This window comes from Mixophyes fleayi, chromosome 9, assembly GCF_038048845.1.
Source record: "Mixophyes fleayi isolate aMixFle1 chromosome 9, aMixFle1.hap1, whole genome shotgun sequence".
Classification (NCBI taxonomy): Eukaryota; Metazoa; Chordata; class Amphibia; order Anura; family Limnodynastidae; genus Mixophyes; species Mixophyes fleayi.
In genome coordinates, this window is record NC_134410.1 from 78,893,190 (window position 1) to 78,965,278 (window position 72,089).

At 41.4% G+C, this 72,089-nt stretch overlaps 1 long non-coding RNA gene across 1 annotated transcript; it reads left to right on the top strand.

The window, feature by feature from the left end:
- The first annotated feature begins 12,426 nt into the window (after positions 1-12,426).
- On the top strand, positions 12,427-40,610 carry LOC142101744 (uncharacterized). The gene is made up of 3 exons (XR_012679142.1): positions 12,427-12,453; positions 39,859-39,882; positions 40,554-40,610. It is a non-coding gene; the product is annotated as an uncharacterized LOC142101744 (long non-coding RNA).
- Positions 40,611-72,089: the final 31,479 nt, after the last annotated feature.

Here is a 72,089-nt window from a genome sequence, read left to right on the forward strand (position 1 = left end):
ATCACAGATTTAGTTACAGTCTAGTTTCCATTTCAGTTCCTATCATCAAAGCACATGGACAATGGTGGCCATCTTTAACAAAGAATAGTATTTTGACCTTTCAAACTTAATTGCCTGTGTTATCTCAATACTAGAGATGTGCACTGACCCTTGTTTTTGTTTTCAAAAGCGGTGTCGTTTCCAAACCACATTTGTATTTTGGCTTTGCCACTGGTTTTGCCAAAAAAGCGCAAAAGGTCTGTGACAGGATGGACCTCCTATGCCACCCGGTCTGTGTGTTGCTGGGGATAGGCTGGACTTGCCTTGCCACTGTCCCCATTCTTTATCCCAAATGTGCCCCTCCTGTTGCAGAAGGAGAAGCCTGCTTCCACCACTAAGCTTCTATACCGGCGCCTAGAACCGTTTTCTTCTGGGTAAATTTTGCTGCTGGTATACCCCTCAATGCACCTCTGGGCTGGTACCCCTGACCTCTTCCTTTAGATCAGGGTTGCTGTGGATGGCCCTACCTGGCCAAAGCTGCAAGGTAGGGGGCAGTGCATTGGTACTGGAATGCTGGGTCGCAACCTCAGAACAGCCGGATAAAGGATTAGATTGGCATAATCTGTAGGTTGCAGGAATTGCTCCTGGAAAATAGTCATCAAAGCAAGATTTTGAAGCGGTGATGTTTTATTAGCTCAAGCAGTCCTAATAAGGACAGTTACACACACCAGTTTGTGGTACTAGCGATCTTTCCAGAAGTTACACATGTTATGATACTAATACATGGTCAAACAGTGCACTTTTTATACAGATTTGCACAGATACCCTGGCAGGGGGTAATCTAGCCTCCTGCCCCTCTAACCAATCAAGGTGATTCATGCAGCCTGCCCATAAATCAGCCTATAGGGGTTTAAAATATTTTTACATTGATGCTAGCGTCTGAGGTTTTCTATTGAATGTTTACCATCAGGATATAAAATTTCTCTAATCGTGCTTTGAAAGCAATTTAACTTCCAAAATTCACATTCATCTCTGATCACTTGCATAGGGAGTCTACCAGCAAGTATAATTACCTTCTCTAGCCTTTCAGGCTCAGCAGACGTTTTAGTCACTCAGCGATGAAAAGGTCTAATTAACATGAGATTACCTGTCTCCAGACAGTTGCAAAACCCAAACATGACATACTGTCTCAGAAGTCCATACATTTCCATACAAAACACATACCAATATAAAAAGATAAGTGCATTTGCAATGATATGCAGAGGTGCACTGCACTCCTAATTAAAATAAATGTCTACAATACGTTTCTTCTATGTGATCTGGCCACAGTTTTGGTTTTGGTTTTGGATCTGTATTTAATTAAAATTGTGAAAAATAGGTAAAATAATGTCATTTTGAGCTGTTTTGCAGCTACATTACAATTTATATCAATAACATTCATTTCCAGTAATTTCCAGTCTATTTTCTAATGATCCCTTCACAACTGTCCTAACTTTCACCAAATTTGACCATAGTCTGCAGCGATCTGGCTGGCTAATATTAGTGACAGAGCAGTTGCACAAATACAAATGGCAGTTTAATAAAATATACAATGCATAGACTAGGGGACACAATAGATGAAAAGCACTTTACAGATCATAAGTACCTTTATTAATCTTCCGAGTTGGGATTCAGGAAAAAAGAAACATGTATTATGTCTTTTATAAATCAGCTAGGCAAATCAATTGATTTCATTAAGATCTCTGAGACTATGCAACTGTCACTCATTGGCATTGAGGACTTACCCTTTGATGCAGCTAAAACAGAGCATCCATCCTAGACACTTATGCTACAGAAACAGGCAGCATTCATTGGCTGGACAGTGGTAGAATTAATACAGTTTGACATTGCTAAAACTGAATAGATGAAGTTGGACTGCACCCATAATAAAAAAATTAAAAGACTATACACACTAATAGAGATTTAGTAGAGATTAAGAGAAGTAGATACCCAATTATAATGTGTAACGTAATTTTATGGCACTATATATAAATAAATCTAGTTAATGAACGGCAAAAGTAGAGTACATCACAATAAAAAAAACTTTAAAGTCTGGGCATGCAATAAATTTGGAATGTAACAGAGCATCCATCATAGATACTTATGCTCCAGAAATAGGCAGCATTCATTGGATGGACAGTGGTACAATTAACACATTAGACAATAATAAAACATAATAGACAAAGGTGGCCTGCACCTTCATCTGTTTATTTACTATGCACTTATTGCTGGATAGAGTATACATCGAGAGCCAAGTGTAGAGCTTTCAAACACATTAGCAGAAAAGAAAAATGCAACAGTGTATAGTGTGCCTCTGGAAAAAAATCATTGAACTGCGGATAATATTAAATTCCATTTATTTCCCTAAAAAATAAAAGTAGCGTAACAACACATTCAATTCAATACATGGATAGGCTTGTAAAATATGGATATGTACAAACTCATGAATATCACTTATACAGCAACTGTGATCATACAGTTTTCAGCAGGAATGAATAAAATAGCCCAAAACAATGTGTGCTGAAGCATGATCTTTTATAGCACTCACAGTTCCTTAATTCAGGAATGTATTCAGATATAATTGACAGATATTGCAAATAGTAATCCTAAATAGACTGAGACATGGTTATAATAGTGTGAAGCTGTAGGTTCGCATCAATGTAATAATCAATATTTAACAAAGTCTGATGCCACATGAATGTGAAGGCTGCATATAATGTGTAATATGGGGAGGTAATTCCAACCGGACAATAGAAACACAGAGGACCATTGATCTTACCAGGAAACCTGGAATTAAATAATTCAGTCACTCCCACAGCTTGTGTACTGTAATGATGATCTCCGTCCTACTTTATGCTGAGTATCTGGTGGCATTCAAACTCCTCCTCCCCTCCACAACAAAGAAGTGCTCATTAAGTCTGCCTTGTACCGTCTGTGTACAGAACGGATCTATAGTTAATCAGGGCGGCCACAGAATATACACTGTGGTTCAATTAAAAGTAAGCCAAATGGTTTATTTCACTTATCTCTAATGCCTGATCCTATCATACTACATAGATGATGGGGTTGAAAAAGACACTAGTCCATCAAGTTCAATCTATTTTGGAGTTCCTGCAATACTTCACTTATATTTGAAATTGATCCAGATTAGTCAACTGCCAATCAGTTTCAATCAGGAAAAATCCCTCCAGACCCAATATTGCAGTCCTATTTTTTCCCTGTATCCACTACTATTCTTCATTTTAATTAACGGTCGTATCCCTGGTTACACTTTTTAAAAATTTGTCTAACCCTTTCTTAAGCATATCTATTGAATCTGCCATCACAGCCTTCCCTGGCAGTGAGTTCTATATCTTGACTGCTTTTACTGTAAAGAACCCCTTCCTTTGCTGGTTGTGAAATTTCCTCTCCTCTAAACTTAGGGGGTGACCACGTATCCTGAGTATAATCCTTGGGGTAAAAAGTTCCCATGAAAGTTTTCTGTATTGACCCTTAATGTATTTGAACATAGTAATCATATCTCCTCTTAGATGCCTCTTTTTAAAGTAAACATGCCTAAACTTGCTAACCCTTTCTCATAACTTAATGACTCCATACCCTTTACTAATTTTATCGCCCTTCTCTGAACCCTTTCTAGTTCCAAAATATCTTTTTTATGGAGTGGTGCCCAGAACTGTACTTCCAGGTTCAGACTGGCCTGCCGGGGAGCAAGGTTATTCCCCGGTAGGCCCGACGTCTGTCGGCTCTGCCCCCTTCGTTGGTGGGGGAAGCAGGTACTTTTTAAAAAAAAAATAAAAAAAAAATACTTACCTCATCGCGATGCCGGCACCCCTCCTTCCTCCTCCCTGTTACGTTCGCATTGAATGTCGGATGTGACATCATCACATCACCCCCAACATTCAGTGAGGAACGGCGCAGAGAGGATCCAGTACGCAAGAAAGTAGAAAGAAGTCAGAAGACAAGAAGAGAAGAAAAACGATTAAAGAAGCCAATAGGAAGGTAAGTAAAGGAACAGAGGCAAGGGGAGGAAAGCAGGAAGGGACAGAGTGATGAAGAAAAGGGGGGGGGGGCAGAAAGGCACATAGTGGTGAAGAGGGGAGGGAACCAGCATGGCACATAGTGATGAAGAGGGGGGGGCAGCAAGGCACATTGTGATGAAGAGGGGAGCAGAAAGGTACATAGTGATGAAGAAGGGGGGCAGAAAGACACAGAGTGATGAAGAGGGGAGGAAACCAACATGGCACATAGTGATGAAGAAGGAGGCATAAAGGCACATAGTGATGAAGAAGGAGGGGCAGAAAGGCATAGAGTGGTGAAGAAGGGGGACAGAAAGGCACAGAGTGATGAAGAGAGTAGGAAAACAGCATGGCATATAGTGATGAAGAGGGGGGAGGGCAGAAAGGCATAGAGTGATAATGAAGGGGGGGACAGAAAGGCACAGAGTGATGAAGAGGGGAGGAAAGCAGCATGGTACCTAGTGATGAAGAGGGCGGGTGGCAGAAAGGCACAGAGTGATGAAGAAGGGGGAAGGCACAGAGTGATGAAGAAGGGGGGGCAGAAAGGCACAGAGTGATGAAGAAGGGGGAGCAGAAAGGCATAGAATGATGAAGAAGGGGGAAGGCACAGAGTGATGAAGACGGGGGGGCAGAAAGGCACAGAGTGATGAAGGGGGGAGAGCAGCATTGCATAGTGTGATGAAGGAGGGCCAGGTGAAGGGTGAAAAGCAGCATGGAGGGCGCAGTGTGATCATAAGGGGACACAGCGTAGTGCTCATAAGGGGGCAATGTCTGATCATAAGGAGGCACAGCATGGCGATGATTAAGGGGCACATTAATGTGTGTGTGATGGCACAGGGGGCTTGTGGCAATATAGTGTGTGTTATGCTGATTCCGACTAATAATCTTATTGCCCATCAAGTAATTCTTAATACTATCCCTTAATATACCTTCCAGTAGTTTCCCCACTATTGATGTCAGGCTTACAGGTCTATAATTCCCTGGTTGTGATATTTTCCCCTTTTTAAACAACAGCACCAAATCTGCTATTCACCAGTCCTTTGGTACTGAGCCTGAGACTGAATCTATGAAAATTAAGAATATCGGTCTAGCTATTGCTGTGTCTAGCTCCATAAGAACCCTTGGGTGTATGTCATCTGGACCTGGAGCTTTATTTATCTTAATATTCCTCAGTCGTCTTTGGACTTCTTCCTTTGTCAGTATTAATTAATGGTACAGTTTTATTTGCACCTTTATGTATTATTCCTACCATTTGTTCCTCTCTAGTAAATACTGAAATAAAGAAAGTGTTTAATACCTCGGCTTTTTCCTTAATATCATATATCAATTTACTCATCTTACTTCTTAGGGGTCCTATATTATCTTTTTTAATCCTTTTGCCATTTATATACTTAAAAACTTTTTGGGATTTGTCTCACTTTCTTTTGCAACTCCTTTTTCATTTTCTAATTTAGCCAATCTAAAACTTTCCAGATAGTTAGAGAACTGAACCATAAATATGATTCCAACATATCATAAAAATGTATTCAACAGATAAAAAGATATGCGTTTTTAAACTTTATCTGCCAAAATTTTATTTCACGAACAATATATTTTTAGATCTTGTAACAAAGTAATTTTTACATGTAAATAGTCTTTAATATTGTTGTGAAGAAACTCTCAGCAGTTTGGTTTGATTATTTAATTAAAGAAGATTTTCAAAATGACCTCCTGCTTGCACACAAGCCTGGAGGTGCTGGCACCATTGGGCAGCAGCATCGTCAATTATCCTCTGGTCCAGCCCTGTCCACACTTTCAACAAACATTGTTTCAGATCGTTTACATCATGAATTGCTATCTGGTAGACTCTCTTGCATCACGCTCCACACTTTATAATTCAGGATTCAAATCTAGACTGTTCGAAGGTCACAATGTGGGAGGAATGAAGTCTGGTGTCTCTCTTGTTAGCATTTCAATGGTTTCCTGGCTCTGTGGGCTGGCGCACTGTCCTGTTGAAAAGCAAAATAACCTTCTGTGACCAGATTTCTGATAACAGGTAGAAGGTGCTGTGACAGCAGAACATTGTGATAGAACTGTCATAGAAATTGCCAGCTGCTGTAATTCTTGAATTCCCTCAAACATTTTATCATCTGTAAATTTTCTTTACTAAAAGGCATTTTTTATGGAAATTACAACTTTTTTATTTTTGTTTTCTAACATAATATTGTCTGATTTTTTTGGTGGGAAATAAAAAACAGAGGTCATTAAAATAAAAAATTAAGTACGAAGATATTTTTATTTTACAAATATTTTTATTAAAGTTTGAATTCAATTGTAGATAATATTATGCCTAAATCTATCACTGTCCCTATCCCTAGACCTGTCCCTATACCTATCACTGTCCATATCCCTGTGCCTAGCCCTGTCCCTAGACCTCTCCTTCATGTGAATTGTTAATCTAATTGTTCATAGACCAAGGCCAAAATGTAAAATAGTGCAAGATGGAATTGTCCTTGGGCCCACCCAGCCATATCCTACAAAGGACATGTTCATAGTGTAACAAACCAAGCACTTCAGCGGGGCTTCCAAAGTGATTGAGTTGTTTGGACCCCCACAAAATACAACATTTTGCTTGTTGGTCGATGAACTGGACAGAATAAATAGCAGTTTATTTTTATTTATTTTTGTATAGTATAAGTATAGTATACAGTTTATGTATAAGTATCTTATGGTCATTTGACTAACAGTTTTTATCTTCCTTTATGTTGATGACCATGTAATGACCCATCATCATCCTCATCACTGATGTCATGATCATCATCATCACACACTATCAATTCATCCCCACTGGATTATATACACTCTCTTGGTAATTGGCAGTAAGAACGGTATTCTTCATACAATTTGTAGTTTATTTTAATGAACACCAGTTTTTTTACATTTTTGGGAAGTAGTCTCCTCCAACAATCACTCACAACATTTACAGCTGCGCTAAATGGAGGTCAGCTTAAATACAACATAGCTAGTTTGTACAATGGATTCAAAAATTCCCTTTTTCCCTCCCAGAATTCAAAGGTACTGTCTGAGGAGCTAACTTCTACTTTATCATTAAAGTAATCTTCTCCCATTCTACTAAGTGGTCGTGGTCGTACAGGCTGTGTATCTGATTGAGACACGTTAGAGTTGTCAGTAGTACATTTGGACAATTCTTTTAAGCCTGACCAGATGTCATAAACTTTTTCATTGGTGTGTTGTTGACTCATAATCAGTGAAATATCAGAAAAGGGAAGTTTTTTCTGTCAGTAGCATTTGGAGGAGAAGCTGAAGCAGGGTACATGTCATGTGCGACTTGAGCTGTTTGCATCTGTGAAGATTTATGTAATTCTAAAAAAGACATGACATATGACTTAAACCTAGGTTCAAACATGTTTGCAAAATGTAGTGATCCAATGTCAAGATGCTGCAAATCCTTGGGACCTGGCAAAGTGAATAAAGAACTTGATCCACAAGGCCAATATACTTTGATGAATCACTTACTTTCATATATTCCTTCAGCTTCTCCAGCTGCTTTCCCACTAATTTTATTAAGGGTATGACTTTACTCGGGTTGACAGTATCTGAGCTCACTTCTTACAATTTCAAAGGGTTTCAGTAACTTGCATTAAACAGTAAGGATTCTCCAATGTGCTGGCGTAAGATAACATGTACACCCTCTCCCAATATCATGGCTTGCTTTGTAGGTCTTAATAGCTTGTTGTTGTTTCTCTAGTCACTGAAGCATATAAAGTGTGGAATTCCACCTTGTTACTATCTCTTGCTTCAGTTGGTGGCATGGCAGATGAATTTTTTTTGCAGGCTCTGCAATGTTCTACATTTGGTCGAGGAATATCTAAAATGGGCAGAAATTTTACGGGCCACAATATACTTCTAACATACAATTTTTATATTTTATTGGGGGGGGGCGGTGTGCTGCTCTGACTCAAAGACAAGAGCAACCTCTTTACTTTATTGGGGTGTGTAGCTGCTGCTGACCTTCAAACACAAACAACCTTTTTAATATGGATGTTACTGAATGACCCTTCCAAAACCAACCCCGATGTTGCATCTACCAGCAGTAGGCTGGCAGCAGAAGGGTTAATATCGTTAGGTGGGGACCCCACACATTTTTTTCAATTTTATCTTTTTATCTTTTACACTGTGCTCATTCCAACTTTAACTAAAATTTGTAATCTCTCTCTCGCTACTTATATCTTCCCGTCATTATACAAGGATGTAGTGATTACTACTATTCTGAAAAAAACTAAATTCTGATCCAAACTCTTTCTCAAATTACTGTCCCATCTCTCAGCTCCTATGCCCCTCCAAGCTTCTCGAGAAACTTGCCTACACTTGCCTCACACGCTTCCTTTCTGCAAACAACCTATTAGATCCTTTTCAGTCAGGCCTTCGCTCTCAACACTCCACCAAGACTGCATTGACTAAAGATGTCAATGATTTGATCACTGCCAAAAACACTGACCTATCCTGGTTCTCATCCTACCGATCAAATCGCTCCTTCAGTGTCAAGTTCTCTGGATCCACCTCTCCCACATTGACTATTGCAATTCACTCCTTACTGGTATTCCTCTAATCTGACTCAAGCCCCCGTGATCTATTTTGCATACAGCGGCCAGACTGATTTTCCTTGAAAATCGTTCTTCCTCTGCTGAGCCACCCTGTCAGTCTTTACATTGGTTGCCTGTTTTTTTTACAGAATCCAATATAAAATTGTTCTACTAATATACAAGGCCATCAACAGAACTGCACCAACATACTTGTACTCATCTGTCTCAAAATATCTCCCAACTCGACAACTCAGTTCTGCACAAGATTTGCGTCTCTCATCAAAACTCATTACAACCTCCCATTCCTGTTTAAAAGACTTTTTTCGAGCTGCACCCATGCTGTGGAGTTCCCTCCCTCGCACAATAAGACTTTCCTATGGTCTACAAATTTTCAAGCGTTCTCGGAAATCCCACCTCTTCAGGGAAGCTTATAATATTACTTAACCACCTGCTTAACCTCACTAGGTTACCCTATTACCAGAGCCGTAACTAGGGTGGTGCGGGTGGTGCCGTTGCCCCGAGCGCAATCCCGAGGGGGTGCAGCAGCCGCCCGCTACCTTCCCCTCTGTGTTACATAGTGGGAAAAAAAAAACTAAAAACAAACAAAAATTTGTGGCCCCTCCCCGCGAGTCGGGAGAGGGGCGGGGGGGAATAATATGCTGCGAGTCGGGGGAGGGGGGGGGAGTGCCGTGAGAGGGGGGAGGGCTAGTCTGGTGGCTGGTCCATGAAAGGACTATGAAAAAAAACGCCGGCTCCTGTCACTGCAGCATCACTGGTGATGTCACCATGCTGTCAGTGCGGAAGAGCCAACACTGCGGGGAGCTGAGAACAGACCTTAAGTAAGTGAGGGGGAGGGGGATCTGTCAGCTCCATTAGTTGTTCTCTCCCTAAGCACTGGTCTGTTATATCACATGCTGTGTGTTAGCAGCTCTCTGCTTCCAGGACTGCCCCTCCCAGCATCCCCAGCTCCTCCTGACAGCCCTGCATTCCACCAACACTCTCACCTCTGCTCCTGATAACTATGACTCCAGTGCCCCTCCCAACTCTCGGTACAGTACAGAGCCACCATCATTGACCTTTCCTTGCCCTGCATATCAGTTCCCTCTGTTTCTATCCAGATATGTTTCCCTTCCTTCTGATCCCTAAAACCTGTCAATTCTGACTCCTGGATCCCCGAAATACAGCTGTAACCTCTGCACCCTCTCCATCACAGGAATGCTCTCTGTATAGTATGACGGTCACAGGAATTCTCTCTGTATTGTATGGAGGTCACAGGAATGCTCTCTGTATGGAATGGAGGTCACAGGAATGCTCTCTGTATAGTATGGTGGTCATAGGAATGCTCTCTGTATAGTATGGTGGTCATAGGAATGCTCTCTGTATAGTATGGTGGTCATAGGAATGCTCTCTGTATAGTATAGTGGTCATAGGAATGCTCTCTGTATAGTATGGTGGTCATAGAAATGCTCTCTGTATGGTATGGTGGTCACAGGAATGCTCTCTGTATGGTATGGCGGTCACAGGAATGCTCTCTGTATAGTATGGAGGTCACAGGAATGCTCTCTGTATAGTATGGCGGTCACAGGAATGCTCTCTGTATAGTATGGCGGTTACAGGAATGCTCTCTGTATAGTATGGAGGTCACAGGAATGCTCTCTGTATGGTATGGAGGTCACAGGAATGCTCTCTGTATGGTATGGAGGTCACAGGAATGCTCTCCGTATAGTATGGCAGTCATAGGAATGCTCTCCATATAGTATGGTGGTCACAGGAATGCTCTCTGTATAGTATGGAGGTCACAGGAATGCTCACTAGGAGGCTCTTTATATTGTATGTGTGTGTGTATATATATATATATATATATATATATAATAATTTTGTGTGATGGTGATAAGGGGGCACAATGTGATAAAGATGGCTCCATGGCACGGTGTGATAAAGGAGAAACTGTGATGGAGGGCACAGTGGGATGAAGTAGCAGTGTGATACAGATGGTACCATTACAATTATGTTTTAATTTGTTTCAGTGAGTTTTATTTAAAAAAACAATTCATTTTTTATAGAGCTAGCATGTGACAGCTGCATTTAAAGTACTTTGATTCTATGGAGGCTTATTACATAAAGATCCTTACAAAGCCAGACCGTGAAGAATGGGGAGGGAGGGGTTTCAGTGCGGTTTAGAACTTGTAAAGCGCTAGCCACACCCCCACAGTAGGTTGACCACGCTCACTCGACTATTGACACTCCCACTTAGATGGGGGGCGCCGGTGCCATGTCTCGCCCAGGGCACTAAAATCTCTAGTTACGGCACTGTCTATTACCACCATTTACACAATTCACACAAGACAACAACCTTCTGACCCAAGACCAACATTGCTTTGTGACTGGATCACATAGCATACAAATCACTTTTAATCCTTTGCAATCTGGCTGGACCAATATGCAGTATGTAGATATAACCTCATGTATCTGACTCCCATTGACCTATAGATTGTAAGCTTGCAAGCAGGGCCCTCTTACCTCTTTGTCTGTTTTACCTGTGTTTGTTCCAAGTTTTAAAGCGCTACGGAATTTGCTTGTGTAATATAAATAAATGTTGATTATGATGATGATAGAACCTGGGTATAGTAGAGTACAGCAGGCCTGCACCCAAATTTAGCAGACCACTTGAGATCTGTGCCTTGCTGAATTCAGGTGTGCACAAAATCTAAATACATGTATATAATACTGAATGCAGGTTGCGCTCACAATGCGTGCTTTGATAAATCAGGCCCTACATTAATACATGTATTAATATAAATATACATAACTGTATTGAACAAATCAAACCTATCCCCACAGTGAACCCTATGAATATATTATTAACAGTCGGACACTTTCCACTAAGCATAAGGTTCTTTCCAATGCCATTTGAAACCCAAAATTAAAAATATCTAATGCTACCATATAATAGGTGTTCTTAATCTCCTCTATTAACTGTAGAAACGCAACATCTACATCAATATGTCTTTAGAAGAACCCATCTATCGTAGGTATAAACTTCACAATTGCCCTGTTTATTTTTATTTTCATTTTTCTTGAGGCTTCATTTATTTAGAAAACCAAACACCCACCAAAATTATTTTGGACCAATCTATAATTGGAAAATAAATTTAATTTTGCATAATAAAACCACCATTTGAACCCTTCCAAAGTCATTTTCTCTGGCATGTATTAAGATGATACTCAGTCTAGGAAAATAATGCAATCAATAAACCAGTCCCATTTCAAACTTCTACTCCCCACTAGTTTATAGGATGAATGAATGATGTTAAGTCTGTCACCACTGCTGTGAATGCTGTTTTGGCAACTAAGTATATGAATTGCTGATAAGCCAAATTATCCTTAACACTGCCCCTGCAAGAATAAGATAATTAATTGGAGAGGCCTGGCATAAATATGAAAGTGATTTCATTCTCATCTGCCTACTAGCCTAATTGTATTCATTGAGATGCCTAAGCAAGCTATTTCTGTAGCACCACCAATTCTAAAGGATGTAAATCATTTCCGATATTTGTCTTAGAGCGCTGGACTATGTTCTTTTGTTCTCACATACACAGTGGTCTTTTCAAATGATTTTATTCACTTGTATTTATTTCATTAATTTAAAGAAGCGCACCTTGTTTTCACTAATTTCTAGTTTGCTTTTTAGGAGTCAGACCACTCCCTTCAGGGGCTGCATGATTTGAAAATGGAGGCTCAGGGAAGGTTTTAAATGTGACACCCCTAAGACACATTTGTTTCACATGCTAGGGATGCTAGGGACTCATCTACAAGTGATGCCTTGATGTTGGCCGGTGAGCTTATCCCAATATAGCTATATTGTGCACAAAATTCTTCTACTTATTTATATGCTGACACACAGTGATTTTTATATTTGTTTTATTTTATTTTAAATGCAAATGACACCTATGACTGCCTACCACTTAAGTGGCGGAACGAGGGAGGGAATAGGTGGACTAGGTACGCTTGGTTTCAGCCTTATTATTTGCAACCACTACAGTTCAGAAGCAACTGATTGTGATGGCTGACACGGCATAGTCTTTGATTTAAAAAGAAATACACATATGTGTGCCATGAGCTAGCACAGAACATTTGTATGCAAGTAAGATAGACTACAAAAACACATTGTATGTACAGCATGCAAGCTTCTATATTTATGTATTTAATGTAAAATAAAAATAAAAAAATAACAGTAAGAAGCATTTCTATAAATTATTATTTTGTTTTTAGAGATTTTATTTAATTTTATTTTATTTTACATTACATTTTTTTTAATGCATTCTGATGTTACCTTTTACTGTACATGAACACGTGCATATACTGCAGTTCTGTCTATCTACATATGGCAAGTACTCTTTACCCAGATTTCAATTGCAACATATCTTGAAATACTCTTGGAGCTAGATTTACTAAGCTGCAGGTTTGAAAAAGTGGGGATGTTGCCTATAGCAACCAATCAGATTCTAGCTATAATTTTGTAGAAGGTACTAAATAAATGAAAGCTAGAATCTGATTGGTTGCTATAGCAACATCCCCACTTTTTCAAACCCACAGCTTAGTAAATCTAGCCCTTGGATTTGAATATGGTCAGAACTACACTCTAACTCCTATGTTCACTTTAAAAAGCAACTTGTGTGCAAGTTGTGTTCCACCTTGAATCAGGCTCTTACTGAAGACTTTCCTAAATTAAACAATTGTAAGGGGAGTACCACCTGGGTGCATCAATAAGCATCCTGGCACAGATGGTCTACAAAGCCACTCTAAACTGACTCATTAATGCCACTGAACATATGGTTATAAAGTATATATTGGTAGTCATATCTAAACATATCAAAGTGTTTTTTCCACTTGATTTGTTTTGAATCTTGGTAAAATGAAATACACTCTTTCTTATATGCTAAAACACATGCCAGTTGAAACAAAATAACTTCAGCAACTGAAAACAAACCATATTCAAATTCAGTTTATTTCACTAGACTTTCAAATGTAACAAGTTGTCTAGAATCTTCTCCTGTAAATTGTTTTGCAAAAAATTTAAGAAGTTGAATAATTAAAATAATTTTTGTTAAATGTTTTCATTGAAACAATTTAAAAAAGAGATTTCTGCAAACAGCAGCAATAGATTCACTCTCATTGAATAAATTAAAGCAGAAACACTGTAAAGTGATCAGGAAAAAATTGAAAAGGACTCAAATCTAATTCACAAAAACACCCTTTTTCCAAGCAGAAAGATAAGCTTGATTTCTCCTATTTTCACTGGCATCTTGACTTCTGGGAGAATCTATAATAACCTGTTGATGCTTAGACCCACATTGCTTATGATAACAATTGAGACTAAGGGGGTATTCAATTGTTAGCGAGACGGGTGAAAATCCCGTGCTCGAAAAAATATTACCGTTAATACGGTAATTTGCACGTAAATACCGTTAATACAGTAATTTACTCGCTGGATTTCACTGCGAGCTGAAATTCAGCGTGTAATTACCGTATTAACCCTAGTGCTGCCTGACTACTGCTGGTTCCATGAAAATCGGGCAAAAATTTTGCGTTTGGTCCCCCCGATTTTCACTTAACCAGCACTAGGCAAACCAGCCAGGGTTGGAGGCACTATTGCAGTGGGACATGCAGCAGGGGTCCCTCTGCCATAATGACTAACCAACCCCAGGCTGTTCAGCACTGGGCTGGATTCCCTAGGGAGTGGGGTCCGCCGGAAAAAAAGAGTGCCCCCCCTAGAGACACCCAGCCCAGTGCTGATAGCACTAGGGCTCTTCCTACCCCCGTGGGCTGTGGGTAGTAGGGTAATACTGGCGAAAAATAGTCAAAAAAACAAACAGACGCCATTTTGTTTTGTGGAACTACAAGTCCCAGCCAGCCAGATTGCCCGAAATAGTGTGGGCATGCTGCTGCTTGTATAACTACAAGCACCAGCATACCCACGGCAGCCAGGGCATGTTGGCACTTGGAGAACCACAAGTGCCAACATGCCCTGACATCTATGGCTGGCTGGGACCTGTAGTTTCACCAAAGAAAATGTTTAAAAAACCACCACACCCTCGTAAACACCACTAACATTTAATAAAAATAAAAAACCCGCAATAAACACAGTAAGCACCCTCATTTACACCATATATTTTTATTAAAAATAATAAATCCCCTGATACTCACCGATGAAGTTTTCTTTCTTTTGTCAGCAGCTTTCAATCCCAAAATGGCTGTCACAAATGTCCCAAATAAATTTGTAGATTGAACAGTCCAGCTTGCCCCAGTCCCCAAGTTATTTATACTTCCAAATGTCCAGGTTTGACCAAGTCCAAAAACAATTTGTAGATCCAAAAGTCGTGGCTTGCCCCAGTCCCCAAGTTATTTATACTTCCAAATGTCCAGGCTTGTAATCTCAGTAGTAGTAGTCAGGCAGCACTAGGGTTAAGCAGGAATAGAGGGTGGACCCCACGCTTTTTTTTTTTTTTTACTTTCATATATTCTTTACAATTTTTACACTGACAGGTAGTGTTTGAAAGCAAGCTCTGGCGTGTTTGAAAGCAAACTCTCCTGAGTTTGCTTACTTGCAGCTTCATACATTTGAGACTTGTATAGCTGCAGTGGCAAACAGTCGAGAGTTTGATCTCTGGCGATTTTGGAAATAGCGATTTTGACAGAAGCACAACTCTGGCGATTTTGCATGAAATCTCTGCTTCATACATCTGCGAGTTTCAACTCTCCTGAGAAAATCGCTGATTTTGCAAAATTGGACCTTGATACATTCACCCCTAAGATTAGCACCACTGCAACTGCTGCATAAATATTTAAATTTTTAATCCTCCTGCAATTACCCTTATTGGATGTTCAACAAATACCTTTATGCATACATGAATTAATTGGGATGGGTTTGTTGACCATGCACCACCACTGACATTTATATATATCCTGTGTGCCATCATTAGAGTTTAATTCATTTCCAATATCATATTCTTAGGCACCAGTTATTTATTTTGAACATTTAATTTTATCAAAACCAAGTTAATCCACCAAATTTTATATATACCTCTAGAATATTATCTAAATTGCTGGATGAAGTATAAAATTTAACCAGGTCATCCTTATCTAATACATAAGCATTTATGCAATAACTTTCCAACTAATATTGAAAGTTCTGGGGGAAAGCCTCCATCTATCAAACATATTTTATCAATCCTACTACAAACTAACAGGATGTCCATATATTCACCTCTCCACATCTTCTTTTTCATTTGTGGCATTAAGTGAAATCTTAACATGTTATCCTTAGACCTGCCAGTCTCCTTATAACAGGACTTCTTTAACCACTTGCTATGCTGCACTAACATTTTAACACTGATAATACATTATTTAAAATATTAAAAAATACTCCAGAAGCTGCAAAAGAAGCAGCAGAAATTCTGCCCTACTGATCCTTGTGCCAGCAGTGATACTAAACAGAGATGCTGAACAACTTCTTGTGCTGCTTCAGGAGCCACTAAGGTGCGGGCTGGGATACTGCAGGCAGGGGGGCACACAGACGGCTGCATCTCATTACACGGGATGCGGCCGCGTCCCGTGTTATGGGATGCGGCCGCCTGTGCGCTGACGCGGCCGCATCTGATGACATCAGATGTGGCCGCAGAAAAAAATCCGGAGAAATTGCATCAGGGGCAGCCGGCCGGCCTACCCCCCGGCCCTAAAAGCAGAAATTCTGAGCGGCCCGGGGGGCCGATGCCCCCCTGCCCCCCGGCCCAGCCCGCCCCTGGAGCCACTACACTTGTACTTCTCTTGAATGGCAGCCTTTATTTATTTTATTGAAACTCTCACTGGCTTATTGTCAGCTACAGTTTTCTATTCACAGCTCTCCAACTGCTGACAAAGGAATAGGCACCAGGCAAGTAACAGTCTCATAATTTGCAAAGTCTGCTTCACACTGCTCTTCAGGGAGTGATTAAGGTGAAGTTGCCACATCCCCCAGTCAGTGAGAGCTTCAATAAAATATAGGCCTCTACATGCAGAAGTTTCTTGTAATTATTTTTGTAACATAATAGTGTCACGATGTGAGATACAGCTACCTGCGAAAATTGACACGGCAACACTAGGAGGCGCAGAGCCTAACACGCCGCCGGTCTTCACCAGGGACCCCCGCAATGAAGTTTGGATTTCGTGGCAAGTGACGTGCAGGTCGCAGTCCTCCCAAGACGCTATCCATGAGGTGGCAATGAGAATTGTGGTAGTACAGGCTGTGGTCTGCCAACGTGCGGGCAAATAAGGTACAGAATCAGGAACCAAAGGGTAGTCAGCAACCCAAGGGTCAATCCAGAGAGTGTGGTACAAGACAAAGGGGTAAACCAAAACAAGGATAATGGGAGCCGGGTCGGTACACAGGAAATCAGACTGGATGCACGGATACATGGAATACTGGAGGCTAGATAACTAGTTGCTCTGGCACCATAATGGTGTCAGAGCCATCTTTAAATAGAGGAGAGAAGGAGTTTATTGGTGGGCAGGAGGTGGCGGTCAGCACACCTGAAAGGCAGTCGCACAGCGCGTCCTGTTGTCGTGGCAACGGGCGCGCCTGCGCCTGGATGCTCCCGGAAGAATCGTCTCCGTTGCCTAGCAAAGGAGCGCTTCATGAGAGAAAGATGTCCTTTCCCGGCCAGCGGAGAGGTGCGGGGACAGCATCTGACAGTACCCCCCCTCTCTTTTTTGGGAGAATCACAAGAGAACCGTAGTTTCTTCAAGAAGGCAGACAATAATCGTGGGGCATGTAAGTCCTCTTTAAATACCCAAGACCTCATCACAGGTCCGAAGCCGTTCCAATGAACTAGATACTGAAAATGTCCCCGAAGTTTGCGTTATGCCAGGATTTGGCTGACCTCATATTCATCCCCAGTGGTAGTTGGAATGGCCTGAGGTACAGGAGTGGTATGAGTGAATTTGTTAAGTACCAAAGGTTTGAGTAAGGAAATGTGGAATGTATTATGGACCTTGAGAGTAGGGAGGAGCCGGAGTTTAATGGTAACTGGGTTAATAACTTGAATAATCGCAAAAAAGGCCCAATGAACCGAGGTGCCAAGTTCATAGAATGGCCCCTAAGTCTGAGGTTCCTAGTGGAGAGCCACACCTTATCTCCAACCTGAAGAGCAGGTATCAGTCTTCTGTGATGATCAGCAGCGGATTTGTATCGAAGTCCAGACTTCAGTAGATTTTCTTTGGTGGAGTTCCAAAGTTTGACAATATCTCGAGTCATAGAGTGGGCGTCAGAAACCGTAGGAGATGATGAGGAAAATGTGGGAAGAATAGGATGAATACCGTAAACAATGAAGAAAGGGGAGGATCCTGTGGACGAATGTTTATGATTGTTAGGGGCAAATTCAGCCCAAGGCAACAGGAGACTCCAGTTGGACTGATTGTGGGATAAAAAACAGCAGAGGAACAATTCCAGGTCTGTTTTTTACCCGTTCAATCTGTCCGTTGGTTTGTGGATGGTAACCTGAAGAAGATTTGAGGGTAACACCTAAGTCCCTGCAAAATGCCCTCCAAAAGCGGGATATAAACCACCGTGGTGGTCAGAGATTATCTCCCAAGGGCACCTGTGGAAGAGAAAGATCTCCTTGACAAAGTCTTGTGCCAATTTGGAGGTGGAGGGTAGCCCTTTCAGAGGCACAAAATGGGCCATGTTCAAAAATCTGTACACTGTTACCCAAATGGTATTGAAGCCACAGCTAGGAGATAAGTCTGTAATGAAGTCCATAGAGATGCTTAACCATGGCTGGTCGGGTATGGGAATGGTTTGTAGTAAGCCTAGGAACTTTATTTTGGGCACACGTGGCACAAAAGGCTATGAAGTCCCGGATGTCCATATGGATAGTAGGCCACCAGTAGTATCGGGACAATAATGAAAGAGTCTTCTCAACCCCAGCATGTCCAGCAAACTTGGAAGTATGCGCCCAACGAAGAGCATTCAGATGGAGGTGGGGTTCCAGGAAAGAACAACCAACGGGGGGGGTATGAGTGATGGCCACGATGCAAGAAGGTTCAATCACAGGTGGGGGTTTCACAATGGATGGAACATCGGAAATGTCAAACGACCTAGAGAGCGCATCAGCCGTGGAGTTTAAGGAGCCGGCACGGTAAGTAAGCTGGCCAAAAATGAAGACCATCTGGCTTGGTGGGGATTCAGACAGCGGATATCTCTAAGATAGATGAGATTTTTATGGTCAGTAAAGACAGTAACTGTGTAGAGAGCGCCCTCGAGGAGGTGACACCATTCCTCCAGCGCAGACTTGATTGCGAGTAATTCTTTATCATCGATGCCATAATTAATTTCAGGGGAGGAAAATTTTCTCAAGAAAAACCACAGGGCGGGAGGCTACCAGAGATGGATTCTTGAGATAGTACTGCCCTAACACCAAGAGAGAATGCGTCAACCTCTAAGAATAAAGGTCTGTTTTGGTCTGGCTGAGCGAGCACTGGAGCCGAGAGGAACGCTTTTTAAGTAATTCAAACGCAGTGATGGCCTCTGAGGACCAATTCCGGGGATCAGTCGACTTCCGAGTAAGGGCCATGATGGGAGCAATTATTGAGAAGAATTGCGGGATAAACTGCCAGTAATAATTGGCGAAGCCAATAAATCTTTGAACTGCCTTCAATCCTAACGGTCCAGGCCAGTTGAGTATGGCAGATAACTTCTCAGGATCCATCCGGAGACCGGCTCCAGAAACAATGTAGCCCAGGAAAGGAATTTGTGAAACCTCGAACACACACTTTTCGAGTTTGCAGTATAGATGGTTCGAACGTAGACGTGATAGAACCTCTTTCACATGAAGATGGTGGGAGGTCAGGTCAGTAGAAAATATTAGAATGTCGTCTAGGTAGGCGACAACAAAGACGTAGAGGAGATCTTGGAAAATCTCATTGATGAAGTATTGAAAGACTGCTTGGGAATTGCAAGGGCCAAAGGGCATGACTAGGTATTCAAAGTGACCCTCTTGAGTACAGAAGGCAGTTTTCCATAGCAACTACAGCATGTACATGGTGATTTGTTGAATTATGTTGCCTTATTACAGAAACAACTAACTGAAATACATGGTGAAGTGTTCTCTTCCATTCCAGACCCTAATTTTGATACAGGTACTGACATACTGCAATCTGGGGACTGGGTGGTCATGAGAAAGCACATCAGGAGAAGTCTTGAACCCAGATACAAGGGTCCTTATCAAGTCCTGTTGACAACTCCCATGGCAGTGAAAGTACAGGGAAAAAGACACCTCGATTCACGCATCTCACTGCAAAGTCTTCAAATCAGGGGAGTCTTGTTCTGATAAATAGAAATGACTGTCTTATGGTATTGATATGTCTTACCAGGATATTTGTGCCTGAAGTAGGGGTCAAGGCTTCCCTAACCCAGTGTGAAACAAACAGATAAGTGACAAATTGCCTATGCCACTATGAGAAACAGAAGGGGAAAAAGTGCTCAATAATTTGCACTCATAATAGAGTAAACTCTGAAAATGCCTTTGTGAATACGTAACCTCATTGGCAAAGTTGTCAGCAATGATTCATTTTGGATATTGGGAATATTGCCATTAGTAGCAAAGGGTTTGGCAATCCTGCTGATTGTATATGTGGTAGTGAAATTTGTTACTGTATATGGCTGATTAAGAAAATACTGACACTTGATTGTTGTTCCTGCAGTAAAAATAATGAGCTTCCTGAACCAGTAATGATCACAGAAATTTCTACAAGTTTAATGCCTGAGACAAACAGTGAACATTATGTACAATGGTCAGCAATCAAACCAAAAAAACTGCACAGTCAGCAACAAGAGATTGACAGTGACCATCGAGAAACAAGAATGAAAATTGACGTCCTATTCATTAGTGGGACATATTTGTTAATGGATCTTATTCCATGAAGAAAGCATTGACTATTTTGATTCATCCATTGATACTAATTCTTCTTGTACTAACTATAATGATTATATGGAACTGCTACTTAACATGTAATACAAGAAAGCTTTTGAATAGATATCAGCAAAGTATTCCCCTCTATGCACCTAGATAGATATTGAATAGGGAAAGAAAAGTTATGGTGATAGAGTACCAGAGATATGTGCTTAATGAATTTTTGTTTTACTCATATGGGGTCCTTATGATACCATTTGACGTAAATATAGGTACTAACTGTCTTCTGCTGAGTATCGCCATGACTGATAGTTAGAAGTTAATAGTTGATATTTAATCAAAGAGGGGAGTGTTAGAGTGGAATTGTATGATTATTGATTTAATATCTATCATGTGCTAAGCTTTAGAAGCTAATATGTTATGCTATAACTTTAAGAGAAATTAGCAGATATTATGTTCAGTTTAAAAGACAAATTATTCAAGGTTGTGAAACTACATAGCAGGATGTTCCCATCAACAGAAATAAACCAAGGGCATGTAGTAACGTTCTTCATAGATAAAACCCAAGGACTCAAAGCTGGGGGCAGCACAAGAATATTGGCAGAAAGCCTGGAAAGAGATAACGCATAAAGAAGAAAGAATTGTTTGAACTTTGATGGAAAACTGCAATATATAATTGTTGATTGACTTTCTTTCATAATTTTACTGTCTTATAATTGGTTGTTCAGCATCTATACCCCTAGACTTACATGTATAAAAATAGACGCTGAAGCGGTCTCACATGGTAACAGAATAAAAGCTGCTCAGCATTGTATCATACAGGTGTTGAGTATTTTCTGTTCACCAGTCGACTGAAAACAAAGAAAGATCTGACTGACATTGAAGGTGATTGATAGAAGTATCGGTGAACCCCGATACCCCAACATGAGCCTGACATTTCAGATTCTGACACTGTAATTATAGAGCAGCCTCTCTCCAAAATTTCTCAATTATTTGGAAAAATGTGACAATGAGTAGTCATGATGATTATTTCAACATAGAAAATTGACAATGCTCCTTTTTAAAGTTGCTAATGTGCAACAGGATGAGGAGGATATTGGTGGATCTGACAATGATGAATGTGTTGTACTTGATAAAGATAATGTGGATGATGATGATGATGATTGTGTCTATGTAAGGCAGCCACCAGTGGTACCACCTCATGCCCATTTAATTCCAACTGAAACAACATTCGTCAAGTAAAGGTAAGGACATTACCCATCTAGGCATCTCCTCCCTGTGTTATGGAAGCCAACCTGATTGGCACAATATTGACTGTTTATGGTTAATATTGTATCAATTAAGCAATTTAATATTTTATGTGTCCAATTCTGTTCTCTTCAGAATACAGCAGAAGGGGTCAAAGGTTGACATGGTCTGAATAGATGTATTCTTAGTACACAAGGGCAAACTTATTTTCCTTTAGATTTAGAGGACAATGAGAAAGGTCAAACTAAATAAATTGAAGTTAGAGTTACGATACCAACAGTTATAACAATGTTGGTGAATGTGGTTTCTGTATCTCAAGGTAGCCAGTGTTTATTAGAAACGTCTTTACCATATTAGAAAACTGTAAATAAGAGTATAGATCATCACATTGTGTAACAGATGCTGTTAAAATGTATACAAGCTTGTACTGGTCTGCACAAGGACACACTTCTCTCTGCTTGAGTGTATGTGAATGCAATAAAGACTTCCTACTTACTTCAGAAGACTTTGAAAATACCTTTTGCCTTAACACCTGTTACTTCATTTGCAGTGAATTTATTCAAGTAGTTTATTAAAAGGTAGAAAATCATCTATAGGAACAAGCAGTCCAGCATCAGCTAACAGCAGAATGGATCAACACCTCATGCAATCTTCACCATCCACACCTTCGTCATCAACCTGCTCATTAATAGCACGTAGTCCAGCATCCAATTTTCAAATGCAAACTGGCTCCTCTAATGCAATCAATGATTCCCAAGAGACATCCTTGTGCACTACAGCTGCTGCTGCTGGGGGTGGAACTACTATACAGAAGGGGACCAAGAAGAATAGGCATACATAAATATTGGCAGCACTAAACAAAACACCTTTTTTTATTTTACAATGATAAAAATAGTTATTATAATACATATAAAATAACAGTAACTTTAAAAACAATAGCATTTATTAAAAAATATTACAATAAAACATTTGAGATTAACAGAATTAAATAAGGAGAAATAACAGATAGTACATCTATATGGAACCCATGTGAAGCCCTGTGCCCACTTGAGCTAGTATTTCTATATCTGCCGACTTACACTATATATGACAATATTATACTTGTATCCAGCAAGCATGGGCAGAAGGAGATGCCCAATGCTACTCAGATTTGGGTTTATACTCTCTAGGTCCTATAATTTTTTGGGCCCTCCCTGAATAAGCTGGGTTCTTATAGAATGTAAGTTATAATATATGGATTTCAGATCCGATTTTACAATATGATTTGGTCTAAACTGCATGAGGTTTAGGGGTTTACAAACTGCCACTCATCGGATGGACAATTCCATGTTAACACTAGCAGCAGCTGCTAGAAACTCACTCTAATCAGTCCAATAAATCCAGGGCTCACACCCTGGTATTTGAATGTATGCTCCTGCAGATGACGTTTGCTAATACAGTATCTCCAGTCAGCTTTCAACAACCTCCATCTGCAGCAGTTTACATTAAATCTTGGGACTATAGGAGGAGGTAAGGGTGAGATTCCCCTGATCATTGGGGCTCCTAATTATGGGACTCCTGTTGCTCTGATAATGGTTTCAAATATCTATCTATCTATCTATCTATCTATCTATCTAATAACCCAGTATTGTTTTATTAATATCTGTTCCTAATTGTAAAGAGCTACGGAATTTACTGCCACTATATAAATAAATGTTGATGATTAATGATGATCTATGTATGTATATATTGTGGCAAGAGCACACTTCTGGTGACACACCCAAACAACTTCTTGCCTTTTTACTTAATTTTTAATGTCAGGATGGTAAAGGTATTTGACATCATACAGATTCCACACACATTATGTGATCCTAAACACTAACTAGACAAAGACCAGCTTTCTAAAGACCAGCCAGCTTTTCCAGCCACCCTGAACAGTGAAACAAATAGGTTTTTATACCTGGCACTCCTCCCACAGCCTTGCTGGATGGACAGGTGACACTTCCACCTTCTCTTTAAAAGGGAATACTCTCAGGTGATCTGTTTAATTAGCATTCCTGCAGATAGGCCCTACAGCTGTGTGGTATGTCTTCTAGCTTTAAACTGGATGCACTGCAGCCCAAATATGTAAATCTGTTTGCATACTTTCTCTGCAGATTGCCATCTAAATGCCTCAATTTGATACAGTTGAATCATCTTGTACTATCTGTAGATTGAAACCGAGCTATACACAATCAAAGGAATGCTCTACTGCATGCATGCTTTACGATCGGAGAAAACACAACACCATCTCTTGTGTTTATAGAAACTGTTCTGTTTATTACAATCAAGATTACACATTTTTATAGCACTCCGGACATGCATGACATATGAGAAGGCCCTACATGGTGACTAGCAGGTGTCCTGAGTATTAGGAGGTCTTCACATAGGGCCTTCTCATATGTACAGTAAACCGAGATTAGACATTATTCATCTCTCTAAGCCATGATCCCTCCACCTTACTATGACGGTGGTGCTTCTAGGCATCAACCTCCACCATAACTCTGTTGTATAAAAGAAATATCACAGAATTTCCCGTCTTTCCACCAGAATTTAAAAAATATATGTTATATGCTAGTAGGCATACATAAGAAATAAATGTGCTGAGACAATGAAACCATTGGCAGACCTTGTGGTTATTTTAGAAATCCAGCTGTTAAGAAGATCCTATGTGTCAGATGCACTGAATTACAAAATTCTCCTGCCATCGATTATAGAAAAATTACTAATTTGAGAGGAGGCAAGAAAACAAGGGGCTGACTGTGGCAGGTGTCATGGTGATCAGATTTGTGCTGTTCTGGTACTTAGAGGAGGTTTTTTTCTAAACAAAAAACATCTATTTATATAGATATACTGGTATCTTTCATCCATTCCAATTTTGAAGCTTACATTGTCAACAAATAAAAGGTAATTACAATTTATTGAACTGCCACATTCTTTAATATGTGCATATAGTACTGAATTTGAAGTCACATGACCAAACATTCTATCTTGCATGAATGAGGGCTCGGAATGAAGAATGGAATGGTGATGTAATAATGATTATTATGACAACTGCTCACAACACATGGTTATAACACTGTGTTTTTCTAATTTGGCAGGAAAGAAATCTTTCTGTTCAACTGGTAAGAGCACATAGGTCATGGTATTAACAATATAACTTTGTTGTCTAGATAATTAAATTAAAATGAAATCCCCAGATTTGGTTTATTTTTTTTTAACTATAACAAAGGTGATAGTTTCAAGTATGTAGATGTTGACTGTATATTTCTGACCCTACTTAGGCTGATATCTGTTCTCAAATGTTGAGTGGTAAGATTGACAAATATTTGCATACCACACATGTCAGTACTAGCACTGATATTGTACATAACTGTATTTTTGGTTACATATTTCAAAAAGTCACTTAAATAAGGTTAATACTTATAGTTTATTACAAGGTATGTTAAGGTAGATTGATATTAAACCAGCATTTAGTAAGTGAAGTAGTTGATTTACTTTCTAAAGCAATGATATCACAAATTGGACTACTTCAACATGTAGCATTTTATTTAGTAGCCACATCTAGGAGTGTGGACTATGATGGAGGCATCATTTTCCATATAAGCAAACATTGTGATAGCAGAATCAAGACTGATAGTTGGGGAATTATGTTACAGCGGAATTCTTGTATTTAATATCTGAAATGTGAGTTCTACTTTTTATCCAAAAGAAACAGTAATCGACCTTTCTGTCTCTGCCAAAACCATACACACAGAAGTAAATTAATATTTCTTCTGTATATTTTCATCTAGTGAAATCACGCATAAGCAAGAACACAGCCCAATGAGTGCCAAGCAATGTAATGCAGAATTAGGTAAGTCATTTATCTTACTTATAATTATTATTTTGTGCTAAATATTGAAATGATGTCATCCTTTATAAATTAGGAAAGAGAAAAATGAGTATTAAGGCTAGTGACACATGGACGCTTTGAAGCCTGAGCACCTTCTCCTCCTGGAATTTGGCACATACCCTCTCTATTTACCTGCACGTAGTAGGCACTGTAAGTTGCTGGTATGCTCTATGCACACTGCCAGCAGCGCTCATAAGTCGTTTCAGTGCTGGTGTGTGCATATAGTATATGTAAGCACTGTATGCCAGGGTGTGGATATATGTAGCCATTCAAATGGTCACTATGTCACTACCCTAAAGGTGATATCCACAGTTTGCTGTCACAGGTAATGACCAATCACAACATAGTAAATAAAGCAGTATGTGCTGAGGGATGGAGCATGGAAACAGATGTCGAGGGGCAGCTAAACTGGAAGCCAAGGAGGCCATGTTACTTCATATATTGTGTAACCATATATTCCTAATCATGAATTATGTGCCTCTATTTTGATATAAAGACAATAGGCTGTAGATAAATCAAGAGTCCCAGTGCACAAATCTGAATTGCTGCACCATACCTCACAACATTTGTGTAGCCTGCATCAGAACGGGGGCGAGGACATGGTGGAGGCGTTGTCACAAGATGACAGGGCTGACGCGTGTCTTGTGATGCCGGTAATGTCAGTAATATTCAGGTAATATTTCATCCAAGGGGGGGGAGGGGGCGGCCGGCCCAAACAGCAGTCAGACTGAGCGGCCCGGGGGGGCGATGCCCCCCAGCCCAGCCCTCCCCTGGTGGCATTCTCAGTGTTAGGCTGCCCCGCTCTCTTCTCCCCTCAGCTCCAAACACCTTCATTGCCATACAAATCAGTAGCGAAGAGAACACTTCCCAACTTTCCCACCGATTGGGACAAAGCTGTCTTTATACGGGTCGGTTGGGAGGTATGCTGCACTTTTTTTTAGCTCTACATAGATCTGTATATATGTATTTATATATATTATCTATATATATATTATCTATTCCCTGAAATTGACACTTATACCCGATTTACAATGAACTTAACACTTGCTGCCTACAAGTCCACCCAACCCTTCAGATACATGCCATATTGGCCATGTATTTTCTGGTAAAGTTTCTTTTATTTTCCCTGTAATCTTACCCATATGGTGTTGACATGTTTTAATACATTTGCAATGTAATATAATACAAAAAAAAACTAAATTTAAATTGAACAGAATAAGGTAGTCTAGGAGAAAAGTCCCAGTAATCATCCATCTTTACTAGGCCAGACCAAGTAAGTACCACTGCATCTGATTTACAAAGCTTCTATTAGAGGTGCTATATACATAGCTTATGATAATGATGATACTAAGCAAGCTGTGCTGGGGCTTCTGAGGTCACATAAAGCAGCCCCTAAGCCTACATAGCATATAATGGTGATAGCAGGGCCCACAAGGATGCTGCTACCACTGCTATCTCACTTTATATACCTCTGCATGGCAGCCACGTATCTTATACCTTTTATATTTCAGTATGGGTTCATATGTCACTGTCCATTATTTCTGATTCAGTGAAGGGCATGGGGACTTTAGTAAATTAGGGATGATCACCTTAAAATAGTCAATTACAAAAATATCTGCAGTGTTAGAATCATGTTTTTCAGAGTATTGACATAACACTCATTACAACATTCCCATCCCAATATGAGCCATTATATGTACGATGAAGAATGTTGGTCATGTGACTTCCAATTCTTTGCTACAACCATATTATTAACTGCAGTACTTTTATAAATTCTTAATTTATTATGATTCATTTTACAATTACAAGACTCTGCACAATAGTGTGGTCTTCATACCAGAGAGTCTGCTCTGAATTATATAATTTATCACAGGGTAATCAGTAATGAGGTTTATATCATGCCTCCCAACATTTGATTGGGAAATCCAGCATCAGGACAGAGTGCGTGGCCACGTTATGATGGGGGTATAACAACATTACGATGAGGAACATGGCCATGTCACAATGAGAGGGTGGCCACATCCCTGGTAGCATATCTAGTGCTTATCAAGCACTAGGCTTCCCCATACTCTCCTCCCTCCCCTTTACCTCCAAACACCTCTATTGGTACCTGTGCACCACTGCTCTGCGTGGCATACAGTATCTCACACATTTCCCACCCGCAGGACAAAGCTGTCAGCATGGCGGGACACAGCCCTCAAATCGGGACTGTCTAACATAACTCGGGACGTTTGGGAGGTATCTTGTATGCAAGAATGTATACAGTCATAATAAAAATAACAGTAAATGTTTCTAGAAATGTATCTTAATGCTATTATGCCAATCTAGCTAAATGAAAACAATAAATATCAAATGACTGTATCTAAAAAAATATTTATTTTGTACATAGTTCCTCAGCAGAACAAGGACACCACTAATAGACTACAGGAGTTGTCTGACTTAAAGCCTGAAGTTGCTTCTAAATCAGATGCAAACATTCAAAATGCTGAAAAAGCTCAAGAACTTGTGAATACCTTCAGCCAACCAGTAAGACAGGAATACCAAGGACCTACTGCAGAGAGGGTCAATGGTTTTAATACAAATGCATATGAAGAGCAGCAGTACACGGAATACATGCATTTATCTGAACTCCTGGAAAGGCGCTTTGCAGCAATTCATTCTGAGCTGCACCTGCTGGGTAGAAGTGTGTTTCAGCTAGCTGACAACGTAAAGTCCTATTCAAAAACCATGGTCCACTTCATGACATCGATGCAAATATACAATAATGAAATTCTTGATACACTTAGTGAGAAAAACACTTCATTGCAAACTATGGTTCAGCTACTACAGGAAATCAAAGTAAATGAAAGGCAATGCCTTAGAGACCGCAGTAATGCCACCCACCGTCTTGCCGTGGAAATCCAATCTGACCCGTCTCATAATGCCACCAGAAAGAGATGTCATAGTGATATCCTACAACGTTCTGTAGATTGTAGCTCAAGTCACTGTAAAAAACAAAAAGAAAAATAATTTTATGCAATAATCATAGTATAAATAATAAAAATATGTAACATGTGTTTTGTAATTCAATAAATTGTAAAATAACAGTGTAGAATTGTGTGGATATGTGTTAAAGTAGGACGTGTCATTATCGCTGGTATTATACTCCTACCCGTCTCCACGCAATGTTCCCCTCCTCGTCACCTGACTGTTGGCGGGGTTGTGGCCACAGGGGATCAATGTTACACATCTGGTGGACTTGTCCAGTTATCACTCCCTTCTGGGACGCGATCTATGGCTTTGTCAATACTCTGTTTGAGGCTCCCGTGGCGAAAAACCCTTGGATTTTCCTCCTTTGTTATCCTCTTCCACACCTTGATAAATTCTCTAGAAAACTGATTGCACATATCCTCACAGCCGCTAAATCCCTTATAGCCCTTAATTGGAGACGTACCTCCTCTCCATCTCTCTCTGCCCTTAAAAAGCAAATCTGGCACGTGGCAGCCATGGAACAAATTACGTATTATTTACATGATAGAGGTTATGCTTTCAACCAGGTCTTGGCTCCCTGGCAGTTCGCAGAACGCTCGTTCCCCTCTGGCCCTTAACGACTCCGTTGTGACCCATGTGCGGCAGGCAGGACTCTGCTCCTGTCCCGCCATCCCCTGATCCTCTAACATTCATATTCTCACCTTCTTTCCGATTACACTCATGCATCAACTTTTGTGGTCTTCCTGTTAGGAACCCCTCCAGCCGCCACAACACAACCCGGAGTCTACTCTGCCAGTCAGGTGTTCACTGGAGCCCCTGATGGTGGGGACAGACTGGGCCGCAGACTGACAGAGAGTCGTGAAGTGTTTACCGGCTGGGGAGAACCCAGGCATGAAGAGTCAGGTCCACGCAGAGGTCAAAGGCTGGCAGCAGGTATCAGCATCGATGAACAAGCTGAGGTCAGAGGTCACAGGCAAAGTAGCAAAACGGGTAAACAAGCCGAGGATCAGGGTCACAGGAAACACGAGCGAAGTCCAATACAAAGCCAGGGGTCATACACGGGGAGTCAAACGTAGATATCAGGACACAGGAACAGGAACAAAGCAGGTCAGCAGACTGGAGCACAGAAGCTATAACCGGCAATGAGGCAGCAGACCTCATTGCCTTAAATACCCAGCTGAACCAATCACAGGTTGAACACACTCCTGCAGGTAATAGAGCAGTCACTAGTAGAGCCAATCAGGGCTTGCCCCTGGCCTGCACAGTTGCAGGCTAATGCCTGTAATTGCCTCCTATAATCTGCCCATATTAATTAGCCCACAGGCTATAGAACGCTGCGCCCGGCTTCCTCCTATTGCCGGGACGCAGCTCTGAAGCTTCTGCTGGTTGCCCCGGCAACGGCCGGGTTATGGCCGGAAATGACGTCCCGGTCGCCATGGCGACGGCCGGGACGCGGGTGAGTGAGTCGCGGCGGCTGGGCACCGCCGCGGCTCGTAACAGTACCCCCCCCTTGAGGAGGGGTCGAGGGACCCTGACATCCCGGTTTTCTAGGGAATTTTTTGAAGAACTCCTTCAGTTTCTTTGGGGCATGGAGTTGTCTCCACGGAACCCAAGATCGCTCTTCCAATCCGCGATTCCTCCATTGTACAAGGAAATGCACCTGTCCTTGAACTTTTTTAGAATCAAGGACCTTTTGAATCACGAATTTTTGTGGCCCACTGGAACCTCTCCCAGGCACACTTGAAGACTGGGCTTGACCAGGATAAAGCACTGGCTTCAATAGGGAACAATGAAAGGTGTTTGGAATTCTTAACGAGCCTGGAATTTTTAACCTAAATGCGACGGAGTTCACCTGCTTGATGATAAGAAACGGCCCGATGAACTTAGGGCCCAATTTCTTGCAAGGTTGTCTGAGCCTGATATTTTTTGTAGACAGCCAGACTTTCTGGCCAACCTTAAGGGAGCAGGGGATACGGTGTCGGTCCGAATTTTTTTTTGCAACAAGTGAGGTTTGTTTTAACGATGAATGTACTTTCTTCCAGACAACTCTGAGATCCCTGGCAGTGGAACGGATCTCCTGGATACCAACGGACTGGAGTGAATACAAAGAGTTAGATCTGGGGTGGAAACCATAATTGCAAAAGAACGGAGAGGTTTTGGTGGATGAGTGACAGGAGTTGTTACAGGCAAATTCTGCCCAGGGCAACAAGGAGGACCAGTTGTCATGGAACTCCGATATGTAGCATCGCAAGAACTTCTCCAAGGACTGGTTAACCCTTTCAGTCTGCCCATTTGACTGAGGGTGGTATGCAGATGATAAACTGACCTTGATTCCCAGGAGGGTACAGAATGATCTCCAGAACTGCGCTATAAACTGGGAACCCCGATCGGAGACGATGTCTGTAGGGAGTCCATGGAGGCGGAAAATGTGTTGAATGAACAAGACTGCCAAATCTCGAGCAGTAGGAAGCCTAGTGAGTGGAATGAAATGCGCCATCTTGCTGAACCGGTCTACCATGACCCAAATGGTATTGTGTCCCGCAGAGGGTGGCAGATCGACTATAAAGTCCATGGACAGATGTGTCCAAGGTTTAGCAAGGGCGGCCAATGGAACTAACTGACCTACCGGGCGAGTCCTGGGAACTTTGTTCCTGGCACAAACTTCACAGGACCTGACGTGACTCTTGACATCAGCAGACAGAGACGGCCACCATACAGTACGGGAAAGGATTTACAGTGTTTTGTAGACTCCAGGATGCCCAGCAGTCCGACTGTTGTGTGCCTCAGCAAGGACTGTCTTCCTTAGATGAACTGGGACAAACAAACATCCTACCGGAGTGTTATCAGGAGCCAACCTCTGGAACCTTTGTAAGGTACAGCTCAAATCTTGGGTTAATCCGGCATGAATCATAGACACAGGAACAATAGGCTCTGAGCAGGTGACCGGAGCATGATGTTCCAGGAAACTTCTAGACAGGGCGTCAGCTTGAATATTTTTGGAACCAGGACGATAGGTGATAATAAAGTTGAACCGAGTGAAGAACAGCGACCACCGAGCCTGTCGGGGGTTCAGACGTTTGGCTGACTGTATATACTGTAAGTTCTTATGATCCGTTATAACGGAGATCTGGTGTGCAGCGCCTTCCAACCAGTGTCACCATTCCTCAAAGGCCCATTTAATTGCCAGCAATTCTCGGTTTCCCACGTCATAGTTGGTTTCCGCTGATGAGAACTGACGGGAAAAAAAGGCACATGGATGTAAGCGGTGGGTCTGGGGGTCTTTTTGTGACAAGACAGCCCCAGCACCGACGTCAGAAGCATCTACCTCAAGAACAAACAGTACCCTAGGATCCGGATGTCTAAGAACCTGAGCAGACACAAAAGCTTTCTTCAGGGTTTTGAATGCATTTATTGCCTGTTGTGACCAAACAGTTGGATCACCTCCTTTGCGGGTCAAGGTGACAATAGGAGCCACGATATCAGCAAAGCCGCCAATAAACCTCCTGTAGTAAATGGCGAATCCCAGGAATCTCTGGACCGCCTTGAGGTTATTCGGTTGAATCCAATCCAGAATTGCTTGGACCTTGGTTGGGTCCATGGAGAAACCTTCTGAGGAGATTAGATAACCGAGGAAGGATACCTTCTGGACCTCAAACTCGCATTTCTCGAGTTTCGCGTAGAGGTGATGTTCCCGTAATTTCTGTAGGATTTGTCTGACATGACCCTGGTGCGCAGACAACGATTTTGAATATATGAGGATGTCATCAAGGTAAACAACAACAAAATGTCCCAGGAACTCACGTAACACCTCATTAATCAAATCCTGAAATACGGCAGGAGCATTACTCAGGCCAAACGGCATGACCAGGTATTCGTAATGGCCCGAGAGCGTGTTGAACGCCGTCTTCCACTCATCACCTGCTCTAATACGTATGAGATTATAGGCTCCACGAAGATCAATTTTTGTGAAGATAGTGGCTCCTCTTAATTGATCAAAAAGAACGGAGATGAGGGGAAGGGGGTAGGTGTTCTTAACCGTAATAAGGTTCAGCCCTCGATAGTCGATACAGGGTCTATGTCCACCGTCCTTCTTGGGTACAAAGAAACACCTTGCTCCTACTGGGGACTTGGATGGCCTGATGAAGCCCTTCTCCAAGTTTTCGTCAATATACTCCTGCATGGATTTGGTCTCTGGACCGGAGAGAGGATACAAGCGTCCCTTGGGTAATTTAGAGCCCGGAATGAGCTCAATGGCACAGTCGAAATTTTGGTGTGGTGGTAGTGTGTCAGCAGCCTTTTTGGAGAAAACATCCCAGTAGTCATGATACTGAGAAGGGAGCTGCTCCGGAATAGACTGAATAATACGTAGAGGTAGTGTCAAGCAAGACTGTGTACAATGGGGGCTCCACTGGACAATTTCTCCTTTTGTCCAATCCATGACGGGGTTATGGCAGGATAGCCAAGGATGGCCCAGAATTAAAGGAACCGACGGACATTCGATAAGACGTAAGGCTATGGATTCCGAATGGAGAGCGCCAATGTTCAACTGTAGTGGTGGGGTCTCCCATGTAATCTTGCCGCCTGGCAACGGACTACCATCTAAGCCACATACCGTAATGGCAGATTGGAGTTTAATCCGCGGAATCCCAGCAGAGCGGGCAAACTCGATGTCAAGGAAGTTGCCAGCAGCTCCACTGTCAATGAAGGCTGATAGTTTCGTAGAACGAGCACTGAACGTGAGCTGTGCAGGGACCAATAGTGCATTTTTCGGGGAAACGATCTGCAGACCTAAGTGAACTTTTTCCTCGTTCCCAAGGCATGCTCGTCCCGACTTGTTTGGGCAAGAATGGGAGAAATGGCCCCTTGTGCCACAATACAAACATAAGCCTTGTGACCGTCTCCTGTCTCTTTCTTCAGAGGAAAGATGATATGCTCCCAATTGCATTGGTTCCTCACCAACCTGGGAGATAGGAATGAAGGTGGATGGAGGTGATGCTGTTTCCTTTTCAGTTTTCCGCTCCTTATATCTCCTGTCAATTTTAATGGAGAGGTGCATCAGATCCTCCAGAGAGCTAGGAGACGGGTATTGCACCAAAGAATCTTTAATCTGTTCGGATAGGCCGACACGAACTGACTACGTAAGGCAGGGTCGTTCCATCCACTATCAGGTGACCATCTACGGAACTCAGCGCAATATTCTTCTGCCGACCGTCGGCCTTGTTTCAAAGACCGTAGATGAGCTTCCGCGGAGGCCACTCGATCCGGGTCATCATACAGTAGACCCAATGCCTCAAAGAAGGAGTCTACGAACTGCGTGGCAGGACTGGTCTGTGGCAAAGAAAACGCCCAGGACTGAGGGTCACCTTGTAGAAGGGAAATAGTAATCCCAACTCTTTGCTGCTCTGAACCGGAGGAGCGGGGTCTCATCCGAAAATAGAGCTTGCAGCTCTCCCTGAAGTTCCGAAACAGGGTTCTATTTCCGGAGAACCGATAAGGTAAATTCATTTTGGGCTCACAGATGGGATCTAGAGTAGGTTGTGAAGCTTTTGTGGCTTCTTCTTGAACAGACATACGCTCAGCCAATCCCTGCATCCTCTGATACAAGGACTCAACATGGCCTGCTAGGGTTTGTGCCGGAGACGGTGTGGATCCACTTGCATCCATTCTGACCTTGTCTCCGTGAGTGGGCCGGTTATAATGTTAGGAACCCCTCCAGCCGGCACAACACAACCCGGAGTCTACTCTGCCAGTCAGGTGTTCACTGGAGCCCCTGATGGTGGGGACAGACTGGGCCGCAGACTGACAGAGGGTCGTGAAGTGTGTACCGGCTGGGGAGAACCCAGGCATGAAGAGTCAGGTCCACGCAGAGGTCAAAGGCCGGCAGCAGGTATCAGCATCGATGAACAAGCTGAGGTCAGAGGTCACAGGCAAAGTAGCAGAACGGGTAAACAAGCCGAGGATCAGGGTCACAGGAAACACGAGCGAAGTCCAATACAAAGCCAGGGGTCATACACGGGGAGTCAAACGTAGATATCAGGACACAGGAACAGGAACAAAGCAGGTCAGCAGACTGGAGCACAGAAGCTATAACCGGCAATGAGGCAGCAGACCTCATTGCCTTAAATACCCAGCTGAACCAATCACAGGTTGAACACACTCCTGCATGTAATAGAGCAGTCACTAATAGAGCCAATCAGGGCTTGCCCCTGGCCTGCACAGTTGCAGGCTAATGCCTGTAATTGCCTCCTATACTCTGCCCATATTAATTAGCCCACAGGCTATAGAACGCTGCGCCCGGCTTCCTCCTATTGCCGGGACGCAGCTCTGAAGCTTCTGCTGGTTGCCCCGGCAACGGCCGGGTTATGGCCGGAAATGACGTCCCGGTCGCCATGGCGACGGCCAGGACGCGGGTGAGTGAGTCGCGGCGGCTGGGCACCGCCGCGGCTCGTAACACTTCCCTTCCCCTTCCCTCCTAATTCTCCTTCACCCCTCTCCCTTCCATTCTACTTTTTCCATTATTGTTTCTCACATTTATGCAAAAGCAAAAAAGAAAAATATGGTCAATATATCTCTCAAGTTGTCGAAAGACGTTTTCTTTAGATTCCATTACAATGTTAATGTCCTTCTATGTATAATTTGTAAACATTTTACTTCGTATTTTATATACCTTTTGTTGTCTGACCATTCAAAATAAAGAATAAAAATAAAAAGTAGGACTTGTCCCCTTTCTTATACTTCCCTTTGTAAGTGTAATACCCCCTGTGGCATAAGGGTGTATAACACTGAGAGTGAGAGGGACGCCATTCTTGACAGTGGGAGGACGTGGAGTACCATGGGATTTCTTAGTTAGGTTCAGCATTAGTGGAGTTTGCTGTGAAGGTTGGGTGGAAGCAGAATGACACAGACGTTCCGAGTAGAGATGAGTGGATTGGTTTCTGAGAATTCCAACAGAACCGGAGTTTAAGATACAGAGTCGAACTGAGTCATAACTCGATTCACACCAAATTCGGATCTGAAAACAAGGAAAAGCATAATTTCCGATGTCTGTTTTCAATCGATATTTTCTCTATATATCCCTCCCTCCTGTCCTCAGATGCCATTTTAGAATTGATAGAATGTGAAGGCAATTATATGAGGGTCAGTATCACTGACATCTGAACTATATAGTGGATGAGTATACATTTTAATCATTTTGTGGAGTAGTGTCAGAAGAATTGCAAGGTAATTGTTCCTCCTCTTGTCAGATCAGGACCATCACAGAACTTGTACTGACAGTAGTCGCACTACTTCACCCTCTAAAAGTAGAAAAGGTCACATTGAAGGAAAGTGCAAGAAAGCACAATCCAAATCCACTGTTTGCAATTTTAAAGAAAATGTGGTGATTTGTGCAAAAAATTATAAAAGCAAACGTTTCATACACCACTCGCAGTGGCAAGAAAAGGCTCAGAACAAAACTAAAATGCATGGTTTTTGCTAGAAGTGTTCCCGCTACTCCTATTACACATATTAGAATGTGTAAAGAGATCGCACAACACAGTCATGCATCTTCTGTGACTTCCCATGCACCATCTTCTCACTCTGAGTGTAGGTCTGTCAACTTCAAAACAGCCACATCAGTGCATGAGAAGAACATTGCTGCTGAAGAACACATCGGAAGTTCAGAGAATCCCGAGGAGAGTCTAAGGGTGTCTATGAGTGCTATATGTGAGTCTGACATTTCAGATTCTGACACTGTAATTATAGAACAGTCTCCATCCGAAATTTCTCAATCATTTGAAAATGTGACGATGAGTAGTCATGATGATTATTTCAACATAGAAAATTGACGATGCTCCTTTGAAAGTTGCTAATGTGCAATAGGATGAGGAGGATATTGATGGATCTGACAATGATTAATGTGTTGTATTTGATAAAGATAATGAGGATGATGATGATTGTGTCTATGTAAGGCAGCCACCAGTGGTACCACCTCATGCCCATTTATTTCCAACTGAAACAACATTTGTCAAATAAAGGTAAGGACATTGCCTCACAGCACTGGGGTCATGAGTTCAATTCTTGACCATGGCCTCATCTGTGTGCAGTTTGTATATTCTCCCTGTGTTTGCGTGGGTTTCCCCCCACATTCCCAAAAAATAAACTTGTAGGTCAATTGGCTGCTATAAAATTGACCCTAGTCTCTGTCTGTCTGTGTGTATGTTAGGGAATTTAGACTGTAGGCTCCAATGGGGCAGGGACTGATGTGAGTGAGTTCTCTGTACAGCGCTGCGGAATCAGTGGCGCTATATAAGACTTATCACAAGATAAGAAATAGACCCCCTGTAGTTAAGAAATGAGGGGATGGTAGATGAAAATATCTGGATTGATTGCAGTTTTTTTTCATCTGTTTGGAATAGGGCCTACAGAATTGTAAATGGTGAGGTTTTACTGTAAAGCGTGAATATAACCTCCCTTTCCCTGCAACGAATGTCTCTTCCTATAGAGCCAATATGCTCCAATATGCTACTGTCATTTACCACTGTTTGACTACATTGCTTTCTGACATTCATCTAATTTAAAACTTTAACTCCAAAGTCCATTGTCTTTTGTGTTATTGTCATATTTCATGCCTCCTAGCAAATTCAAACAAATAATGGGGAACACTTACGATTGGTTATAATAAAACACATTTTATTTTGCGCACATAAACATGTGCACACCCATCAAAGACATAAGCACAGCACACTATAGAAAGCTGCAAATATTAGTAAGAACTGAAACACAATATAAACCGGTATTTAAGTCCAAGTATGAATATTTGGGAGGTGCAGCATTTACCATTCATTCTGCCTTACGCATATGTTTTCTTTATCCTACATCTATTAAAATTATTATTATTTTTGATTAAATAAAATGCTTAGCGGCTGATATCCCTTATTTCACTTAAGCTCTTCTATTCATTTAACTACTTTGAATGATTGACATCTACAAACGGAGTGGCAACCATAACACACTCCAGGCGCACATATCTACCTTACCAGGACATCTGTCCCAGACACTGCAGAACCCGCAATCCTTCTAGGCTAAAAGGAGTGCAACCACAAGCCGACCCACAGGGTCGGTACTTGGACCCAGACTATAGCCGACTCCTCGAAGAGAGGCGAGTTCAGCGTGCCACTAGCATAATATGCGCCCAATCCGCTGGCAGCTGACTGCACTACGTTTTCCGGCAACTTGCTATCAAGGGTCTCCACCAGCAACGCCAAGAATACCAGGGACTGGACATCGGTCCCCGAGAATAGCCTGACAATCTATTGCTGACACCGGAGATCAGCCAAACAGAGAGGGTGGGTGGGCAACTCCACGAACTCCAGAGAGTGATTTATTCCCCGCCCATCCTTCTTATAGACTATACCTACCCTACCCTGTGACATCAGATGTTAGTACTCCTCTCTAGTTAAATGTTTGACCCCAGAAGGCTAGCTACAGCTTAGTGATACAGCCTCAGATATGACTCTCCTTCCTGCTTAAATCAGCCCTCAATTCATATTCACCTCACCCCCAAATATGAAAAGTTGAATCTGGCCATGCATGACATATGAGAAGACCCTAAATGGTGACTAGCAGGTGTCCTGAGTATTAGGAGGTCTCCACATAGGGCCTTCTCATATGTACTGTTAGGTTTCAAGATTACCTTAGTCAGTATTTACGCCGGCCTTCCTAGGGCGCGGAGTCTAACGGCCCTCCCGGTTTTCTCCAAGAACCGCCGCAAGGCAGGGTGGGTTTTGCTGCCGGAGAACCACAGGTCGCGGCCCCCAGGTTTAGCCTACTGACGTAAGGAAAGAGTTCTATGAGATGGACATGTAGAGGCACGGTCAGATCCACAGGGAAACTGATAAGTGGAATCACTAACCGTATATTCAGAAGGTAGTAGTCTGGAGTAGAAATTGGTGGCATGCAGGAATCAATCCGCTGTTCAGCCCCAGGAGCAGAAGCGTAGTCCAGAATAGCCGGTTCGGTACACAGAGATCCGTCCGTTATGCAGTACCAGGGATAAGGCAGAAGAGTAGTCTGGAGTATAGCCGGTTCGGTACACAGAGATCCGTCCGTTATGCAGTACCAGGGATAGGGCAGAAGAGTAGTCTGGAGTACAGCCGGTTCAGTACACAGAGATCCGTCCGTTTGTGCAGTACCAGGGATAAAGCAGGAGAGTGGTCTTGGATATAGCCAGTTCGGTACACAGGAATCAGAAGAAACAAGGGAGAACACCAGGGAGACCAAAGCACAGGAAATGCAGCCAGATACAGGTAACACGTTGCTCTGACACAGACAGTGTGTCAGAGCAGCCCTGAAATAGGATTTTGAATTCCCCGCCCAGATCAGCTGACCTGCCGCTGGGACCTACCCGGAAATGCGGCAGCACGGAGGGGAGAATCGGCGCTGACATCGGTAAGTGCCGTTACATGTACAGTAAACCCAGATTAGACATTATTCATACCCATAGGCCATGATCCCCTCCACCTCACTATGACGGTGGTGCTCCTAGGCCCCAACCTCCACCATAACTCTGTTGTATAAAAGAAATATCAAAGAATTACCTGTCTTTCCACCAGAATTTAAAAAATATATGTTATATGCTGGTAGGCATACATAAATAATAAATGTGCTGAGACAATGAAACCAAATGGCAGACCTTGTGGTTATTTTAGAAACCCAGGTGTTAAGAAGATCCTATGTGTCAGAAACACTGAATTACAAAATTCTCCTTCCATCTATTATAGAAAAAATACTAATTTGAGAGGAGGCAAGAGAACAAGGGGCTGACTGTGGCAGGTGCATGGTGATCAGATTTGTGCTGTTCTGGTACTTAGAGGAGTTCTTCTTCTAAAAAAAACCTCCCATCTATTTGGTTAGATATACCGGTATCTTTCAAAAGTCCCTTGGTTTGGTCAATTCCAATTTCGAAGCTTACATTGTCAAAAATAAAAGGTAATTACAATTTATTGAACTGCCACATTCATTAATATGCGCATAGAGTACTGAATTTGAAGTCACATGACCAAACATTCTATCTTGCATGAATGAGGGCTCGGAATGAAGAATGGAATGGTGATGTAAAAATGATTATTATGACAACTGCTCACAACACATGGTTATAACAATGTGTTTTTCTAATTAGGCAGGAAAGAAATCTTTCAGTTCAACTGGTAAGTGCACATAGGTCATGGTGTTAACAATATAACTTTGTTGTCTAGATAATTAAATTAAAATTAAGTTACCAGATTTGGTTTAATTTTTTTAACTATAACAAAGGAGATAGTTTCAAGTATGTAGCTGTTGACTTTATATTTCTGACCCTACTTAGGCTGATATCTGTTCTCAAATGTTGAGTGGTAAGATTGACAAATTATATTCATACCACAAGTGTCATTACTAGCACTGATATTGTACATAACTGTATTTTTGTTTATATATTTCAAAAAGTCACTTAAATAAGGTTAATACTTATAGTTTATTACAAGGTATATTAAGATACATTGATATTAAACCAACATTTAGTAAGTGAAGTAGTTGATTTACTTTCTAAAGCAATGGTATCACAAATTGGACTACTTCAACATGTAGCATTTTTTTTTTAGTAGCCACATCTAGGAGTGTGGACTATGATGGAGGCATCATTTTCCATATAAGCAAACATTGTGATAGCAGAATCAAGACTGATAGTTGGGGAATTATGTTACAGCGGAAGTTTTGTATTTAATATCTGAAATGTGAGTTCTACTTTTTATCCAAAAGAAACAGTGAACAACCTTTCTGTCTCTGCCACAGCCATACACACAGGAGTAAATTAAAATTTATTCTGTATATTTTTATCTAGTGAAATCACGCAGAAGCAAGAACACAGGAGCCAATGAGTGCAAAGCAATGCAATGCAAAATTAGGTAAGTCATTTATCTTACTTATAATTAATTTTTTGTGCTAAATATTGAAATGATGTCATCCTTTATAAATTAGGAAAGAGAAAAATGAGTATTAAGACTAGTGACACATGGACACTTTGAAGCCTGAGTACCTTCTCCTCCTGAATCTTGGCACATACCCTCTATATCTACCTGCACATAGAACAGTGGCAGATCCAGGGGGGATGGGGGCGATCGGGGTGATCGCCCCCCCTAGCAGGGGCTTGCTGCTGATGGCTGCACACTGTGCAGGTCCGTTCAGTATTGACAGTGTGCTGCCCGGCTGCTCTGATTGTGTTTTAAACACAATCAGAGCAACGGGACAGCACACTGCCAATGCTGAACGGACCTGCACATACTGTGCAGCCGTCAGCAGCCTTAGAAATTAGAAAGTGGGTGGGGCCTAAATCCCCCCCCCCCTAAAATCGCCCCGGGTAGAGCAGTTGCCTAGATCCACCCCTGACATAGTAGGCACTGTAAGTTGCTGGTATGCTCTATACACACTGCCAGCAGCGATCATAAGTTGTATCAGTGCTGGTGTGCCAGTCACAAGGCATTTACACTGCCTGCTATGTGCAAATAGTATATGTAAGCACAGTGTTCCAGGGTGTGGATATATGTAGCCATTCAAATGGTCAATATGTCACTATCCTAAAGGTGATGTGCATCCAGCTGCTGATTTGCAGCTTAAATATATCTTGACAATCATAGTACAGTTGTCAGATCCACAGTTTGCTGTCTCAGGGGATGACCAATCACAACATAGTAAATAAAACAAAATGTGCTGAGGGATGGAGCATGGAAACAGATGTCGAGGGGCAGCTAAACTGGAAGCCAAGGAGGCCATGTTACTTCATATATTGTGTAACCATATATTCCTAATTATGAATTATGTGCCTCTATTTTGACTATAGAGACAATAGGCTGTAGATAAATCAAGAGTCCCGGTCACAAAATTGAATTGCTGCACCATACCTCCCAACATTTGGGTAGCGGCATCAGAACAGGGGTGAGGACATGTCATGGTGGAGGCGTTGTCAGATTATGACAGGACGTGGCCACACCCTAGTGGCATCTCCAGTGTTTTTAAAGTGTTAGGCTGCGCCGCTCTCTTCTCCCCTCAGCTTAAAACCCCTTCATTGCCATGCAAAGCAGTACAAACAGAATACTTCCCAACTTTCCCATCGATTGGGCAAAACTGTCTTTATACGGGACGGTTGGGAGGTATGCTGCACTTTTTTAGCTCTACATAGATCTGTATTTATATATATTATCTATATATATTATCTATTCCCTGAAATTGACACTTAAACCCAATTTACAATGAACGTAACACTTGCTGCCTACAAGTCCACCCACCCTTTAGATAAATGCCATATTGGCCATGTATTTTCTGGTAAAGTTTCTTTTATTTTCCTTGTAATCCCACCCATATGGTGTTGACATGCTTTAAAACATTTACAATGTAATATAATACAAAAAATATTAAATTTAAATTGAACAGAATAACATGGTGTAGGAAAAAAGTCCCAGTAATCATCCATCTTTACTAGGCCAGACCAAGTAAGTACCACTGCATCTGATTTACAAAGCTTCTATTAGTGGTACTATATAAATAGCTGATGATGATACTAAGCAGGCTGTGCTGGTGCTTTTGTGGTCACATAAAGAGTTTAGGAACCAAGCAGCTCCTAAGCCTACATAGCATATAATGGTGGTGATAGCAGGGCCCACAGGGATGCTGCTACCACTGCTATCTCACTTTATATACCTCTGCATGGCAGCCACGTATCTTATACCTTTTATATTTTGGTATAGGTTCATATATCACTGTCCATAATACCTGATTCAGTGAAAGGCATGGTGACTCTAGTAAATTAGGGATGATCACCTAAAAATAGTCAATTACAAAAATATCTGCAGTGTTAGAATCATGTTTTTCAGAGAATTGATATAACAATAATTACAACATTCCCATCCCAATATGAGCCATTATATGTACCATGTAGAATGTTGGTCATGTGACTTCCAATTCTATGCTACAACCATATTATTAACTGTAGTACGTTTATAAATTCTTAATTTATTATGATTCATTTTAGAATTACAAGACTCTGTCTAATAGTTTGTTCTCGATGCTCTGAATAACATAATTTATCACAGGGTAATCAGTAATGAGGTTTATATCATGCCTCCCAACATTTGATTGGGAAATCCAGTATGGGGACAGAGTGCGTGGCCACGTTATGATGTGGGTATGACAACATTACGATGAGGAACATGGCCATGTCACGATGAGAGGGTGGCCACGCCCCTGGGAGCATACCTAGCGCTTATCAAGCACTAGGCTTCCCCATACTCTCCTCCCTTCCCTTTACCTCCAAACACCTCTATTGGCACCTGTTCACCACTGCTCTGCCTGGCATACAGTATCTCACCAATATCCCACCCACAGGACAAAGCTGTCAGCATGGCGGGACAGAGCCCTCAATCGGGACTGTCTAACATAACTCGGGACAGTTGGGAGGTATCTTGTATGCAAGAATGTATCTTACAGTCATAATAAAAATAATAACAGTAAATGCTTCTAGAAATTGATCTAAATGCTATTATGCCAATCTAACTAAATGAAAACAATAAATATCCAATGACTGTATCTAAAAAAATATTTATTTTGTACATAGTTCCTCAGCAGAACAAGGACACCGCTAATAGACTACAGGAGTTGTCTGACTTAAAGCCTGAAGTTGCTTCTAAATCAGATGCAAACATTCAAAATGCTGAAAAATCTCAAGAACTTGTGAATACCTTCAGCCAAGCAGTAAGACAGGAATACCGAGGACCTACTGCAGAGAGGGTCAATGGTTTTATTACAAATGCATAGGAAGAACAGCAGTACAGGGAACACATGCATTTATCTGAACTCCTGGAAAGGCGCTTTGCAGCAATTCATTCTGAGCTGCACCTGCTGGGTAGAAGTGTGTTTCAGCTAGCTGACAACGTAAAGTCCTATTCAAAAACCATGGTCCACTTCATGACATCGATGCAAATATACAATAATGAAATGCTTGATACAATTAGCAAGAGAAACACTTTACTGCAAACTATGGTTCAGCTACTAAAGGAAATCAAAGTAAATGAAAGGCAATGCCTTAGAGACCACAGTAATGCCACTCAGCGTCTTGCAGTGGAAATCCAATCTGACCTGTCTCATAATGCCAGCAGAATCAGATCTCATAGTGATATCCTACAACGTTCTGTGGATTGTAGCTCAAGTCACTGTAAAAAACAAAAAGAAAAATAATTTTATGCAATAATCATAGCATAAATAATAAAAATATGTAACATGTGTTTTGCAATTCAATAAATTGTAAAATAACAGTGTAGAATTGTGTGGATTTTTGTTAAGTAGGACACATACTTCCCTTTCTAAGTGTAATGCCCCCTGTGGCATAAGGGTGTATAACACTGAGAGTGAGAGGGACGCCATTCTTGACAGCGGGAGAACGTGGAGTACCATGGGATTTCTTAGTTAGGTTCAGCATTAGTTGAGTTTGCTGTGAAGGTTGGGTGGAAGCAGAACAACACAGACGTTCCGAGTAGAGATGAGCGAATTGGTTTCTGAGAATTCCAACAGAACCGAATTTTAAAATACAGAGTCGAACTGAGTCGATTCACACCAAATTCGGATCTGAAGACAAGGCAAAACATAATTTCCAATGTCTGTTCTTGCAAGTTTTTAATCTATATTTTCTCTATATATCCCTCCCTCCTGTCCTCCGATGCAATTTTAGAATTGATAGAATATGGGGAGGTCACAGCGGTTGGGCAGGGTGTAAATGGCAATGTATGTGTTACGGCTCATGCCCCAGGTATCAGCTCCTAGAACCGCTTCAGAGGGCTTCACCTATAGGAACCGCTTTTCCCGTAGAGCTAGATGCGCTCACAGGTACTCTGATGCCCCCAGGTCTTGTACTCTAGTAGTAGGAGCTGATACCCTGAGAACGTAGCGCTGGTGAAACGCAGAGGTGGAGTGACTATTCCGGCAGAAGTATTGAGGGCGTCAGCCAAGCGGCAATGCCAAGGTCCAGGCCGGGGTCAAATAGGTCACAGGCAATACGGCAGAGTCAGTATCCGAGCAAAGGGTCAGGGTCACAGGCAATAAGAAATGTCAGAATCCAGGCAATAGGTCAAGGGTCACAAGCGTTCAACGTAGTCAGTATCCAGGCAAAAGGGTTGGCAACAATGATCAGGAACCAAATGAAAAGCAGGGAGCAAGGTCACGGCAGGGTAGTATGCAGGGTAGCAGGGACTATAAACGGCAGGAAGGCTTTGCCTTGATGTCATAAATACTCTGAGCCTTAATCCAGCTCTGGTTAGGGAAAGGGAACTGATAGCTGCTCCCAGTTCCTGGACATGACACAGACTGCAGAGCAAGCCGAGGAGCTCTAAGTATCACAAGATTTGGTGATCTCGTGAGACAAAGAGCTTCCCTGCTCACTCTACAGGAAGTTCCCACCCTTAAGGATGTCAGCAACACCAGAAGAATATATAAGTACAGTGGGCTGGGGGTGTCATAATGTGCCTGAGGGAATGGTGTGATGTGGCTGGGAGAGTGTGATAAATGTAATGTATTATTATAATGTATGAATAAATGCCCCATGTTGGCCACACCCACAACACAATGAGGTCACGCCCTGTTCGGCGCCGCCTCTGCGCGGTGAAACATGTTTTCTTTCCTGCTGGAATTAAGGTAGGCCTGTGTACTTTAAATGCCAGGGCTGATTTTTAGTCCCAGTTCGGCCCTGCTTCCCATGCACCACCTTCTCACTCTGAGTGTTGGTCTGTCATCTCCAAAACAGTCACATCAGTGCATGAGAAGAACATTGCTGCTGAAGAACACATTGGAAGTTCAGAGAATCCTGAGGAGAGTCTAAAGGTGTCCATGAGTGCTATATGTGAGCCTGACATTTCAGATTCTGACATTGCAATTATAGAGCAGTCTCCATCCGAAATTTCTCAACCATTTGGAAAGTGACAATGAGTAGTCATGATGATTATTTCGACATAGAAAATTGACGATGCTCTTTGGAAAGTTGCTAATGTGCAACATGATGAGGAAGATATTGGTGGATCGGACAATGATGAATGTGTTGTACTTGATAAAGATAATGAGGATGATGATGATGATGATTGTGTCTATGTAAGACAGCCACCAGTGGTACCACCTCATGCCCATTTAATTCCAACTGAAACAACATTCGTCAAATAAAGGTAAGGACATTGCCCATCTAGGCATCTCCTCCCTGTGTTATGGAAGCCAACCTGATTGGCACAATATTGACTGTTTATGGTTAATATTGTATCAATTAAGCAATTTAATATTTTATGTGTCCAATTCTGTTCTCTTCAGAATGCAGCAGAAGGGGTCAAACGTTGACATGGTCTGAATAGATGTATTCTTAGTACAGAAGGGCAAACTTATTTTCCTTTAGATTTAAAGGACAATGAGAAAGGTCAAGCTACATAACGTGAGGTTAGAGTTACAATACCAACAGTTATAACAATGTTGGTGTATGTGGTTTCTTTATCTCAAGTAGCCAATGTTTATTAGAAACGTCTTTACCATATTAGAAAATAATATTATTTACAATAATATAATTATTGTAAATAAGAGTATAGATCATCACATTGTGTAACAGATGCTGTTAAAATGTATAAAAGCTTTTACTTGTATGCACAAGGACACACTTCTCTCTGCTTGAGAGGTGTCCACAACTGATGTGAATGCAATAAAGACTTCCTACTTACTTCAGAAGACTTTGAAAATACTTTTTACCTTAACACCTGTTACTTCATTTTCAGGGAGTTCATTCAAGTAGTTTATTAAAAGGTAGAAAATCATCTATAGGAACAAGCAGTCCATCATCACCTAACAACAGAATGGATCAACACCTCATGTAATCTTCCCCGTCCACACCTTCGTCATCAACCTGCTCATTAATAGCACGTAGTCCAGCATCCAATTTTCAATTGCAAACTGACTCCTCTAATGCAATCCATGATTCCCAAGAGGCATTCTTGTACACTACAGCTACTGCTGCTGGGGGTGGAACTACTGTACAGAAGGGGGCCAAGAAGAATAAGCATATATAAATATTGGCAGCACTGAACAAAACACCTTTTTTATTTTGCAATCATAAAAATAGTTTATAATACATATAAAATAACAGTAACGTTAAAAACAATAGCATTTATTAAAAAAATATTGCAATAAAACATTTGAGATTGACAGAATTAAATACGAAGAAAATAACAGATACAACATAGTACATCAATATGGAACCCATGTGAAGCCCTGTGCCCACTTGAGCTAGTATTTCTATATCTGCCGATCTACACTATATTTGGACAATATTATACTGGTACCCAGCAACCATGGGCAGAAGGAGATGCCCAATGTTACTCAGATTTGGGCTTGTACTCTCTAGGTCCTATAATTTTTGGGTCCTCCCTGAATAAGCTGGGCTCTTATAGAATGTAAGTTATAATATATGGATTTCAGATCGATTTTACAATATGATTTGGTCTAAACTGCATGAGGTTTAGGGGTTTGCAAACTGCCACTCATCGGATGGACATACTACTCTCCCTGGTATCATACTGGGAACCTTAACAGAAAGAAGATTTGCATTGGATTTTAACATTGATAAACAATGGATGTGTTTGTGTTTGCATTTCATTACAATTTATATGGTAAATGCAACTTATTACTAATTCGGTCAAAGTACAATTCTCTCTTGTATGTATTACACTTCATTGCATTATACTGTGTACAAATGTGACGTTCACATTTATTACTTACGCTGTCAAGCAGCATCTCTGTATATCAGGGTTGTGGACAGAGACTGGGTTAGAAGCAGTGGCAGACTCAGGAGTTCCACTACTTCTCAGCCCTGTTTAAACTGTGTATATTTGTTGCCTTCACGTTCTCTGACTCAGGTGTTAGATATTGCTTATCAGCGCTGTGATGTTGAACTGATCTTTTGTTGGGATTGAATATGTTGGATTTTTAGGTGGTCAACACCATTCACTTTTCGCTTGCTATAGTGCTAGATTACTACATATGCGTTTTATGTAGTACGTAGAGCTGCAGGTATCTTAAGATATAGGCAGAGCGTACCTAAACCCCTATTCAACAAGAGATGTTTCTTTAGATCCGCTTGTAGTTGAATACGGACGTGTGTATGCCCGAATTACGTGTGTTTTTAAAACAGCACACAATGGGCCTAATTCATTTATGAAAGGAAAGCATAAAAAATTTTAAACTTTTCACCTTGGCAAAACCATGTTGCATTGGAGGGGGAGGTAAATTTAAAATGTGGGGAGAGATTTATAGACTCCAGCTCTGTGAGGCAGAAATGCTGATCACTGAGCCACTATATATTTGTCTACTTAATCCTATTTTCATAGTGCAACCATTAGAAATCATGACATGTTTAATATCCCAACTCTATAGTGTTCAATGTGTATTTACCCTTACCTGTGAATCTATATTTACATAGCCCAGGCACTTAGAACTGACTAGTGCCTTCATAATAAGGCAGCGAGCCTTCCCAACGAGCTGACTCTGGTGCAATACTGTACTATCCCATATGGTACCATATAATGAAGCAAATATGTCTAAACAGTTTGCAAGAGATCAGAGTAGAGATAATAATCAAATTGTTGCTAAGAGAAACTGAAATGTGAGCTCTAATGTCTTAGATATTGTGACCATTGAAGGATGTTTGGAATAGAAAAGCATAGCTACACAAATAAATACACATTGAACATTATATGGTAGAGGGGGTATGAAGAATTTGTGTGCTATCTTAGAAAAATGTGTTAAGAATAGTGTGAGGGAACGTTGTCTACCAAGGCTGAACGAGTTCCCCTGTACGTGGGTAAATACTTACACCCAGGCAGATATCCAACTCAACCATTTGTAGCTTTTATTAATGGAACAACAACAACAACAGGCACAAAACCAACATATGTACAGAAGTAACAATTACAGGTGTGCACAATGGACACGAGAGTAGTACATACAATACAGTACCGGTCGTATTATGGCCATATTTTGAAATCCGACTATAGGCTTAGGCTTTCCTGGGAGTGCGAAGTCCCAGTGACTGCCAGCAGGGCAGTGGTTCAGCTTCACTGTCACCTCGCTTTTGGCGAGCACACAGATTGACGAGACCTGGGGTAACTTATCCAAAGGAAGAGGAGCAAAGGTCCTCGCAATCCTTCTCCCGATCTCTGTCCTCCGTCAGCTGGCAGGAACCATACCTCCTACACCAACCTGATCTTTCCTCCATCAATCCCCCTAACACTTTACTGCCTATTTCTTATACCCACAGAATAGTCTCAGGCTGTAGGGGTGTGTTTGGCTGTCTGTTGTGTCGTAGGATATTAGGGCATAGGAATGCAATACACATTTCCTAATTAAGGTGCTAAAATCAGACACAGAAAGCCATATAAATGGTTACAGCATAATGCAATGGTGACTATCATCATCCTCATTACCATTAATTTATATAGTGGCACTGATTCCGCAGCGCTGTACAGAGAGTACAGCGCTGCAGAATCAGTGGCGCTATATATTCCCATCAGTCCCTGCCCCATTGGAGCTTACAGTCTAAATTCCCTAATATATACACACTAGAGATGAGCGGGCTCGGATTTCGCTAATCCGAGCCCACCCGAACAGTGCGGATCCGACGGGATCCGAGCACTGTTCGGGAACTTCCGGGCGCCAAATGAAGCCAAACCGAGGCTATGACATCCAAGTCTCGAGTCGGATCTCGCGAGACTCGGATCTCATAAACGCCATCTTCACTCTCCCTGTGGTTAGTGAAGAAGGAGGTTGATGTGCTCTGTCCTGCTGATAACTTTACTAAAGTGGTGCTTTGTCCTGCTGAGTGCATTAGTACTTTGTCCAGTGCTCTGTCCTGCTGATTTATTTAGTCAAGTGGTGCTTTGTCCTGCTGAGTGCAGTAGTACTTTTTCCAGTGCTCTGTCCTGCTGATTCCAGTGGTGCTTTGGCCAGTGTCTGTGCTGCTGAGTCCAGTGGTGCTTTTGTCCTGTATTTGTTTCTGATAAGTCCATAGCAATTTGTTAATCAGCCAAAAATCTTTAAAAAAAATAAAAAAAAAATCTCTAAAAAATATAAAAAAAAAAAGATTAAAAAAATATAAAAAAATAATTGAAAAAGTATAAAAAATATTATAGAGCAATATATTCTTGCAGTCCAAAAAAAGAGGACCTGCCATTTCTATTACTACGTTCATTATTTCTGTAGTTCCAAAAAATAGGAACTGCCAGTTCTATTACTACGGTCATTGTTTGTGTAGTTCCAAAAAATAGGAACTGCCAGTTCTATTACTACGTTCTTTGTTTTTATAGTTCAAAAAAAAGAGGAACTGCCATTTCTATTACTACGTTCTTTGTCTCTGTAGTTCCAAAAAAGAGGAACTGCCATTTCTATTACTACGTTCTTTGTTTGTGCAGTCCCAAAAAAGAGGAACTGCGGCCTTAACAGCTATGTTGGTGTTAAACGTCCATCCGGTGTCCGCCATCTGTGCAGTGGAATTTAGACCATTTGGAGGAGGTAGGAGCAGACATCTGTGCAGTGGAATTCAGACCAGTTAGAGGAGGTATTGTACCAAATTTTGTACCGGGGCCACTCCACTACGCAGTCCAGATAGCTGCGTATCAGATATTAAACTACATTCAGTGTTGGGGCCAAATCCAAAAATAATTAAAATGCACTGTCATGATCGAAAACAAGAGGTATTGACACGCTAGAACTCCACCCTCTATATGCTGCAGAGGATGGAGGAGCAGCCATATGTGCAGTGGACTTGAGACCAGTTGGAGGAGGTATTGCGGCCCCGGTACCAAATTGGGTACCGGGGCCACTTCACTACGCAGTCCAGAAAGCTACCTCGGTGCAACATTTTGGACTAAAAACAATATTGTGAGGTATGAGGTGTTCAGAATAGACTGGAAATTAGTGGAAATGATTATTATTGAATGTTATTGAGCTTAATAATAGCGTAGGAGTGTAAAAAACCCAAAAAATGGATTTTAGTGCTTTTTATGCTTTTTTAAAAATAAATCAGAACCCAAAACCCTAAATCAGAACCAAAACCTTTTGTCAGGTGTTTTGGCAAAACAAATCAGAACCCAAAACCTCAAGCTAATCAGAACCCAAAACACTAAAAGTGGCCGGTGCACACCCCAAATACACACACACACACACACACACAGACTAGGGTCAATTTTTGATTGCAGCCAATTAACCTACTAGTATGTTCTTGGAGTGTGGGGGGAAACCGGAGCAACCCACACAAAAACGGGGAGAACATACAAACTCCACACAGATAAGGCCATGGTTGGGAATTGAACTCATGACCCCAGCGCTGTGAGGCAGAAGTGCTAACCACTTAGCCACCATGCTGTCCCAATTCACTCCATTGTGTTTTAAACATAACACTTGCCTGACTAGATTTTAACAGAGGAGGGGACACTACCTCTAGCTAGATTTCCTGTTTAGGTAAACAAAGATAGCTTCTGTTAAACAATAGTCTGGTCTACTTGATAATATAATTATTGATGTGTTGTTTCTGCAGACCTAGAATACACATAGACTTACTCTTTTGCATAAGTAAACAATAGAAAGCCCTAGGAATAGCATGAATACCTCACCTACAGTGTAATAGATAATATGACACAATCTCATATATAACCAATCTTAAAGTTAATATTCAAACACAGTATGGGGGTGAGAACAGACATACTGGGGCGTATTCAATTGTTAGCGGTAACGCTAACAAACGAGCGCTAAAAAAATCTTAGCGTTAGTACGGTAATTACTCGCGGAATTTCAGCTCGCCGCTCCCTGAGCGGCGAGCTGAAATTTCGCGAGTAAACTACCGTATTAACGCTTTTCACGCGCAATATTACCGTATAAACGGTAATATTTTTTGAGCGCTCGTTTATCAGCGTTGCTGCTAACAATTGAATACGCCCCTCTGAATACACAGTCATAATGTGTGCTAGGGCAGACACTCTATGGGGACATGGGGATAAAAAGTACATGTTCAATGTATTGTGACAAACAGTGATTGGTAAATTATTATAAAAGTGTGTTCTTGTCTGGACCATCAATGACATACTGGTGATTCCTATATTGTGAATTATTGCACAATGTTATTTTATTAGGAGTATACAGAATGTTTCACCTGTGGAAACACAGGTGAACATTCATACAATTCTTATTCCAAGGTACAGCTTTTAGTTACTATAGGACTGGAATCTCACAATTCTACAATGTTATTTTATTAGGAGTATACAGAATGTTTCACCTGTGGAAACACAGGTGAACATTCATACATTTCTTATTCCAAGGTACAGGTTTTAGTTACTATAGGACTGGAATCAATAAGGGGGACTTACCTATATGAAATTAAATTTTTATGAACAAGTTCATTTAATATGTTTTAAAACACTACACCATGATTCTGGTATTGTTTTTCTGCTTCATTTTAACATTTGTCTGCATTAAATACAGATAATAGTTTTTTCTAATTTAACATTGATAGATAGACAGGTATCAATGCGAAAATACAGAATCCCCAGAGAGAACAAGATACCATAGCTCTGCGCTAACACAAACGGACAGTTCTTCATCACTAGCTATACAGGAACAGACTCCTTTCCTTGGAAATAAATGGAGTTTCCTTGAGGTTATCAGTAAGTGTCCGGGCCCATCATTAAATATCCTAGCTGTGAACATAATGGGAACATCACATTGACAGAACACTGTCAGTTCATAGTGCTCTGTGACCTGACTCTACTTCCAGTCTCTCGACAGCTGAAAGAGAAGATGCTAAGTAAGATATTGATCCATCAACTGGTAAAAAGAGCTATTTTCTCTCATCTGGGTCTGTGTAATATCTGAGGCTGCAATACTGTTATGGGGGAATTGCTCAAACATGTAGGATATAGGATATTCTATCTATCTATCAGATGAGCAGTTGCAGATAGTGAGCAGTCAAAGCAGAATGCATAGCTAGGGAATGTGGTGCCTCTAGGAGTGCGTGGGGGGGGGGGTATTGTAGGTATTGTATGCATGTCAATTTGTATTATGTTATGTATGGTTATATATATATATATATACTTTTTCTTTGTGACCCTGAGCATGTCCTTACTGTACGTTCTGACTTTAGAAAATAATTGTGTAGCTCAATATGTTATATTAGTCATAAAGTTTTATATATTTGATTGACTGCTGAAACAGCTGTAGAAACAGAAACACCTACAGGCGATACATGGAAATAAGGTGTGTTGTGTAATGATAATTAAAGTGCTGTTGAGTGAGGTGTGCCTTGTAAATTGAACTTAAAACTGAGCAGGGAATATTGGTCAGAAGGGGCTGCTCTGTATGTTCTTTTCATTCCTTTTGTGAAAGTCATATAATTGAAGTCGTTTCAAATTTATAAACATCGATTTAATTGTTTTTATGCGAAAATAAATGAATGGTATGCTACGGCGTGGAAGGGCTAATTACGCAATTACACTAGCAAACACTTATAAATACATTCACACTCACATATACATTGGTAAATAGTTGATGTTAATAAAGTTCCAGCACATAGTCTTTTATATTCAAATGTTATATATTTAATAGTTTAATATAATAATGTTAAAACCCCTTTATTGACATCTAAGGCCCAGGATACAGGAAATGTATCATGTTTAGTGTCATACTAATCCACTTTTTACCATCAGAAATCCAATACTATCGGCTAAGCGATCTCATCCTGTGTGTGATAGTTATGGATGATAAAGGATTAATGCTCAAAATGATACTGTGTTTGGAATGCAAATAGGCTGGTTTGAAACAGTATTTTGGTGGGCTCCTGAGGGAAGACACGTAGGCAACAGTTTAAGTGAGTTGCCCCCATTCTTGGAGAGCATTGTTTGAACCAACCTTTCATCAGACAAACCACAACAAATTTTGATGCACCATAAAACTACAAAAGCCTCCCAGATCTGCAAATTTCTAAGTTGATATTTCTGCATCTCCAGCTTCTCTTTCTATTTATCCCCTTTTACATCTCTTCTATATGTACCCATTTACTCTCAGTTCTACTTTGCTATGTATCTGTCCATATCTTTCTCTCTATAAACCTTTTCAGCATCTTTTATTATTGTTACATCACTGCTTACTCATCCCCTTTACCTTCTAGGCTTTTATTTGTAACCTACAGTGGAAATGGATAGTACTGTAAAGCTTTAATGCGGAAAATAATTTTTCTTTACTTAAAGAAGTCATAACACAGGATTGTGTAAAAAGAAAGATAAATATTTTATTATTTGTTAAGTTTTTACATAGTGCCTACATATTGCATACCACTTTCCACAGAATCTGTATGGTGTCTTCTGACTTTGAGTACTATTCAGTGTTATCTGCAGGCTTTCAGAAAATGTACTAATGTATGGCAGCATTAATAGAGTCTTAATAAAACAAAAATTACAATTATATACAATTATATACTCTGTTCCTGATTTATCATTTGTCATATTTTGCTTCAATGCTTGTGCTCTTATTATCTGCTACACTCCTGTAATAGACACCCTTCATACATTCAGGGCACAGATGTCTTGGTTATTAATGACAAGGCCAGTCACAGAGCTTATCAGACTGTGACTGACTGCTGGTGTCTGTTGACCCTCTTGCTTCATATACTGCTCTCTCTCTCTAAATCTCTGAAAGCCTGAATGCTCTTTTCTAATTTTTCTTTCCCTAACTGCCACAAAAATCTTGTGTTGTTTATATTTCTCACACAGATATTTCCCAAATTTTCTTTGTCTTACAGTATTAAACTCCTTGTTATTTCTCCTCTTGTTATATCTTGTTCCTCTTATTTTTATTCATATAGTTATCAGTGGCGCACGCAGGGGGGTTTCTGAGTCTCCAGAAACCCCCCCTGCGCTAACTCAGTGCCCACCATATCGGCACTGTCCTATACAGCAGCCACGGCGCTGTCAAAGAAGCGTCCGCGGCGGTGCTGTATTGTATTCAGCAGACGCGGACGCTTCTTTGGCAGCGCCACGGCTGCTGTATAGGACAGCGCTGCAGAAACGGAGCTGCTGCGCATGGCCCTATGCATTAACTTATATTCATTTATTTACCCTTTATAATATATATTTTTAAATATTATGGCAGGAGGAATGTATGTAGCATTAATGAACCATATCTGTACCATGTGCTCATACAACCTAAAATGTCAGGTATAGCATAACAACTTTCTTGTCATTCAATTAGATTTCTGTCAATAAATCACTGTTTTGTGTGAATGATAATTTAATTTACATTACAGTTATTTATTTAGCCGACATTGGGATTACCAGCTTCCTTGTAAACATCACAAGCGTTTATTAAAATCAAGTCTGCCTGTATGTATTGTAGTATATACGACAAATACTGGTTCAACACTGTTATTGTAAATCAGTGAGATTAGATCAGTGCCAGTGTCTGGTTCTGATCTGTTTTTAAACCATGATACATGGTTGTTAGGTTATTGTAAATACATGTGACTGCCCCTTTCAGACATATGGTGGTGCCATTCTAATAAATTGAAGATTATCTGATTATTTTTGTTTTAGCCACGTTTAAAAAAAAACACCTGTCTTATTGACCTACTACAAATATTAGTCCCACTGGAGGACAAGACGAATGCTCATAATGCTCCTTGTCCACCTGTTTACATTTTAGTGTAAGAGAGGCTTCTAATTTGTCTATGAAATATTCATTGTCAAGAGAGATGTAAAAATTGTGTTGTGCATCAAAACCACATAGGCACATTTTTTGTGTGTGATAAAACAATACAATTATATCATATGCAGGTTCTCCCCTATAAAAACAACAAATGATAAAGCTGCTAAGACATTACAAAATAATTGTTTTATCTTTGTAACACAATTCTGTGTTTTTGCCAGGATGAGGTGTTAAGTCCTTACTTTCCTTTCCATTATTCCCTTTATTTTAACTTCCTTCATCTTCCTCATTTAATGTCATCTTGAAATGAAGAATTCTTTATTTAAACTCATTTGTAGATCCAAACTAGTTAACAGCACATAAGAACCCCACGGTATTAAAAAAAAATAACCATAAATCAATTCATTAATTTCAATGCAATATAACATGATTTTTATTAGACTTTTCTAATGTTAGTTGCAAGAGTAATTTGTAGCAGGAGGTTTTTTGATTAAATATCTACTTTGGAGCACATTATATTAATTCTGCCTCATAGATACATACCCCACAGAAGCTAATAAACAGGCCTTCTGCCCTTTAATAAATGTCATTGAACAAGCAGATATTGTTTACTTTTTCTGTGTAACAAAGTTTCAAGCAAAACACATTATTTTCAAAGAGTGACCTGTCAGCATTGCTTAAGAGAATAACATCTGAAAGTTTGAGTATTCGGCCTGCGGGGAGACTTACCTCAACATCAAAAGGAATTAATGACTAAGGTGTACATTGAGGTGGACTCAGCTGTGTATTATGCAGTTCTCATAAGAAATGCAGGGCCAGATCAAACACACATTGCTAAACCTGGTAAATCTTAAAATAGATTTGAATTGCATCTGTATTACATTTTAATATGCATGTCTCTTTGTTCACAGCAGTACAAAAATATTGGCACTGAAAAGTGTCTTTACATTTGGTTAGTAAATTTATTTATGTTTCAAAGTGCTATTTGAAAAGACAGATACTTTATTACAATTTAAAACAAAAATAACCAAAAGCCGTCATTATCGACATTTACTTAGAAGGCGCCACAAAATCCATAGCACCACATAATCAACTTACAGATGTGACATACATGAATACAATAGATATAATAACAGCTATAAATACAGATAATAGCAGATACATGATTACAATTAAGCACAGTAACACATACATGGTAGTCATGAGCTCACAAATATAGCAAGATACAGGTACCAATCCATGTATGAGAGTGAGCTGATATCAAGGTTGTATGAGGGAGAGAGACAAGAGACATAGAATGGAGCTTACATTCTAGAGGGAGGACCGATGATTTGCATTTTTTCTACACACAATAACATACAGATAAGATTCTGCATGTTATCCAACACTCTGTGTATCTTAATTCACCGCTCTGCGTTACTTTAACGCTCAGCTCCCTTTTTGTTTCTCCATAGGGAATAATTAAATATTGGGCAATAAATAAATCTCTCACCTGCACTTGTTGTTAAAAAAGCTGTAAACACATGTATTTTCAGAGAAAAAAACAAGCCTGCGCTCGGTATAGCCCATATTGTATATGGTACTAGCTGCATGGTAATATAAATGGCCATATATGTATTCAAAACAAAAAAGACAGATATCAGCGCTTATCCTTTACACTGCATATTTATGTGTATCTAGCAAAATAAAAACATGAGGTATTAGTTCATATTTTTATCAAAACATTTAAGCCTGCATCCCAGTGTCAAGGACACCTCATTATACACAGGTCCTACACTGACCTATATGTTTTAAACACCATTAAAATGCAGTTAATATCAGAAGCACTAAACTCCCAGGTATAGGGGTTTACATCTAACAAGGTGTCACTCACCGGACTGTGAGTGCTACTTCTCCCTATTTAAAGCACCTGAGGTCAATACCTCGTTGCCTGTTCTTGGAGTCTCATTCCCATGAGCCTCTGAAGGTGTTCCTGTGTTTCCTCGTGTATTCAGCTCCTGCTGATTCCTGTTATTTCATTGTGGTTTCCAGACCACTTCAACTCTCCTGTGTTCATCGTGTCTACCACAGCTGATTCCTATCCGCTGTCTCCGTTGTTTCTACAGAGTTCCTACTCACTTCAACTCTCCTGTGTTCATCGTGTCTACAACAGCTGATTCCTATCCGCTGCCTCCGTTGTTTCTACAGAGTTCCTACTCACTTCAACTCTCCTGTGTTCATCGTGTCATCAACAGCTGATTCCTATCCGCTGCCTCCGTTGTTTCTACAGAGTTCCTACTCACTTCAACTCTCCTGTGTTCATCGTGTCTGCAACAGCTGATTCCTATCCGCTGCCTCCGTGGTGTCTACAGAGTTCCTGCTCACCTCTACTCCCCGGTGTTCATCGTGTCTGCAGCCAGCTGATTCCTATCCGCTGCCTCCATTGCTTCTACAGAGTTCCATCTCATCTCAACTCTCCTGTGTTCATCGGGTCAGCGCTCCGCTGCCACCATCTCTGCTACTGGAGTTCAGACTGCCTCAACTCTCCCGTGTTCTTCATGTTCCAGCTCCTTTTACTACTGCTTCCAGAGTATTGCCTCGCTCATGCTGATTTACCTGCCGTGCGCTGCACCAACTTGATTACCGCTTCCACCTTCCAGTGGTCTCTCCTCCTGCCGGCCTTCAGCCGTTCAGGTATTCCTGCACATCTCGCTGACAGCCTGCTCTCCTGAACCGCGGTATGCATACTTCTCATTGACTTTGCTCCTGTATTGCATATCTTGCTGGACTGAGTTGTGTTTATCCACTGAGACTGTCGCTACCATTGATTGTGTTTCCTATTTGCCTGTATTGTTATTGTGAATTTGTATACTTTAGCAGTGCTGCTCTGTTATCATTGTATTGTGATATCACCGTGGGATCAAGTCCTGTGTGCCCGTGTATACTCTGCATAGCATTCATCTCCTCGTGCTCTCCTCACATATATGTTTCAGTGGTACAACTTGCTATATGCAGACCACTGATTCCTGTTCCCTGTGTCACCAGTTTCCAGTATTCTTTCACATAGCAGTGGTACAACTTGCTATCCGCAGACCACTGACTACCCCATTATCTACCTCCACCTGGATTCCATTCCTTCACCTAGACAGCGGTACAACTTGCTATACGCAGACCGCTGACTTTCACTGCCTCCTCGTTACCTCTGGACATTCCTCCTCACTATAGCAGTGGTACAACTTGCTATACGCAGACCACTGACTACCCTCACGTTTCCTTGTCCATCTAGTTCCTCGTGTACAGTTATACTCATTACCAATGCTGCTAGTCTTAGACTTTTCCTGAGCATTCTCTCACCATCTGCTGTTCCTCCGGTTCCGTTGTCACCCTGCTACCAGAGTATCTATTACCACCTATATTACTCTGGTAAGTTACCATCTGGTGATTTCCTGGGCAAAGACTCCTAGTGCCAGTGACACAAGGGTTGGCTTGTGAGCCACATCCATATGTGCCTTAAATAGGCTTGATGGACAGCTGTTATGACAATAAAGGCAATATTTTGAAGTAAAACCAGAGAAAAAACAAGCCCACGCTCGGTATATCCCATATTATCTATGTAAAATATGATTTTAACATGGTTCAGAATACATTCTGGGAAATTGAATCCTCCTATATTTTAAGTATCTTGAGTCAGCCGGAATATAGAAAGTACACTTATGGGCTTTTATATCATAATGTCATCATACTGCATTTTAAAACTACTGTTTTTTGTAATCAGAATAAAAGATTTTATGAATTGAATAGGTGAAAACAGATCTTTTTTGTGAATATTGTGAATGATTTGGTGAACTGTATCACTGGAGATTCGGACATTGGTACCCATTGATTAAAGGGTCCTACTAAGCGTCTAATACACATTTATACATAAATTCAGGTGTCTCTTTGCTTATGTTCTCAGACAAAAATAATAAACATTGGCCTAGATTTCTTCTGATGTCCTAAGTTTTAAACAGAGGTCATAAAAAAATATTTTAAGACTGTTATTCTTTTATACTGTCTCATCACTTGAATTTCCAACAGCAGAAAATTGGCATATCCAAGGAGATCAACTTGGTGCATATGTAAACAAATTAAATAAACTGGATGTCAGGAGCCGTCCCCGCTGATCCCCTATCAGACGGGGACAGATGCCTGTCTTCAAGCTGAGCACTCTGTTGCTTAGCAACAGACGCGCTGCGGCTTCCGGACAGTCTGCCTGTCGGGCGCATGCGCCCTGACTCCATCCCGTTGCCTAGCAATGGGATGCTACTTTCCCTCAGCGTGCCGCCCCCTGGCTCTCCCAATCAGCAGCTGTCTGCCTCTATTTAAACCTGGCTCTGGCGCAATTAGGGTGCCAGAGTAACAGGTTCCAGTACCTAGTATCCTGGTTCTTCCTGCTATTCCCAGCTTCCCTGATCATTCCTTTTGTGTTCCTGCTCTCCCATGTGACCCGGCTTCGGCGACCATTCCTGTTTCTGTGTGACCCATATTATTCCTGCGACCTTGGCTTGTTGACTACTCCTCTGGATTCTCCCTGGTACCTTGCATTCCCGATTGGCTTGACCTGGACCGTCTGACCCTTCTACACTACATTGGCAACTGGCTAGTAGGACCGCGACCTGCGTGCCCTGTGCAGCGAAGTCCAAACCTCCTTGCGGGGGTCCCTGGCGAATACCAGGGATATGTTAGACTCCACACCTGCTAGTTCAGTAGCACTAATACCGGTTAGTGTTTTGCTTCATTGTAGCCCTCAGTAGGCCTATGGCCTGACAGTTTACTCTGGCCATGACAGACGGCGCTGGGGAACCTTCTGCTCGAGACCTCCTCCTCCATTTATTGCAGCGAATGGAACAGCAAGAGTCTAACCAGGCTCAACTCCTGCAGTGCATTCAAGGTGTGATGTCCCCTCTGGATTCCCTGAATCTTCCCCAAGCAGCTTCTCCAGCTCCTCTTTCTCCTCCTAGCGTGAATGTCGCTGCTTCTAGGACTCTACGGATTCCCACTCCTGAGAAATATGATGGTAATCCCAAAGGATGTCGAGGAGTTCTCAACCAATGCTCCATCCAATTCTAACTTGCACCGGAGAACTTCTCTTCTGAGAGAGCCAAGGTAGTCTACATTATTTCTCTCCTCACTGGACAAGCCTTGGCCTGGGCATCCCCGCTTTGGGAACGCAATGATTTATCTTTTTATAATTCTGCTATATTCATCGAAAATTTTAGGAAACTGTTTGATGAGCCCGGTCGGGTGTTTTCTGCCGCCTCTAGTTTTCTTGCCCTTTGACAAGGTTCCCTTTGGGCTGGTCAGTATGCAGTACAATTCCGTACCTTTGCCTCTGAACTAGGGTGGAACGATGAGGCCTTGACAGCTACCTACTGACAAGGGTTATCTGACCCTATTAAGGACGCTCTCGCTTCCTGGGATCTCCCCACCAAACTTGACGACTTGGTTTCACTTAGCATCAAAGTGGAAATCTGTCATCAAGAACGCTTTCTGGAAAGAAATCAGGACCCGCCGCCTTGTTCGTTTGGCTCGTTTTCAGTCTCCGACCCCTCCGGCCGAAGAGCCTATGCAGATTGGGCGTTCTCGTCTGTTTTGGGATGAAAGGGAAGGCCGGATTAAGAACCACCTTTGTCTGTATTGCGGGGAGTCGGTCACCTACTATCAACTTGCCCAAAGAGGCCGGGAAACTCCACTTCCTAGGCAATAAAAGGGAGGTTGTCCTAGGATCCAGTCTCCATACTCCCTACTCCCTTAAGGACACCAACTTTCTGATGCCAGTCACCCTCAGGGAGATACGGATATCTCCCTGGAATGCTCCGCCTTTATGGATTCTGGATCCGCAGGGAACTTCATCTCCGCCACTCTGGTGTCCAAACTTCGCATACCCTTTCATCTATTGCCACAACCATTGGTTCTCAATGCAGTAGACGGTAACCGAGTCAGCAACGGTTCCATCACCTGTACCACCTGTCCATTTTGGTTGCAGGTAGGGGTTCTTCACCACGAATGGAGTAAGTTCCTGGTCCGTCAACTCCATCATCTTGGGTTTACCCTGGCTCAGGACGCATTCGCCACAGTTCGATTGGCTGCATGCTCAGGTATCCTCCTGGGGTTCTTCTTGTTTCAACAGATATATTTCTAAGGTCCACCCACCCACCCACCTACCTTGTCTTTCTCTTGTCTCCCAAGTCAAGCTTCCGGAACCGTACTTGTAGTTCCTTGATATGTTGAGCAAATCTGCCGCTGAGACTCTACCTCCACATCGTGCGTGGGATTGTCCCATCAAACTCATGCCCTGTAAAACTATCCCCAAGGGTAGAGTTTACCCGCTATCTTTACCTGAGACAAAGGCAATGTCACTGTATGTCTCTGACAATCTTCAGCGAGGGTTCATGAGGAAATACTCCTCTCCCACGGGGGCTGGATTCTTTTTTGTGAAGAAGAAGGATGGCTCCTTAATACCCTGTATAGATTACCGTCGCCTGAATGCAATTACTATCAAGAACCGTTATCCTCTTCCCCTTATTACGGAACTATTTCACCGCATTCGAGGTGTCAAGATCTTCTCCAAATTGGATCTCAGAGGGGCTTACAATCTGATACGCATTCGGAAGGGTGATGAATGAAAGACAGCATTTAACACCCGCGACGGGCACTACGAGTACCTAGTGATGCCCTTCGGGTTCTGCAATGCTCCTGCTGTTTTTCAGGATTTCGTCAACGAGATCTTCAGGGATCTTCTCTACCAATCCGTGATTGTCTATCTAGACGATATCCTAGTATTCTCACCTGATCTATGCTCTCATTGTCTTCATGTTAAGATGGTCTCCGAGAACATTCCCTGTATTGTAAGTTGGATAAATGTCTCTTTGAATGTTCTCCAAATGGACCCGAAGAAAGTAGAAGCTATCCTCAACTGGCCACTACCTGCTGGTCTCAAAGCAATGCAACGCTTTATCGGGTTTGCCAACTACTACCGTCAGTTCATTAAAGGTTTCACTTCCATCATCTGTCCTATGATGGCCTTTACTCGCAAAAGAGTCTGCTGTAGACCATGGCCTGCAGATGCAGTAACAGCTTTCAAGACTCTTAAGGAGGCATTCATTGCTGCCCTCATCCTCAAACAACCAGACCAAGGAAGACCTTTTTTTCTTGAGGTCGACGCCTCTTCTGTAGGAATAGGGACCGTCTTGTCCCAAAGATCTTCAACCGGCTCTCTGGAGACATGTGGATTCCTTTCTAAAAAAAATCTGGTTGCAAGTTAAATTATGGGATCGGAGATAAGGAACTCCTGGCCATTAAAATGGCTCTGGAAGAATGGCACTACCTCCTTGAAGGGGCATTACACCCCGTGACTGTTATGACTGACCACAAGAACCTTACTTACCACCAGGCTCGCTGGTCTCTTTTTATTTCTCGGTTCCAACTTATCCTTACCTTTCGTCAATGTTCCAAGAATTGCAAAGCCTATGCATTATCCAGATCATTTGATAATACAGATTCCCTGGCCTCTTCGGACAACAAGACCATTTTTAACCCTATTCAAGTAGTGGCGCTTACCAACTCCACCTCGGTCTCTACTCCTCCTGGACGCTCCTTCGTGGATCCACATCTCCCCAAATTGCTGCGCCGGGCACACAAATCTAAATTTGCAGGTCATGCCGGCTACAAGAGGACTAAAGAATTCCTTTCCAGATACTACTGGTGGCCTTCACTTGGCTCTGATGTTCGCAAGTTCATGTCAGCATGGTGTATATGTACTCGCCACAAGACTCTTAGACAAAGTCCTTCTGGTCTTCTACTTCCTCCTCCCATTCCTGACTCTCCTTGAATAAGTATCACAATGGATTTTTATCACCGATCTTCCTCTGAGTCACGACTACAAAACCATCTGGGTCGTGGTAGATCGCTTCTCCAAGATGTCCCACTTCATCCCATGTAAAGGCCTTCCTTCAGCTCCTGAGCTCGCAAACCTGTTTTTAAAAAATGTATTCCGTCTTCATGGGTGTCCCCAAGAAATCATCTCCGATCGGGGTGTACAATTTGTGGCTAGATTCTGGAGAGCCTTATGCGTCAAGATTGGGGTCAAACTCAAATTCTCTTCTGGCTACCACCTCCAGACTAATGGACAGACGAAACGTGTGAATCAGGACCTGGAGTGTTTCCTGCGATGCTTTTCTTCTGAATATCAAGCTTCCTGGAGTGACCTCCTTTACTGGGCCAAATTTGCTCATGATAACCTCTTACACTCTTCCTCAGGCTATTCTCCTTTCTTCATTGTCTATGGTAGACATCCTACTCCTCCCCTATTATCTGAGGCTCCAGTATCTTCTGTGCCCGCAGCTGACTCCCTCATCCACAACTTTTCACAGATCTGGACCAAAACTCAGGCGACACTTTCTACATCAGTGCAATGACATAAGACAGCTGCCTATCACCATCGAATAAATCTTCCAGTATTGAAGGTGGCAGACCACGTGTGGCTGGTGACTCGCAACCTTCGACTACGAGTTCTGTCTATGAAATTGGCTCCTCGGTTTATCGGTCCTTTTGCTATTTCTCAAGTCAATAACCCGGTTTCCTACAAGTTCTCATTACCTCCTTCCCTCAGGATCCTTGACACCTTCCACATCTCCCTGCTGAAACCTTTAGTCCTCAATGAATTCTTCAAAGAACCTGTCTCTCCTATACCCATCAAGACCTTTCTGGGTGACGAATTCGAAGTGGAGAGAATTCTAAAGAACCGCTTTGTTCGGGGCAACCCCCAGTATCTTGTACATTGGAAGGGTTATGGCCCTGAGGAGAGATCCTGGGTCCCGGAGGCCGATCTTCATGCTTCTCATCTCCTTGCTAAATTCCTGGAGAAGACCAATCCTTCTTTGAGAGGGAGGAAGGGAGGGGTACTGTCATGCGCCGTCCCCGCTGATCCCCTGTCAGACGGGGACGGACACCTGTCTTCAAGTCGGGCGCTCTGTTGCTTAGCAACAGAAGCACTGCGATTTCCGGACAGTCTGCCACTCAGGCGCATGCGCCCTGCCTCCCGGGACGCTACTTTCCCTCAGGGTGCCGCCCCCGGCTCTCCCAATCAGCAGCTGTCTGCCTCTATTTAAACCTGACTCTGGCACCATTTGGGTGCCAGAGTAACAGGTTCCAGTACCTAGTATCCTGGTTCTTCCTGCTATTTCCAGCTTCCCTGATCGTTCCCCCTGTGTTCCTGCTCTCCCGTTGTGATCCGGCTTTGGCGACCATTCCTGTTTCTGTGTGACCCATATTGTTCCTGTGACCTTGGCTTGTTGACTACTCCTCTGGATTCTCCCTGGTACCTTGCATTCACGATTGGCTTGACCCGGACCGTCTGACCCTTCTACACTACACCGGCAACTGGCTAGTAGGACCGCGACCTGCGTGCCCTGTGCAGCGAAGTCCAAACCTCCTTGCAGGTATCCCTGGCGAATACCAGGGATACGCTAGACTCCGCAACTGCTAGTTCAGTAGCGCTAATACCAGTTAGTGTTTTTCTTCATTGTAGTCCGCAGTAGGGCTACGGCCTGACACTGGATAGCCACATATTTTGTAAAAGATCCTTTTGTACAGTTGACAGCAAAAACATCTCCTCCTGAGTGAGACAGGTCTTTCTCCACTAACTCCATCCTGTCCAGTAGGTCAATTTTCTGTTTGATAGTGCAGTACAGTATTGTGAAACAAGCTCTAACACTTACTGATAAACATTGTTGGGGGAATTATAAACAAAGTCAGCAAACAATAAGTTGCAGAGCCAGTGAAATTTTCCAGTAACGATTTATATATCAGACACAAAACACAAATAGTGAGTATCTGACAGTACCTACACATTGTCCCGACTTTTCCACTTTTGTGCGACAATTATTTTGCATTTAGATCTTTTTATAGAACCCCTCCCCCCAACATGGTTGGTGGTATCAGAGAGTCTCTAATACAAATGTTTCTTAAAATTTTCTCTTTTTGTTTTCACTTTTGAGAACATGCATCTAATAATGTTGAAGGCACCTTTTGAATAGAAGGTTCCTCTTAAGGGATTCCAAATATTCTGCATTTGACGGAAAGAAGTCGCTGTAAATTCCTGGAAATCATATTTGCACAACTTGTTGAAAACAACTATCCTTGAGCGCTCCAAACTGTAAACTATTTTAAAAATGATGCATCCCTGTCGCATCCCCATTCAAGGGTGCCAAACCTTGTTAAAACAGAAAACAACAATACAAAATAGGGTGCGCCAAGGGAAATGACCCTGATTACAAAAAATCATATATTAGATGGCGGACTTGATAAAAAAGATTTTATTAAATGGATATAAAATATATATAAAATACCAAAATCACAAAAACATAAAAACATAAAATAACCGCAACATATGTATACATGTATCCTTCTAAATATGAGATGATGATGATATTCATAAGAAGCAGAAAGAACAACAAAACTAAAGGAATAAGTTCAGTCCTTGGATATAAATGTCCTAATATAAAAGGACGATGTGTGTGGTCAGTAAACATTAGTGGAAATATTTAAAATCCTGGTCATATATGAACATTAAATAACTTGCTTAATGGACCAGAAGATTCACAAAATAGCGGTCGATAAAGAACAGTCTCACCCGACCACATAGACACCTAAAGACGATTTTAGTATGCACAACCACAGACGGTAATTCCAGATTGTCAGAGGAAAGTAGAGTGGACGCTGTGTATCCCAAATGCTCCGATCTTACTGCTGTAGAAATAAGACATTCAAGCTGTTGGGGAACATTCCCCTATAGAATTTTAACATTTGAGTGAATGTCTTCTGACAGCCGAGTGTGTGTCCTAATCCCGATTTGGGGGGTAAAAGTATCAACGTGCGAGTTTGCCAGCGTGTTTAAATCGCGGCAAATTGCATGTGTTTACCCGCGAGTTTTGAAAAAAAAAACTGAAATGTATCAAGCTGCGATTTTGACACTGAAGTTCAAAATCGCTGGTCATCTCTGGCGATTTTGGTCGATGTAAGCACTCCCGAGTTTAGCTAACTCTCCTGTGTTTGGCAAACTCTCCTGTGTTGTAACAGTGAGTTGTAAACACATCACTGTTACACTGCCTGTCATATATCATGTTTTAACTGTAATACAGCTTACGCAAGTAGCATTGCGCATGTGCAATGAGCTACGTTACTTGCGTAAGCTCTAAGTACAGTATTAGGTGATTCCCCCACTAGCGTGGGAAAATCACATAATACAGTAGTTAGAGCTTACGCAATGAACGTAAGATCATTGCGTAGCGGTCCTCCTACCTAGTAGGAGGTGTTAGCGTCGGCACAAGACTTTTTTTATTTTTCTCCAATCAAGATCAAAGATTCGGGATCTTACAAATATGGGGCCCTCCTGGCCGAAGCAATGAAGATATTGGACAAGCCATCACTTTTGGAAGTATAATTTGCTGGGACTGTGGCAAGCACAGACTATTGGAAGAAGAAAGAAGACATCTTTGGTGAGTATTTGGTTTTTTTTTGTTTTTATTAAATATATGTGGTTTAAATGAGGGTGGTTAGTGTATTTATTGTGGGTTTTTTATTTTTAATAAATATGTGTGGTGTTTACTAGGGTGCTGTTTTTTATTTAACATTTTTTTCTGTGGAACTACAGGTACCAGCAAGCCAGGGATGTCAGGGCATGTTGACACTTGTGGTTCTCCAAGTGCTAACATGCCCTGGCTGCCGTGGGTATGCTGGTGCTTGTAGTTATACAAGCACCAGCATGGCCACACTGTTTTTGGCAACCTGGTTGGCTGGGACTTGTAGTTCCACAAAACAAAATGGCGTCCATTTATTTTTTTCATAATTTATCGCCGTATTACCTTACTACCCACAGCCCAGGGGTAGTAGGAAGAGCCCTGGTTCTATCAGCACTGGGCTGGTTCTTTCTAGGGGGGGGGCCCGCTCGTTTTTTTCGGCGGACCCCACTCCCTAGGGAATCCAGCCCAGTGCTGAACAGTCTAGGGTTGGTTAGTCATTATGGCAGGGGGACCCCTGCCGCGCGTCCCCCTGCTATAGTGCTGCCAACCCTGGCTGGTTTGCCTAGTGCTGGTAAAGTGAAAATTGGGGGGACCCCACGCAAAATTTTTCCCCAATTTTCACATGACCAGCACTAGTCAGGCAGCACTAGGGTTAGGCATGAATAGTGGGGGGACCTCACGCTTTTTTTTTTTTTAAACATTTATCTGTTCTTTACCATTTTAACACTGCCAGGGCAGTGTAACAGTGATGTGTTTCTACAACACGCAGCTATCAAGCAGCGTGTTGTATCTGGCGTGTTTTGAAGTAAACTTTCCTGAGTTTGCTAATTCGCAGCTTCATACATTTGAGAGCTGTATAGCTGCAGTGGCAAACAGTCAGGAGTTTGATCTCTGGCGATTTTGCAAGTAGCAGTTTTGACAGAAGCAGAACTCTGGCGATTTTGCATGAAATCTCAGCTTCATACATCGGCGAGTTTCAACTCTCCCGAGAAAACCGCTGGAGTTGCAAAATCGCACTTTGATACATTTACCCCCTGGGGGTAAATGTATCAAAGTGCGAGTTTGCCAGCGTGTTTAAATCGCGGCAAATCGCAATTTTTTTAAAAAAAAACTGGAAATGTATCAATCTGCGATTTTGACACTCATGTTCAAAATCGCTGGTCATCTCTGGCGATTTTGAGCGATGTAAACACTCCCGAGTTTAGCTAATTCTCCTGTGTTTGGCAAACTCTCCTGTGTTGTAACAGTGAGTTGTAAACACATCACTGTTACACTGCCCTGGCAGTGTTAAAATGTTAAAGAACAGATAAAAGTTTTAAAAAAAAAAAAAACGTGGGGTCCCCCCGCTATTTATGCTTAACCCTAGTGCTGCCTGACTAGTGCTGGTCCCGTGAAAATCGGGGAAAAATTTTGCGTGGGGTTCCCCCGATTTTCACTTTACCAGCACTAGGCAAACCAGCCAGGGTTGGCGGCACTATAGCAGGGAGACGCGCAGCAGGGGTCCCCCTGCCATAATGACTAACCAACCCCAGACTGTTCAGCGCTGGGCTGGATTCCCTAGGGAGTGGGGTCCGCTGAAAAAAACGAGCGGGCTCCCCCCCTAGAAAGAACCAGCCCAGTGCTGATAGCACTAGGGCTCTTCCTACTACCCCTGGGCTGTGGGTAGTAGGGTAATACGGTGTAAAGTAGTAAAAAAAAAAACTGACACCAATTTTGTTTGTGGAACTACAAGTCCCAGCCAGCCAGGTTGCCAAAAACAGTGTGGCCATGCTGGTGCTTGTATAACTACAAGCACCAGCATACCCATGGCAGCCAGGGCATGTTGGAACTTGGAGAACCATAAGTGCCAACATGCCCTGACATCCCTGGCTTGCTGGGCCCTGTAGTTCCACAAAGAAAAAAGTTTACAAAGCCACAACACCCTCTTATAAACCACATACATTTATTAAAAATAATAAAACCCACCATAATGACACTAACCACCCTCTTTTAAACCACAAGTATTTATTAAAAATAAAAAAAACCAAATACTTACCAATGATGCCTTCTTTCTTCTTAACACCGTCCTGTCCTTAAGTATTTGTAAATCCATCTTGCCGGCTTGCCCAAGTCCCAGCCATTGATACCTCCATAAGGGAATCTTTTCCAACAGGAACTCTTCGCCCAGAAGGGGCCCATATTTGTACATCCCGACTCTTTAGGCTTGATTGAAGATAAAAATAAAAAAAACACAGGAGCCGCCGCAAACACCTCCTACCTAGTAGGAGGTCAGTTTCGCAATGCTCTTACGCTGTTTGCGTAAGAGCTAACTACTGTATTATGGTATTTTCCCACGCTAGTGGGGAAATCACATAATACTGTATTTAGCGCTTACGCAAGTAACGTAGCGCATTGCGCATGCGCTACGCTACTTGCGTAACCTGTATTTACTGTATTACATTCCTACAAACAATTTTCCATATACAAATTTTAAAAAAGGTTCATATATAAAAAGCAAAATGTGAGCATCCAGCAAGAATAAAATAATAGTTAAACATAAAATTATAACTATGAACTTGACTATTCCAGGGATCAAACTCTAACTCATTCATTATTAAAGCTGTGTCTGATCTTGTTGAGCCACAGCTCCTTCTTCCAATGCCACATCAGAAGAAGGAAATATAAAGAGGCGAAAAGAAACATTTATATGTACTAAATAAACAATGAAAAATCAAACTTATTAATGTGTAGCGATGTACAGAACACTCGATAGTAAATTGAAAATATTTGTTGATTGTGGTTTAATATTCAAAAAAATGACTTAATAAAACAAATAACAATAAATATGATAAGATGACTATTGGAGATAGAGCTATTATTATCTATTGTTGTCGAAAAGTTATATAAGAGGGTAAAAAGATATCAACCACTGCTTATAAAAAGAACACCATTAGCTAGCACACAAAAAATTTAGTTAAAATATAAACATATACCTCCAAACACATACAATAAACTTCTGGCATCAAAGTCTGTAAATTAAAAATCCAAAAAGTCTCCCTTTCACAGAGATTTTTAAACCTGTCCCCACCTCTAATTGTGGGTTTTATGGACTCGATGATAACTGCACTTAAACTTGAAGGGTTGGCAAAATGTTTATTGTTAAAATGCCTAGATACACTATGATTTTCCACTTTATTAATAATATTTTGTCTGTGCTCCATGAATCTTTTTCTTACATTTCTGGGTGTTCTACCCACGTACTGCAGGTGACAAGGGCACTGCAGTACATCGACAGCAAAGATGTTACAATTACAATTATAGAAACATGATATGGTAAAAATTTCTAGTAAAAAATGGGACATCACTTCTCTATCTCTAGTCCTCATAAAATGACAGGTTGTGCAACATAATTTCCCGCAAGTTCCTTTTTATATTACCCAAGAACCGAAAATCTTTTTCCTTAACTTTTATTGGGCAAAAATAACTAGGAGCCAACAGATTTTTTACATTTTTATTATTTCTGAAAATCACAGTATGGTGTTCTGGAATCACTGTATTTAAAGTAGAATCTTGTTTCAATATGTGATAATTCTTTTTGATTATACATTTTATCACCATAGATTTTGTATTATATTTAGAAATAAACTTCAAATTCCCAATCTTATCAGTTTTCTTATCTATTATTTCCGGTTTTTTATACTCTAAAAGAAAGTTTTGATCCAAATTTTTAGTATATTCATTGCTTCATTCAGACTGTTTGATAGATATCCCTTATCTTCAAAGATTTCAACATACCCTCCACCTGTTTTTCAAATGAATTTAATATGGAACAATTCCTTCTTATCCTACTTAGTTGGCTTTTAGGGATATTTTCTAACAATGGTCTATGGTGATTACTATTGAAATCAATATAATTATAATATTATAATCAACTTTTTTTGATAATTTTCAGTAGTAATTATCGAGTCCTGTATCGAGAGGGTCAAATCCGGGAAATGGACAGATCTCGAGCTCCAAATACCAGTAAACAATAAATTATACTCATTGTTATTAAGATATGTGACAAAATCAGTAATATAATCCATCATGCCATTCCAAATTATAATAAATAATCAATATATCGGCCATGGTACACGAGGCTCGCCTCATATGGGCCATCCCATATATATTTGCATTCAAAATGGCCCACGTAGATATTTTCATAAGTAGGGGCGAACCTTGTGCCCATTGCCATCCCAGTGATCTGTAAATAATAATCTGAATTAAAGAGAAAATAATTAAATCAAGATATAATTGATAGAGTCTATAATGAAATTTCGCTGACCCACATCCATGGTACTAACAGACACTATATCCCGAACAGCCTCCACATCTTTGTTGTGTGGAATGTTTGTATAAAGAACTGAAACATCCAGCGTAACAAAATAGTATGTGGATTTCAAAGGTAAATCTTTTAAAACTCTTAGTAATTGCCTAGTATCCTTGATATATGATTTTAAGGAGGCAGCAAATTCTTGTAAATAATAATCAACATAATGCAGGGTTTCCCAAACCCAGTCCTCAGGGCTCCCTAACAGTGCAGGTTTTCCGGATCACATGTGGATCTGTTACAATGTGTCAGTAATCAATACACCTGTGCTCCAGCAAGAAGATATGGAAAACCTGCACTGTTAGGGAGCCCTGAGGACTGGGTTTGGGAAACCCTGACATAATGTGAAAAATTAGTGCTTAAAGATCCAATACCAGAAACAATAGGGCACCCAGGGGAATGAAGTGAGGGACTTGTGGATATTTGCACAACTGGATCCTGAGCAAGAAATTAAGAGACTGGTAGTGGAACTCCATGGAATCTCTGAATTTCAGCAAACTATAATAATGTAGAAAATAAAGATCCTCAAGATATTTGTTCTTGAATCAGAAAACCATGCTAAGCTTCCATTGGTAATAAATAGACTATGAAGAATATTTAAATATAATTTAGATGCAGAGCTGTAACTTGACATTTTAGTGGAAGTAGTACAGTATAGTAGTACAGCACTGAAAGTTGTTTAAACCCTAAATAAACTGAAACCACCAACGCAGCCATATAAAATTCATACATACAT